Raw genomic sequence first — 71,085 nt, forward strand, 5'->3', positions numbered from 1 at the left:
GCATGCTTTATGTAAACACATTATAACACCAAGAGGAGAGCATAAATACATGAGGACAGTGAAACAAACCTGTAACTTTGACAATGGCATGAAACTTTCATAATATTTAGTCTGTCATGTGTTTGCCACGCCGTTTGCCTCGCTTTATTAATCACAGCTGTATTACCATTTCTGGTGATGACACTTTTAAACTCCTCATACAGCTCCATCAGCATTCTTTGTTCAGCTGACGTTCGTGGAACACCCTCCTGGAGTTTTAAATCCTTAGTTGTTGTGTTGAAGCTCTGCTGCCTCCTGCTGCTTCATTACAGACACACATGGTGAGGATGGATGGATGGATGGATGGATGGATGGATGGATGGATGGATATGCAACAAAGACTGTACTGCCCTCACAGTGTACTCAAAATGCAATCGAGAGGTGAGACTGAATGAATGAATTGTAAATGGATATGAATGCATTTTATTCTAAATAATAATTATGTTTCCATTCATATACTCTGGGGATGTGATGGGGTTTGGGGGCATGTCTTGGGCTCCTCTCTCTGCTCTCTTTACTACTGTTTCTGTACTCTGTGTACATATGACATTATTATTATTATTATCATGAACTTGTGTTTCTCTTTCTCAGGGGCTTGCTGACCCTTCCTTTTCTGTCCTCTTGCCACCCTTCCCGGGTCTTTCCTCTTCTGTAAACTGAAGATTCAGAGTGATCCCTTGGTTTCCTCAGCTAGTTCATTTAAAAAAATGGATTGGTGTAATACAATATTAATGCTATTATAACGACGTGGCCTGAATTGGAATTCATTGGATTGAATTGGACTGCATCTAATTGCACATGTACTGAAAAGGCTGTGCATGACAAACAGAGAAGAACTCAGACTCTCAGAAGGGTGTGCATTACTCATGACTTGTTGCTAGAAATATATAAGAAATGTTGATCTGCTCTGGTAATACATATTTTGCCATTTTATGTCCCTTTACAGAAGACAAAATGTATTTTAAAATACATACATTATCTTAAAAGAATACGCTTTCATCATGGCATACTAAACTTAATCCTTTTTGTGGTTTCCTTGTACATAAAAGTTGACAAAAGCTGATTGTGTAACTTGATCATACCCAGTCAGCTCTCATTGTGTGTTCTGTGGAACTGCTCGACTCTTTTCTCAACAGAATTCATTACTGACAGGGTGTGTTTGCTGTGTTGACACAGCCTGAACATTGAATAAGGTGGTTCACGCCTCAGTTCATTTTCTTTCGAACTCAAACTTAGAATCCAAGACACTGAAAGACAGGCCTTCATTGAGCAGGTGAAATATCCTGGGTGTATCCTGCCTCTGGCTCAATGGCAGCTGCGATATGCGATATGCTCCATGTGCATGAGAACCGAGGCTGGAAAGTGAATGAATAAACTGCCCTGTTCTAGTTTGTTCATATAAGAATAAAATAATCATAGAAACACAAATGTAAAAACATATGCATATAAGCTAAAAAAACAGGGAGAAATGAAATATCAGAAGAGGCAACACAAGACAAGAGACACTGCATGAGACAGGAGGCAAGATGAAACCAAACACCATAAAAGATGCCTCAAAACTGCACGGGACATGAAGGGCCAGTGTCTGATGGACTGTCAGGTCATGTGACGCCAGCGAGTGGAAAACAGGTGGAACTTCAGGGAAGCACTGCTGGTAAAAACATATGACTCACTGAAAATAGGTGAGACAGATCCTTTTTACCAAAAGTTCTCTTCAGTTTATATGGCAACACATGAAAACAGAGCAAACAAACTGTAACAACAGATAATCATCAGAAATCCTGCTAATCCAGTTCTCATAAAAAAGAGAAAAAAACTGCTTTCACAGCAACCGACACACCCAGGAGGAGAATGTTTGTGTGCTCTGTGGATTACTCCTATTATGGGGACAGAAAGCTGCTTCCACATGATTAGAAGAACAAACGGTACCACTGTATAAATCATTAAAAATCCAAGATGAAGACATTCTGACAGAGCTTGGGGGAGGTTTCTGTTAGAATAGGGCCCTATTGTCCTCTGAAGTTTCAGAAACAGGTCGAAACACGTGAACAGGGCGAGGCTCAGCTCTTAAAACACACCCACATTTCAGACAGCATCAGTCTGAGTGTGCAGCTTTGGCGTGAACTCAGGTATGTCTCTTTACTCCTTTTCACATTTAACACTTTGCCTTCATGGCAGTTTAGACTTTATTTGAATAGTCGCAGAACTTCTCCTCTTCCTCTGAGATACAAACAAAGGAGGAAGCAGCAAGCTGATGTGAAATCTGAAACACTCTGCTAAGATCCACTACTTTCTTCGGATAGAGACATGAGTAAACTTCAGAAGGGAATCTGAAATCCTCTGGTCATTTTAGGTTGCTTTTGCAGGGTGGCTGGACTGTGAGTTCTTTTTCTGAAGCTCTGTTTCCGCTGACAGAACAGCAGACGAACAGTCTGTATGACTACAGATGTGTGCTCACCCTCTGCGGTTTAATGATGTCACTTCAGCCTGTTTTGTTGGTCAGTCTGTAGCATCTACTGGACTATAAAAGGTTTCCATGCTGATTTGTCATACTCAGCAGCAGTTTGAGTGACTCACCGTACTGCATCACAGTGTTTGTATGTTCCCGTTTTAAACATCTACCTTATAGAAATGTGTTAAAAATGCATGAGCAGACTATTGGAAGATGTCTGAGCCTATGAATTCCTAGTATTCCTTATTGTCTGGATGACACAGAGGATAAACTTTTTTGTATGTTACACAGCCAGGGATGCAGTTGAAGGCTTATGTTATTAAAGGTGTATTAAACTACTTGTAACTTAACGTTGTAGCAGTAATGCTGCTAATTCATTTATATATTCACATACATGGTCCTTTTCTGGTGCTTTATGGTGGTTAGCTCTGTCTCCTCACAGCAAGAATGCATTGTTTCTCTCAAGATACTCAGACCTTCTCCCTCAGTCCAAAAACATGCATGTTTGGTTGTTGGTGACTTTGAATCGAGTGTGAGTCTGCAGAACTGTCCCCCTGCCTCTCACCTAATGGCAGCTCGGTTAGTGAAGGAGAGGATTAAAAAAAAAACACATTGTTTTAGTTGCTGCGTCTCAGTACAAGTCCTCTTTCCTACCATTGAGCGGTTGTATAAAGTTCCAGCTTCGGGCCAGAGCCAGCAGCCAACACCGCAGGGCCCCCAGTGACCCCGCCCAGCCCTACACTCACTCTCGCCTGCATTCAAAACCTGAGCCCTGCTGCAGACCATTGATTGGTCAGAAAGAATCCTCACATACAAACATTCTGTTCTGATACTTTTCAAATCTGTGGGCAAACACTGGAAAACAAAAGTCAGGAGGCTCTTCCACATATCAGTTGCGCCTTACAGGCGGCCATATTAACCCGCTGATGTTCCTCCTCATAATAGAGAGGTGGATCAGCCCAAGTAGGCATTGCTGCTGAGAGACAACAGCACCTGGTTCCATGATACCGGCTGTTTAAGCACAGCAAAGTTGGACCGCTTGGCCTCTGTCCACCACTCAGATGCGTATCTGCAGCAGATCAGCTGCGACGCCCAGCTTCGCCTCTGTACCTGCATGTGTGACACGATGCGCAACGAAAGCGCATCAGACCCAGCTGGAAAGAGGCCTGTCACTTTCAAAATGTGTGCATGGATCACATATCCTTGTACACGTTTATCAATTAATAGCACCCATTCACACGTTTTTTATTTCTCAACATAGTAAAAAGTTTATAGTCATTCTGAAAATATAGTCACATGGTACAAAGACCATACAGACGCGTAAAGAGAAGTTCATGGCAATGATCACAGAAAAGGATCTTTAAATTATCAATTAATGATCAATCGTTCATCATCAACTCCATGGATTTAATTTATTTATTATTTTTTTAGTTTTAGGGAACTTTAACACGCTTGGCTGAGCAGTAGGAACTGATGGGGAGAATTTGGATGAAATGGTGTTTAGTTTATTGGACAAACTTTTTTTATTAAACTAAAATGAGTTTGACCAAACATTTATAGATCTCTGACAGAGACTGTATGATCCCTCTCTAAACTGTGAACGATGTTTCCAGTCAGTAAATGTAAAAACATGCTTTAACCTGAACATTGGCTCTTTCAAATGTGTCTTTCTTTTTGTTTCAGGAAAAGGAGCAGCATGAACGTAAGTCTCTTTGGAATTATTTTTCAGTATTATTATCATTAGTTATTGTATTTTTTTCTTTTATTTAACGTACAGAAACAAATGGCTCTGATAGGGAGTATAGGAAGGAATATCCAGAGCATCTGGCTTAAAGTGGTTATTTTCTTATTCAGTTCGAGAAATTGAAGTTTTTTGTATTCACATTTTCAATTTCATCATTCAATTGAAAAGCAAATGGTTGAATGTGTAATAGTTGTAAACTAATGATTTAGAACTTCTGAAATTGGAACGTGAAATCACATGGTGCAATAAACAAGATGGCTGCAAGTTAAAACTCTACAAGATTGGATTTATTTTAAAGTCGCCCTTCAATTAAACATTTTTTTTATGTCCATACATTTTTTAAAGTTTTTATTTATTAGAGGGCTATGGATATCTGCTTTGAATCTGCAGAGCACCACCTACATGATGAAGTTAGCACAAACCAGGTGGAGAAATGTCCACATCGTTTTCTACTGTCTAAAAGAGCTGAGGTACTGATTGAGTTCATGTGCATTCAGAGACTTCATTTCAGTGCATGCTCGCTTGTTCTCTGCTGTGGACATGATAAGCCTTAAATACAAATAATATACATTATGTATAAATATATTTTGATCTATTTTTATTTTTACAGTACAGCAGGTTAGAGTTAGCCTGGGCGAAAGCCGACTGTTGACTCTGTCAAACAGTCTGGGAAAACCCAAGAGGAATCCGTTTCCATGGAAGGCGGGACCTTACCCAGCAACTTAAATTCATTGGAGTAACGGAGTTCCCTTAACCAATCATAATGTTTAGAAATGACGTTGGTTATGCGCCGAGGTTCATGCTTACTCTCGCGAGGCTCTAGCTCGCGAATCACGCTTCCCACATCCGCTCTCATTATACCGGTACCATTTGAGAAATCAAACTTTTCCCAAAGCCAGTTGGAAGGAGAGCTACGACATCCTTGCCACTAACAAAATTGACGAGGCATTTCTCTTGCTCTCGTTTTAATTGTGCAATGATCTCCAGAGTTGAGACAACTTCATGGATAGCTTCTAGCGTTCTTCCGTCGCCATGTTTATTTCCGCTGCGGTTGAACTACAATTACATGGACTACAATGGACTCCGCGCGTGAGTTCTGCGTCACCACTCGCAACTGTTTGCTGATTGGCAAAACACTGAGCGAACCGAGGTAGGGGGATTTGGCCAGACTATGTGCGGAGCCAAAATCTTTGGGCGGAAGTACGTAGGATGGCGTCGCCAGGCTAGGTTAGAGTATCATAGTAGCCTAAAACAAAACTGAGACAATCAAATAATTTCCTGCAATTATGTGAATGACATAATCATGTAATAAAATGTCATCATCGTGACAGCCCTAAAAGCAGTGTCCTATCAAAAATAGCATGGAGGGCACAGTAATGAAGTGTTCACTTTTAGAGCAATAGCTAGAGAGAGTAAGAGAGTAATTTATCCAGGTGAATGTGTGGGTTTTTCCTTACTAGCGAGGCTGGAAGACACAGGTTTGATCAGTGAAACGTGGAATGTGGGATGGATGCGAATAAAGGCTGGTAGCTCGAGGCAGACAGCGTAGGGGTTGATTATGGACTCGACTTCGAAGGGACCGATGAATTTTTAGAGCCACTTTCTTGGTAGTAGATTTTAGGGGAATGTCCTTGGCTGCCAGCCAAACCTGCTGACCAGGTGTGCACTGTGGGGCCGGGACACGGTGTTGATCTGCCAGGCAGTGGTTGCGTTCCTCCGTCCGAAGCATTGCCTCATGACTCTGAGTCCAAATCCGTTGAGCTCTTTGAAGATAGTGTTGAACCGATGGAACCTCCAATTCACAATAGTTTCCTAAAACAATTGCAGGCATGGGCTAGGTTTTATGAGTTATGGCAGTCATGATACCTCCATCCAGAGCTGAGACCATGATGGATGAAGGCAGGGGTTCCAGTGGCAGACAAAGCTGGGAAGCCAGTACTCATCCTGCTTGACTTATCATCTGCGTTTGACGCTGTAAACCATTGTATCCTTCTGTCCATACTCTCCAGCGTGGGCATCACAGGGGGAGCACACTCCTGGTTTGAATCATACCTCACTGGTCGGTCATTCAAAGTATCCTGGCTTGGTCACACTTCTGCAGCACCACCTCACCACGGGGATCCCCTGAGGCTCAGTACTGGGACCTCTTCTCTTTGCCATATACACCACCTCACTGGGCCAGATCATCCAATCACATGGCTTCTCATACCAAAGTTATGATGACGATACCCAGCTCTATCTGTCATTCCCACCTGACGACCACACGGTCTCAGCACAAATCTTAGACTGTCTCTCTGACATATCAAAATGGATGAAAGCCCATCACCTCCAACTGAACCTCTCTAAAACCGAACTGCTCGTCTTCCCAGCCTAACCAACCACACACCACTGGATCTGCATCCAAACTGAATCCCTATCTCTTGCTCCATCAAAGGTAGCTAGAAACTTGGGTGTCATGATTGATGACCAACTAACCTTTAAAGATCATGTTACCTTCTTTGCTCGATCGTCCCGCTTCGCATTGCTGAACACAAGACAGATCAGGCCGTACCTAACCCAAAACGCCACCCAGCTCCTGGTGCAGGCTTTGGTCATCTCCCACCTTGACTACTGCAACGCTCTCCTAACTGGTCTCCCAGCCTGTGCTGTGAAATCTCTGCAGATGGTCCAGAACACGGCGGTGCGTCTGGTCTTCGATCAGCCTAAAAGAGCACACGTCCACTGGCTACCCTTGGCCGCCCGCATCAAGTTCAAGTCACTGATGTTAGCCTACAGAGTGCTTCATGGAACGGCTCCCATCTACTTGAATGCTCTTGCAAAGGCTTTTGTCACAACTCTGTCACTCCGGTCGTCACAGGATTATCGTCTAGCAGTGCCTAGTACACCACGCTGAAGACAATCCAGACTCAACACAATTACAGCTTTTAAACAGGGTGAAAAACTCTAAATTTGTTTAGGGTTACAAGGAAAAAGCATTTCAGCAAGCAATTCTCTAACATGAATCCTAAACTATACCCTGATCAAGCAGAACAGTTGGACTCACTCATAACCAGTCCATATGGTAACATATTGCTGTTGAACAAGAAGTGTATGGGTGGAAGTGAGGTTACCGCCTCCACTCACACACATGTATCTTTAAAATTTGCATAGAATAATTTCAACTTTTATTGTCTATGGTGGAACAAACCGTTGGAAAGTTGGAGGCGTAGCAAAGTGGGAGACATGGTTGATTCCATGGTTGATACTAGAGATCCCTATAAATGTGCTGAGGTGTTGTGTTTGTAACCTGGCAACGGCTTTGCTGATAATGTCACATACAGCGTCGGCCGCAGCCCCCATTGCTGTAGAAGTAATCTGTTAAACCAACACTTTAATTCAGAGCATTCCTGAGGAGTCAGTCACTGAACACACCCTCACTTTTCACCCACACACACTCCCACACACACACCTGAGCACACACCTAAATGCAAACACTGGAGCTCAGTGCAGGCTGCATTAACTTGCTCTCACTATAGAAATAGAAAAATACTTAATTCATCCCCCAGTGGGGGAAATTCAATTTAGTCAAGTAGCTCAAACTTTTTATTTAAAAAAAATATATATTTACAATGATTGTATATTAGAACAATAAAAACAATAATAATCATAAATAAATCAATTTGAGAAGAACTCAGCAGTCACTGTTAAAAAGCCATCTGGCTGTGGGGACAAAGGACCTCCTGAAGCTCTCAGTCCTGCAGCCTCTCACTGCAGCTGCTCCTCTGTCCTACTGTGGAGAGGATTGTTCTCTAATTTCCTCCTCATCAAATTACTGACTGTACTCAGAGATGGACAGAGTGAGACGTAGTCTAACTTGATGTAGTTTAAAGCTGTTTGAATTTATGATATATCGTCATACTTTAAATATTAATATTATGCTCTCTACACTCCCCTGTCCTGCTGTACTACAGTGAAAACACTGTATTGAAATAGTATTGGTGTATTGGTCTTAATTAATACTTCTGAAGAGGAATGGTAAGTCCATCAAAACATAGATATTCAACAAACAAACAGTTTTATCTATACTGTACGTCACAGCAAAAGGTAATCTCAGCCCTGCAACAGGTTATTCTGGCTGTTACATGTTTTGTAAAATATTTTTCACTTTGATTTGTATGTCTTGTGTATTTTCAGAAACGTTTTTCTTTGATCTAAATTGAAAACATCATCAAGTTAAGGATAGATATGAAGAGGAAATGAGGGCTTAGGGAAATACACAATGTGATCCTGACAGAATCCAACTGCACACATACAAGACCACAAAGCCCATCACCTTCGTCAGTGGATGTTGTTGCTGTTGTTCTGCTATGGTGAAAATGCAATACCTCGTGCATTTGGTGGGCGAGCTGTATTCGCTCTATGGGGATTTATTATGGAAATGTCGTCTACTTTCTGTCATGATTTAGACATGATTTAGACTGTTCAATAAAGACAGGACTTTATTGAACAGTGTAGATATTCAACTAGAGGACATGGAATATAAATATTTGTGTAATCTAATATTACAGTGTGATTAAAGAACACAGTAGTCAGACATACTATATATAATATAATAATTTAATAATATTTTTATTAAAAACATGATTTCTAGTGCAAACTCCGCTATCAAGCAGAGGGGGGAGATAATTGAGAAGAATCTCAATTCAAACCCAACCCACATAAATAGCTGTACAGATATTAAAACTAATCCTATATATTAAATATCTACACATATGATAGTAATAATGACCCATGAGATTCACAGTCTGCTCACAGAATCATTATAAATGTGGCTAAATAGCTTGAGAACCGGCATTTTCAGAAATAGAGGAAATTTAAGTTTTATGTGCTCAAAGAAGAAGCATGGCTCAAAAAGGAGAACATTTGTAGAGACGGCAGTGAATGTAAGAGCAGAAAGACAATTTGAGGTGAAGCAGAGCATATTTTGTACACGCACAAGAACTTTTTGAAAGTGACAATCGAGTTTTGAAACCAGGACAACTTCTTGAAAACAAGGAATCCTGAAGCTGGTGAAACACTTGACTTCTTCACACCCCCGTCTTTCTCTCTACATTTTTCACACATACACTGGATTCCTGAGATGTTGTAGAGATGTTTTAGAGGGCGCAGCATTTATTTTCCACCCAGCCCTCTTTTAAAATGTCTGGAAGATAAGTGGGTGAGCCTTGTGCAAATGTAGCAGTTGATTCACTGCTTGCTGCTGTGGATACATTCTGCTCCATGCTATGCTGATATCAACGCTTTTTTGTGTCTCATGCCTCCTTTGCAGTGTAGAAAGATGCATCCCAACATTCACTCCCTTGCATTTCAAGCTGCGAGAGCTCATTAAAACAGAATATATATACATGTCTGAACAACTCCTGCGTAAAAAAGACCAAAAAAGGACCAACGTGTCTCCATATTCTCCTGAACGTTTGTATTTTTCATGTGTGAAAGCAGATTCTCTCTCTGTCACTAGCTCTCAGATGCTCTTGATGATGGGCCCTATGGTGGCAACAACCAGTCAGGTGGTCCTTGGCCAGGTACAATCATCAGTCTATTGTTTTGCCTTACTCTTTATGACTATGGATGCCATGTGCATGAGAATGTTTTATTCAATTTTCCACCTTTCTACACCCAAACAAGCAATATCCCTAATAACACTGATTTGGGTGGCTCCATCATTTAAACTTTTTAAAACTAAATTAAAAGCCAAACCTGAACCTGACAACACTGAGATCATTTCACTTCTACATTTTGTAAAGAAAGTGATCTTTAAGTTTCATGTTCTTATTGAACTTTTACAATGCCACATTAAGGTTTCTATGAAGAATATTGTTTGGAAAAAAATAAAATGAACAGGATGAAATTATATAAAAATAATTTTGATCAAATTAAACTTAAGGTCAACCGGCAGCCAACCCCACCTGGCCTGGTGGCCAACCAGCTGCCAACCCCACCTGGCCTGGTGGTCAACCGGCAGCCAACCCCACCTGGCCTGGTGGTCAACCGGCAGCCAACCCCACCTGGCCTGGTGGTCAACCGGCAGCCAACCCCACCTGGCCAGGTGGTCAACCCGCTCCCAACCCCACCTGGCCAGGTGGTCAACCCGCTGCCAACCCCACCTGGCCTGGTGGTCAGCATGGAGGTCAAGGCGGGATGCAACCTGCTGCACCTGGAGGATGGCCAAGTCCTTCACCTGGACCTGGACCTGGACCTGGACCAACCATGCCTGTTATCTCACAGCACAATTTGGTGAGAAAAACAAAAATACAGCATAAAAACAAACATCAAGAAAGACTAAAGTAAAGACGGGTGTGGTATTCAGCTGTTGTCTTGTTTACTTTTTGACAGGTGGTCCCCTACAAACAGACATTGCCAAATGGAATGTTTGACAAACTGCTCATAACCATCACTGGGACCATCAAACCTAAAGCTGACAAGTCAGTATGAATGTAATGAGATTCATGTGTTGGCATGAACTGTGCAGATATTTTTGCTGCGCTTAGCAGCCCAGATGATAGCAGGTACAATATGAACCGATGAGTCAAAACACTACGACCATCTACCTAATATTAAATATGTCTTCCTAATCCTGCCAAAATAGCTCTGACCAGTCAGCGAAATGATAAAGAACATCTAAGGTTGTCCTGCAGTATCTGTTATCTGTTAACTTAGTGATAGATCCTTTGGGTCCTATGGGTTGTGGGGGTCTTTGTGAAAAGGCCTTGGCTCTTATAGGGGCCAGATTTGGGTCCTATGGGTTGTGGGGGTCTTTGTGAAGTGGCCTTGGCTCTCATAGGGGCCAAATTTGGGTCCTATGGGTTGTGGGGGTCTTTGTGAAGTGGCCTTGGCTCTCATAGGGGCCAGATTTGGGTCCTATGGGTTGTGGGGGTCTTTGTGAAATGGCCTTGGCTCTCATAGAGGCCAGATTTGGGTCCTATGGGTTGTGGGGGTCTTTGTGAAATGGCCTTGGCTCTCACAGGGGCCATTAGATCCGATCAGATTTGCATGTGGGGATATTGTAGGTCGGGTGAGCATCTCGCACTATGCTGACTTATTTGAGCCTACTCTAAGCAGTTTTTGTGGGGCCCACCGCTGTCCTACTGGAGGAGACTGCTATCATTGGAGAATGCTGTCGCTATGTGAGGTGGGAATGGGGATGTACCTGGTCTGCAAAAATGTTTTGGTAGAAAGCCAGTGTCAAATTTAACATCCATGGAAATACCAGGATGTAAAGCAGTGTTATTCACTGTACTTGTCAGTGGTGTTCAAATTATGGGTGATTGATGTTTTAGATGATTTTATATATAATAATATTATAACAATATTTTACAATAAACTGATTGTCAGAGAACTATGTCGTTGATCAGGATCACAGTTGACTTAGTTGCGTCCAGTGATGTGGCCTTCCACTTCAACCCTCGCTTCAATGAGAGCGGCAAGATGGTGATTGTCAGGAACAGCTGCATCAGCAAGAAGTGGGGCAAAGAGGAGAGAGATCTGCTGCACTTTCCCTTCGTACAGGGACAACCATTCGAGGTCAGACAGCTATTCCATTCATATTCAGTCAAAACACTCTTTAGTGTTCTTGACTATGGTGGTTTTAAGAAACCATGAACTTGTAAGTAAGTTTCTAACACTTTCTGGTTTTACTCTTGCAGATGAAGATCCTATGCACAAACCAAGAGTTTAAGGTGGCAGTCAACGAGTCTCACCTGCTTGATTTCAAACACCGGATCACCAACCTGAGATCAATCAACATACTCAACATTTACTATGACCTCAACCTTTCCAATGTCCACATGGAGACTGTGCCCTGAGACAGATTCTTCATGAACCACGGATCTATTGGGGATCTAAAGGAGATCGTGTAAAGATCAGTTAATATGCAATAGACCCATCATAGTTAAACATAAGACCACACTTGAACCACTGAAGACCCTCTGGGAAGCTGCCAGAGACCTCAAAGAATCCACATGAAGTCTATGGAAATGCATAAGAGATCAACTTGAATCTGCTGGGGATCTACTAGAGATCTGCACAGTTCTTTTGAAAATCCACAAGAGACCAGGACTCCCTGGAAGAAAAGATCTTGTACAGCTTTCCAGAGGGACCTTCCTGGCTAAATAAAAATAAATAAATCAAATGAATACGAAAAAAATTCTACTGAAATCTATTGGGAATCTTTAATAAATCCACTAGATATCTTCCAGATTTTGATTACAGATCTACTGGAGATCCACTGGGAATCTTTATCACCTACCTGAGAATCATAGTAATTTTGTAGAGATCCAAAAGAGATCTGGGAATGAATGATTGTGGTCGAAAGTGGACCTACAGCGGATTCTCTGTTGATCCAAGTGAGATCCTCCATAGCTCTAGGTGGTTATACAATAACCAATTCACAGATGATTGTCAATGGATCCACAATATATTGTCCTTGTATATCTATCATTGATCTCAAATCATAAGTAAATGATCACACGTGATCCTGAGTAGATCCACAGCTGATTCTTCTCTTGTTTCCTTCCATATATCTGTGCTCAGATGACTCATAGATATATAAATAAAAATCATTGTACTGGAAATTTTGCCTGTCTCTGTATTTCTGCAACAGTCTTGTGTCAAGTTGCTGATGACATCAGATGCTCCATGCAACAGTTTTTGTGTTGTTCAAAATCAAACTTGGAAAATCACCATATTTCTAAAGAAATGCGCTCCAGCAATGCCTGGGCCATCTCAGCAACATCTTTAGAATCGATAACATTCCCTTCAGATGTTTCAGTGTGCAGACTCGAGTCAGGTTGGATGAATTCAGCTATATCTTATGTTCAACAATCTGTATGAATGTGACAGACCAACTGGACATTGAAGTAACCCAAATTATTTTTACAGGCGGATTGAGCATATTCAATTCAATTCAATTCATTTTTATTTATATAGCGCCAAATACAACAAATGTCATCTCAAGGCACTTAGATAGTAAGTCCAATTCAAGCCATTTGGAATTCAATTAATTAATAATAATCATAATTCATAAAATAATCCAATTCGTTCATATAGAGCCAATTCAAAAACAATTTCCTAGCTAAGAAAACCAACAGATTGCCCTGAAAACTTTTTGTTTTTCGGTCCAATCTCCCGGCCTGAGCCTGCCTGAGGCGACTGTGGAGAGAAACGACTCCCTTTTAACAGGAAGAAACCTCTGGCAGAACCAGACTCAGGAAGGGTGGCCATCCGCCTCGACCAGCTGGGGTTTGAGAAGACAGAAAGGGGGGGGGGGGGGGGGGGCCGCGGCGGCGGCACTGTAACAGCATTCAAAGGATATCTGTTGGAACAGGGAAACACGAGTTAATGACCATAATAATATCACATATACATAAAGAGAGTAAAGTGAGGAAAGGTGTGACAGATGAGGCCCCCCAGCAGTCTAGGCCTATAACAGCTTAACTATGGGATGTTTCAGGATCACCTGAGCCATCCCTAACTATAAGCTTTATCAAAAAGGAAAGTTTTAAGCCTGGTCTTAAAAGTGGAAAGGGTGTCTGCTTCCCGGACATTTACTGGCAGCTTATTCCACAAGAGAGGGGCCTGATAACTGAAGGCTCTGCCTCCCATTCTACTTTTAGAAACTCTGGGAACCTCAAGTAAACCTGCAGTTTGGGAACGAAGTGCTCTGTTAGGAAAATATCTTACAATGAGATCTTTAAGATATGATGGAGCTCGGTCATTAAGAGCTTTATATGTAAGGAGAAGAATCTTAAATTCTATTCTGAATTTAACAGGGAGCCAATGAAGAGAAGCTAAAACTGGAGAAATATGATCTCTCCTGTTAGTTCTCGTCAAAACTCTGGCTGCAGCATTTTGGATCAGCTGGAGGCTTTTCAGAGAATATGTGGGACAGCCCAATAATAAAGAATTACAGTAGTCCAATCCTGAAGTAACAAATGCATGGACTAGTTTTTCTGCATCACTCTGAGACAAGATGTTCCTGATTTTAACAATATTACGAAGGTGAAAGAAGGCAGTCCTAGAAACCTGTTTTATATGCGAGTCAAATGATAAGTTCTGGTCAAAAATAACTCCAAGGTTCCTCACTGTAGAACTAGAAGCCAAGGATACCATCTAGAGTAACTATATAGCTAGACAATTTCTCCCTGAAACGCTCAGGTCCAAAGATAACGACTTCAGTTTTGTCTGAATTTAGCAGCAGACAGTTCTGAGTCATCCAGGTCTTTATGTCTTTAAGACATGCTTGTAGTCTGACCAACCTATTGGGTTCATCTGGTTTTATAGATAAGTACAGCTGAGTATCATCAGCATAGCAATGGAAATTTATGCCATGCTGTCTAATAATGTTACCTAATGGAAGCATGTATAAAGTAAAAAGAATCGGTCCAAGCACAGAACCCTGGGGAACTCCATGACTTATTCTGGTGTGTGAGGAAGATTCTTCATTTACAAGAACAAACTGAAATCTATCAGATAAATATGATTTAAACCAGCCTAATGCAGTTCCTTTAATCCTAATAACATTTTCAAGTCTGTGTAATAAGATACTGTGATCGACCGTATCAAATGCATATCAATGTCCTGAAGTGAGAATTAGCCTAATGAAATCCATTGGTCATAAAATGAACTCAGATTCTTCTGTGTAGGTCCAGTAATCTTTAAGTTCATCTCAGGAATACAGCTCAGGCTATTCTGCCTTGATTGACTTTTGCAGGGCTTTGATGAAGCCATGAGAATATCACCATTCATCCTTTAATAAGTTAATGCCAAAACGCACATACACACACAGACCCATGAGATCCATATTCCACCGTATAGACAAATTATCTAATAGAATGATAAAAAAAAAAAACTTGAACAAATCAGTATTTGGTTAAGTTTATTCACTGATGCTTTAAAGCTATGGTAGGTAATCCTAGAGAGCTACCAAGAGAGCTAGCAAGATTCGAAAGTGTCCCCTCCTCTAAGCTCCACCCCCCCCCCTCCCCATTCCGTCAGTGCTTCATCCAAAGCCGGTAGAACCGCGTGCGCACATGGAGCAGGGAGCCGGCAGAGGGGGGCGTAGGCAGAAAGCAGAGGCATCTGATTGGTTTTTTGTAGGCGACGCTGATCTCGGATTGGTCAGCTTTTTCTCAGTCCTGCAGCTGCCACAGAGGTCTGATTATTTTCGTCCCTTTTTCTAAATACATCTTGTATAGATTTCTCTCAGGATAGACGGACCATTTCACCCAGTATTACAAAATGTGTTTCTGAACAGGATTACCAACCATGTCTTTAAGTCAAAAGATTAAGAGTCAGCATTTTAGCTGCAATATCTATCTATCTATCTATCTATCTATCTATCTATCTATCTATCTATCTATCTATCTATCTACGGTATATATATATGTGTATATGTATGTGGATACATATCCGCTGAAAACTATATATATATATATATATATATATATATATATCTATATATATATATATATATATATATATATATATATATATACATGAACGTTTTTGTGGATATCTTCCATGACAGTTGTGACTAAAAATAAAGGATTTTTGAGTTAAAACTGCTCGCCGTACAATCCTCTTGCAGACTCGTGACGTCATGACGCAGAGCTGAAGCTTGACGTGAGTGCTCCGTCTCAGTAATAGTTGCTTTCTCAGAGAGGCGAACAGTTTGTGTACCAGCGGTGCTCCGCTACAAGACGCTGAAAGTAGCCTTAATGAAGAAGAGGGTGAATTATCAGACAGCAGCAGGGATACCCACCGGCAGGAACCAGGAAAGGGGGCTTCAGCCGCTTAGATAGGTAGCTGTCAGCAGTTTCCAGCGGACAGAGACGGTAAAATCCTCCTTAAGGTTAGTGTGACCCTCGGCCTCTCCTCCACCTAAACACCACCTTTATGTGAAAACATAACCGAGGTTTAATTCGGAAATTCGTTTAAAGGTACTTCGATGGTTCCCTGCCTCTGTGGCAGTTGGACACCGAGGTTAGCATCTGTAGCATGTTTAATGTGTTCCAGTAGCTGCAGCCAGGAAAGTTTGTGTGCTTCACCGGTGGCTTGTCTGTGAGCTGGACACCGCGGGGTAGTTGGTTCAGTCATCCAAAGACACTCGGTCCCTCCTCTGTCCGGTACCTGCCGTTAGCAGGGCGGCGGCGGTGCAGGCCCTGGGCAGTCTTAGTTAGCTTGAGACTGTAGACTCAGCAGCTGTCTATCACACCGACTCAGTCTTATCTCCACGTTCATGGGCACGTTCCCTCTCAGTTCCTCTAAGTGCACACTCCGAACTAACTGACGTGCGCGAGAGGACTCTCAATTCCAGAAAACAGACCACGTAGAAAAACTTCAGAGAGCAATGTTTGTCTAAAATCACTTCATTCCCAGTTCCCCTTGGTGTCCCAGGTAGGTTTGGCTGTGCTGGGCGTCTTCTCTGCTGCTTTGGACCCCAGAGGGTGATTCCACATTCCATACAAGCACAACTCTGGCAAACCACTACTGTCTGTGTCCTTGGGCACACTGAATTAATCTTTTTTTATTTAATGTGCTTTCTTCTTCTCATATGTCTATCTCGGTTGGTATGTGTTTCTCCTAAACTCAGTCATAGAAGAAGAATATGGGCAGAGCCAATCAGAGCTGGAGAATCTTCCCTTTTGAGACCGCTGCTGACTGATGTGTGGCTGCTCTCTGGGAGCATTGATGCAGGCATCCCCATCCCTGGTGATCCCAGCCAGTTAATTTGAGCGTTGGTTGACGATGCCTCTTCCACCACATAAACTGACAGCTTCCACTAAGCGAATGAAATAAATATCCACTTAGTTCACCGCAGGGCAACACGGGTGAAGTTGGCAAGCATTTCAACTATGGGCTCTTGTTGTGGAACTGCTACCGTTTGTAATTCATCTTCCTGAGCCTGAAACTGCCCTGGGCTGAGATACTGCCCCACATAATACCTCGGGGAGCACGGTCATAAGCCTTTTCCAAGTCTCTAAAACACATGTAGACTGGATGGTGGACCCATGATCCCCTCAGAGAAGATCTGGTCCACAGAAAGCCGCACTGCTCCTTTCTGAATCCTCCTGCTCGCACCCTGGAGTAAACCTTCTCAGGGAAGCTGAGTAGTGTGATCCCTTTGTAGTTGGAACACATGCTTTCTTAAAAACGGGAGCCACCTCCCCGGTGTGCTTCTGCACAGGTTTTGTCCCAGACCACCTCCATGCCACATTGAATAGGTGACCACCCCACCATGTGCAGAGCCTTGAGCATCTCAGGGCAAGTCTGTTCTTCTCTGGGAAGCTTTTTAACTACACTTCTGCCAAGGTGATGAACAAGTCTTCCCCAAGTCCTCAGACTGCATATATATGTGTATATGTGTTAGTTAAACATCTGCAAACGCACCACAAACTGCAGCGTGATGAATGTCCTCTGGTTGTTACCATCAGCACCAACCAGCACCTCTTTGGTTGTCTCCATGTGTGAATTATTTCAACAGAATGTGAAGGAGAAAGCAAGGACCTGATGGTTTATTCCCCTTTCATGTTCTTATTTCTGTTTCTTCTAAGAGCTGCAGTGGATTTGGTTGAATGAGGATCACCAGTTTGGTTTGGATGAGAAGAAGCAGGAGTTATTCCACTGAAAGTTCCACTGTCTGCTTTAAACACAAAGAGGGAAGACCTCATCTAAATGTTGTCATTATGGCCAGAATTTGACAAAGTAATTGCTGTTCAGCATGATTTTCTCATGTTATCATTTGATAATGATTCATGTCATCTGCCATGATGACCTGAATGTAAAAGAGTAAAAATCCCAATTCTGTCATTAGCTTTTATTATTAAGATAAGTTCAAGAAGTACATCCCAAACTAGTGATTCCAACCCAGACTGCCACTCACATAACCGTATTTCATATTTCTCCTATTTCTCCTATTTCTTGCATGTTTAGTTATTTATCAGTAATGGATTTCTGATGGAAGAACTTTGAACGTATTTCTCCCGCTCACCAACATGGAGTCCCTGGAACAGCTCGGCCTGGATGTGACAGGTGGAGTCAGTGAGTGAAGGGCGTATTTCCCTCCAGATGCAGTTTAAACTGGGTGAATGTGGAACTTCCAGCTGCCTCAGTCTCACTGAGGATGTTCCTTAGGACCGCAGCTTTTCACTCTGTGTATCAATCTTGATGGTTTTAGTTTTCCCTTTAATGCTGTTGACCTTAAGCTGAGCTGAGCTGCATCTATGCCCTATCAGGCTCCCACCAGCTGTGATACACTTTTGATATTTACAGCACACCTGGTGTGACTCAAAGTTTGTTTGTAAAGCCAATAAAGCTAATCTTCATCTTTTGCTCTCTGGGGTTGAGGGATTGAGTCTGCATCAGTTAGATACTTGTTGATGCTAAAATGTATTACTCTAATAGATATTAATTTCCAACGGCATGTATTTAGTCATTTTATTGTGGTCAGCACCTTCACTGACAGATGCCTTCTTGTCCAGTGCCTGCAGGCAGACACAGCACAGAGCTGCTGCTGTCATCAGCTTAAAACAGCTTCTTTTCACCAGAGTGTTGATGGCAGCCTGTCTCACAGTCCTGACGCTGCAGAGGGGCACATTTAAAAGCTCCTCACCGTCTGAGTCATCCTGTCAGAAGCTTCATTCCATCTGTGACACAGCAGTCCTGAGTTGATAAAGATGTGGAATCAGTAGACAGGAAATTGTTGCACGGTTTATCAGGTAAAGATAAAAAGGAGTGCTGTGTGTGTCATGTGCCACTATCACTGAGGCCCAACATTGGTGGGGATAACTAGTTTACTGACCTGACCATAAACTTCAAATTCAGAATGAGACACTCCTTTTTCATGCAGTTCAACAGTTTTTTTTTTTTTTTTTCTGTAGAATCCAGTCTGATCTTTCTTTTGAGATCACAACAGATCAGACATGTGCTTATATGCCCTTTATTCAGGCTCCCACAGATCACTGACGCTCATCATAAGGCTCAAAACTAAATGCTCTGCCTTGTCCTCCTGCAGACTCAAATCGTGGGCTATTCTTGGTCTATTTACAAAGCTTCCTATTCAACCTACAGATCTGTGTCCTTCAAAACCATACAGGAAGTTATCACCTTCACTCCTTTAAACTCAGGGACAGACTGGCCATCGGGGGTACCGGGGTTTTTTCTGGGGGGCCGATGACCAACTGGGCCAATAAACTGCAACGTGTTAAAATAATGAAGAAATGCATTTAAAAATCCATGGGTTTGTGACTGTGTGATTACTGGCCCAGGTTGGGTAGGTAGGTGGGTACCGGGAAGGGGGGGGGGCAACTTCCTACATCTGTAAGTTGAACACAGTTAACCAGTGTCCACATAAAATTGTCCCAATCCCTTACCTGTAATAGTGAGGAACAGAGTGGTTCTGGATAAAAAAAGATAGCACCAGGGACACGGTGAGCGTCATCATGAGAGGGCTCCTTTGCTAACAGCCACACAGGCATTGATGTCTGTTCATTCAGGCTCAACTATCCTTTTGTTCCTAGTCATCGGGAACATCTTAGTTGATTGTAAATCCATAATAATACATTTATTGTCTTGGAACTTTCTATCAACTGAGATATTTGTGAGTTTGGAAGTTTTGAGCTTCCATTAGCTTCTCATAGCTTGTAGGCCTCATTGACCAGAGGTTTATAAAAAAACATCTTATTTTGAGTATAACGGACACTCGGATGAAACATCTTGTGCTGTTTATCACAGAGAGATGCATTTCAATATCTTTCAAGAGCACTGTGATGAAAAATGCATGGTTCAGCCTGATGTTCAGCCTCTGCAGACGATTTCCCCGTTATTAAGCTACCACGTCAGAAATAAAGAAGGACAACAAACACTGTTGAGCAACGATGCACTTTGACTAAGGACAAAGCAGAAAACATGTTGAGAAATGAAGCTCCTGTGACTGGAGATGATGCTGGATTGATTACTTATCTGAATCATGCTGACAGTTTAAAACAGTTTAGTTTGGACTCTGAGTGAAAAATGGAATTGTGTGACACAGGTTTCATGGTTTCCTCCGTGTTAATCATGTATGTGTTTGTGTCTTTGTGCAGAGTTTGTCTTCACGTGTGTTTTTATGTGCCGAGTGCTTTGGAGAAGCTAGTGGAGTCGGAGGGGAGGCAGCATGTGAGATGTGAAGCTGAAGGACCACAGGAGCCGTCACTCCAACCAGGACCCCGCCCCAACGCCACCACCAGCCAATCACCACATTCTGCAAAGGTGAATATTGTTCGTGGAATCAGAACATGCTGCTGACAAGCGTATGATGAATCCAAGATGCTAGAGGGCTTTGGACAAGCTGACAGTGACTTCATGATGCTCCTCTCTGACACTCCCAGAGCTGCACAGCTTTACACTCTCAGAGACCCTAACAAACACTCCCAGAGCTGCACAGCTTTACACTCTGAGACCCTAACTAGGGATGTTAACCGATGACTGTATGACCGATGGTTGACCGAATCAACGTCGTCCGGTTAGAATTTTTCTGCCGTCGGTTTAAAAAAAAAAAAAAAAAAAAAAAACTCACTATATCTTTAGAAATGTTATGTGAGCATGTGCCATCCCACGATGGAAGAACAACCGCAGCAGAGCGCACGTAGAGTTTCCTCAGAGGTCCTCTCTTACACCGGTTGCAACTTGTACGCCGTACATGACGGGTCCTGTCTGCGCAGTTAAAAAAAAAAATCGCCACTATTAACCTAAATAAAGCCAATGTGGCTGCGTGTGGACTACAACATAATAATAATTGTAAAACTGTAATGGCAAAAGACACACGACTAACTTAGCCTACGTGTTGTGATATATTCATCTGTACTTAAATAGCAAGACGACAGGAACTTATTGCAAAGGATTTTGTGCAGCATCTAGCTACGCCACAGAGGCTGTTGGCATTCAGTAAGTTTTTTTTTTTAACAAAGTCATTGGTTAACCCACTTTCCTGTAACACCGCCAAATGCACCGTTCTCTGTTTGTGACTTTGTAACGGGGGGCTTTTAACAGCCCGAGTTCGGTGCCGCGTTTGATTCGTGTTTAAAAAGTACAGTGACTGGAAGGGCGCCGTTGCGCGTAATGTGTGGCTGTGCGTGTCTGCGCAGGCACAGCAATTATTTTTCTACCCAAAACCCTTATTCCTCCACAAGTACGCCTAGAACTAGTGGTCAATGATTGGGGAAAATGTATAATACCAAGGGCACGAACCAACATTAATTGTGTGGTGGGAGCCTAACCAGTCGGCAGAGAAAGACGCGCGACAGGACACAGATATCATAAATGGCACTTATAGAATTTTCGGTGACCGACTTTAATCGACTAATGAGGCTCAGTGGTCGGTCAAGACTTTTTTTAAATTTCGACATCCCTAACCCTAACAAACACTCTCAGAGACCCTAACAAACACTCCCAGAGCTGCAGAGCTTTACACTCTGAGACCCTAACAAACACTCTCAGAGACCCTAACAAACACTCTGAGACCCTAACAAACACTCTGAGACCCTAACAAACTCTCTGAGACCCTAACAAACACTCTCTGAGACCCTAACAAACACTCTGAGACCCTAACAAACTCTCTGAGACCCTAACAAACACTCTCTGAGACCCTAACAAACACTCTCTGAGACCCTAAAAAACACTCCCAGAGACCCTAACAAACACTCTCAGAGACCCTAACAAACACTCTGAGACCCTAACAAACACTCTCTGAGACCCTAACAAACACTCTCTGAGACCCTAACAAACACTCTGAGACCCTAACAAACACTCCCAGAGCTGCAGAGCTTTACACTCTCAGAGACCCTAACAAAGATTCTCAGAGACCCTAACAAACACTCCCAGAGCTGCAGAGCTTTACACTCTCAGAGACCCTAACAAACACTCTCAGAGACCCTAACAAACACTCTCAGAGACCCTAACAAACTCTCTCAGAGACCCTAACAAAGATTCTCAGAGACCCTAACAAACACTCCCAGAGCTGCAAAGATTTACACTCTGAGACCCTAACAAACACTCTGAGACCCTAACAAACACTCTGAGACCCTTACAAACACTCTGAGACCCTAACAAACACTCTCAGAGACCCTAACAAACACTCCCAGAGACCCTAACAAACACTCCCAGAGACCCTAACAAACACTGAGACCCTAACAAACACTCTCTGAGACCCTAACAAACACTCTGAGACCCTAACAAACACTCCCAGAGCTGCAGAGCTTTACACTCTCAGAGACCCTAACAAAGATTCTCAGAGACCCTAACAAACACTCCCAGAGCTGCAGAGCTTTACACTCTCAGAGACCCTAACAAACACTCCCAGAGCTGCAGAGCTTTACACTCTCAGAGACCCTAACAAAGATTCTCAGAGACCCTAACAAACACTCCCAGAGCTGCAGAGCTTTACACTCTCAGAGACCCTAACAAACACTCTCAGAGACCCTAACAAACACTCTCAGAGACCCTAACAAACTCTCTCAGAGACCCTAACAAAGATTCTCAGAGACCCTAACAAACACTCCCAGAGCTGCAAAGATTTACACTCTGAGACCCTAACAAACACTCTGAGACCCTAACAAACACTCTGAGACCCTTACAAACACTCTGAGACCCTAACAAACACTCTCAGAGACCCTAACAAACACTCCCAGAGACCCTAACAAACACTCCCAGAGACCCTAACAAACACTCCCAGAGCTGCAGAGCTTTACACTCTCAGAGACCCTAACAAAGATTCTCAGAGACCCTAACAAACACTCTCTGAGACCCTAACAAACACTCTCTGAGACCCTAACAAACACTCTTAGACCCCAGTGTTTCCCACAGATGTGAAGGCAATGTGTGGTGGTGGTGGGCCGGGGGTGTAAAAAATTCTTCAAAATAATTCCTTCGTTAATAATTGGTCACACAGAACTTTATTGTATTAACCCATAAGAACCCAGACCCATTTCTACTTAAATGAAAATTAAGGGGGTTATAACAGACTAAATAGACCACATAGAACCCATTTCAGAATTTTTTTCCAAAATACCACACCCCACTGTCAGAGATCTGTAATGTGACATATATGTCACATTGGGAGTTAAGAACCTGGATAATTTCTCCATCAAGTAAAATTATGGGGGACGTAAGGATGTGTGACACCTGTGTCACGGTGAGTGACACAGGTGCGGCTTATCTGCAGATTTTCACATCTTCATTGTAAACAAATTAAAACATAGCTAATTACACTGGTCGGACTGTTCAGCTGTTTCAGACTGATACCTCCGGTTCAGGCTGGTCCTCATCCTCAACACGTCTCTCTTTCAATCGCGGAAAATATTTTTCAATACTCATCTGGATTGAAGCAGCAAACATTCAGTGTAAGAGTTTAAAAAAACTACTTTATTTGATTCACAACTGATAGTGTTTTGACCTCGACAAACCCAACAATTTTTTTATTTTTTTTTTTACGGCAAACTTGCGACTAGTTAACTTTATAAAGAAGGCGTAATCGCGTGTTTGCTATGGGTCGGGACGGGACAACATTGTATTAAAAATATAAAATATTTTTATAGGACTTTTTAATGTGTGATTTTATAAAGGTGCACGTGATACCAACCTTTCGTGAATTTCGCCAGCAGTCTTCTTTCGGTTGAGCCAGAGCTATAGAGCTAATCTAAGCTAGCAAGCTTCCACGCTTCCAGGGAAGCACGGAGGGGAGGGGCTGTGTGTGTGTGAGTAGGCTATGCGAGAGAGACGCAAGGGACAGAGAGACGGAGGGAGAGCAGCAAGGAAATGCAGCTGAACGAATTAGAGTATTTTTTAAATAGCGTTAAAAAAAAAAATTTCTTAACGAAACGCAATATGTGGCGGCCGATGTTTAATCTGTGGCGCACCGCCACGAATTAGTCTATGTGTGGGAAACACTGGACCCTAACAAACACTCCCAGAGACCCTAACAAACACTCCCAGAGACCCTAACAAACACTCTGAGACCCTAACAAACACTCTCTGAGACCCTAACAAACACTCTGAGACCCTAACAAACACTCTCTGAGACCCTAACAAACACTCCCAGAGCTGCAGAGCTTTACACTCTCAGAGACCCTAACAAACACTCCCAGAGACCCTAACAAACACTCCCAGAGACCCTAACAAACACTCCCAGAGACCCTAACAAACACTCCCAGAGCTGCAGAGCTTTACACTCTCAGAGACCCTAACAAACACTCCCAGAGACCCTAACAAACACTCCCAGAGACCCTAACAAACACTCCCAGAGACCCTAACAAACACTCCCAGAGACCCTAATAAACACTCTCTGAGACCCTAACAAACACTCCCAGAGACCCTAATAAACACTCTCTGAGACCCTAACAAACACTCCCAGAGACCCTAATAAACACTCTCTGAGACCCTAACAAACACTCCCAGAGACCCTAACAAACACTCCCAGAGACCCTAATAAACACTCCCAGAGACCCTAATAAACACTCCCAGAGACCCTAACAAACACTCTGAGACCCTAACAAACACTCCCAGAGACCCTAACAAACACTCTGAGACCCTAACAAACACTCTGAGACCCTAACAAACACTCCCAGAGACCCTAACAAACACTCTGAGACCCTAACAAACACTCTGAGACCCTAACAAACACTCCCAGAGACCCTAACAAACACTCTCTGAGACCCTAACAAACACTCTGAGACCCTAACAAACACTCCCAGAGACCCTAACAAACACTCCCAGAGACCCTAACAAACACTCCCAGAGACCCTAACAAACACTCCCAGAGACCCTAAGAAACACTCCCAGAGACCCTAACAAACACTCTCTGAGACCCTAACAAACACTCCCAGAGACCCTAACAAACACTCTGAGACCCTAACAAACACTCTGAGACCCTAACAAACACTCTGAGACCCTAACAAACACTCTGAGACCCTAACAAACACTCCCAGAGACCCTAAGAAACACTCCCAGAGACCCTAACAAACACTCTCTGAGACCCTAACAAACACTCTGAGACCCTAACAAACACTCCCAGAGACCCTAACAAACACTCCCAGAGACCCTAACAAACACTCTCAGAGACCCTAACAAACACTCCCAGAGCTGCAGAGCTTTACACTCTCAGAGACCCTAACAAACACTCCCAGAGCTGCAGAGCTTTACACTCTCAGAGACCCTAACAAACACTCCCAGAGACCCTAACAAACACTCTGAGACCCTAACAAACACTCCCAGAGACCCTAACAAACACTCTGAGACCCTAACAAACACTCTCTGAGACCCTAACAAACACTCCCAGAGCTGCAGAGCTTTACACTCTCAGAGACCCTAACAAACACTCCCAGAGACCCTAACAAACACTCCCAGAGACCCTAACAAACACTCCCAGAGACCCTAACAAACACTCCCAGAGCTGCAGAGCTTTACACTCTCAGAGACCCTAACAAACACTCCCAGAGACCCTAACAAACACTCCCAGAGACCCTAACAAACACTCCCAGAGACCCTAACAAACACTCCCAGAGACCCTAACAAACACTCCCAGAGACCCTAACAAACACTCCCAGAGACCCTAATAAACACTCCCAGAGACCCTAACAAACACTCTGAGACCCTAACAAACACTCCCAGAGACCCTAACAAACACTCTGAGACCCTAACAAACACTCCCAGAGACCCTAACAAACACTCTGAGACCCTAACAAACACTCTGAGACCCTAACAAACACTCCCAGAGACCCTAACAAACACTCTGAGACCCTAACAAACACTCTGAGACCCTAACAAACACTCCCAGAGACCCTAACAAACACTCTCTGAGACCCTAACAAACACTCTGAGACCCTAACAAACACTCCCAGAGACCCTAACAAACACTCCCAGAGACCCTAACAAACACTCCCAGAGACCCTAACAAACACTCCCAGAGACCCTAACAAACACTCTCTGAGACCCTAACAAACACTCCCAGAGACCCTAACAAACACTCTGAGACCCTAACAAACACTCTGAGACCCTAACAAACACTCTGAGACCCTAACAAACACTCCCAGAGACCCTAAGAAACACTCCCAGAGACCCTAAGAAACACTCTCTGAGACCCTAACAAACACTCTGAGACCCTAACAAACACTCCCAGAGACCCTAACAAACACTCCCAGAGACCCTAACAAACACTCTCAGAGACCCTAACAAACACTCCCAGAGCTGCAGAGCTTTACACTCTCAGAGACCCTAACAAACACTCCCAGAGCTGCAGAGCTTTACACTCTCAGAGACCCTAACAAACACTCCCAGAGACCCTAACAAACACTCTGAGACCCTAACAAACACTCCCAGAGACCCTAACAAACACTCTGAGACCCTAACAAACACTCCCAGAGACCCTAACAAACACTCCCAGAGACCCTAACAAACACTCCCAGAGACCCTAACAAACACTCTGAGACCCTAACAAACACTCTTAGACCCTAACAAACACTCTGAGACCCTAACAAACACTCTCTGAGACCCTAACAAACACTCTGAGACCCTAACAAACACTCTGAGACCCTAACAAACACTCCCAGAGCTGCAGAGGTTTACACTCTCAGAGACCCTAACAAAGATTCTCAGAGACCCTAACAAACACTCTGAGACCCTAACAAACACTGAGACCCTAACAAACACTGAGACCCTAACAAACACTCCCAGAGACCCTAACAAACACTCCCAGAGCTGCAGAGCTTTACACTCTCAGAGACCCTAACAAAGATTCTCAGAGACCCTAACAAACACACCCATTCTGCATCTGTTCGAGATCTTAGTGCTGCAGCTGGAATTAGTCAGAAACCTCTCAGATGTCACAGTTTAAATTGAGCCAAAACACTATTCACAGATGGATCTTAGATAGACTGAGGCAGTGGTTCCCAAAGCGTGGAAAAGGGCCCTCATATCGAGGGCTCTTCCATACCAAGGAGGCTCGTTGTTTTTCAGTGGCTTTTTTTTTTTTCTTCTTTTCATACTGGTCCAGGGAGTGATCCATAATGGATTCCTAATGTTGATGATAAATGAATCTGGGAAAGCTCAGCAAACATGATGTTAAAGTCAGTAAATCAATGTAAAAACAGCTGCAGATACTTCCAGGATCGGTCTCTTCCATATTTCATGATCATAAAAGAAAACTGTAAATTCTACTCTGTCATATCTTAATGACAGACCCTCTCTCTGTCTCTGTCTTACACTCAGACACTTGTAGTTATTTCATTCAGGACCACCTTGGTGGACAGGTCTTGTCCAGTGTTAAAGTACTATAAGATTATCTCAAGGCCATTTCTCTGTAGAGGTAAGATTGCCACCTTTTGTGTAGGTGACCTGGGTTCAAATCCCCTGCATGAAAGGTTCTACCTCCAGGAGGGGTCCTCAGCCAAGACCCCCTTACCCTACCTGCCTACCTGTAAGTCGCTTTGGATAGAAGCGTCTGCCAAATGCATAAACATTGTTAAGCTGCCGCTTCTCCTCCGTGCTTATTCAAACATGGCAGACAGTGGGTTAGAGGGGCGTGTACTATGATGCCAGCTCGCCCTGTCACACACAGCCTGCTCAGTCCTGGACTGAAAGTCATAAGATCCACAGGTGGTGTTTTCCATTACACGGCACGGTATGGCTTTCTTTTTTTCTTCTTTTGATTTTTCATAGTGGGTACTCACACAGAACTGCTACTATGTGAAACTGTGGTACCACCTCAGCAGTGTGGTACCACACAGTGGTGTGGAAACGCTGCCGAATGCTGACTGGTCAGAAAGAATCATCACTTAAACAGCTCTCTACAGCAGAGCACACACACCGACACACCAAAAGTCTGCCACACAATAGGCATAGATCTCATTTATCTTATTTGTGCACACAGATCACATGCAGTTGCATTTGACTAGCGAAAATATGAGTTTAACAATGTTTAATGATTCTGAATCTTTGTGGACCTGAGCTGAGCTCTGTCTGTCCCAGAAGATATTCCCCTCTGAACTCATTCAGGTCAATAACTGCTTTATGCTCCTCTATAGGACGCTGATTCAACATCTGCTCAACATCTGTTGAATAAGCGTGAACACACACAGCCGTGATGAACCGCAGCTCCCCATCTGAACCATTCTGCGCCTCCCACCTGTTAAAAATGTTCTTTTTAATTATCAGCTGTCCTTCCCCACCTTCTCTCTGTCTCAGGTCCATCATGCATCTGAAGTCCTATCCGAAAGTCACGTGCTCAGAGCTGCATTTGGACACAGCCGGCATTCAGATATCACCTCAGTGGAGCGGTCAGTTTGTCAACCAGCAGGGGAGGCTACCCAGGACCTTCAGCAGTAACCACGGCAACTTCAGCAACGGCCGTCTCCCGTTCAGCATCATCTCCACCAACACACTCCGCCGCACCAGCACAACAAACAGCATTAACAGCAACAACGGCGTGACGGCGCTCCAGCTGAAGGTGCCCCCCAACCCCACCCCACATCTGCTTCCCTCACAGCCCGGCAGTGAGAACGACTCACCTGGACTGTATCGGACCCGGGCCGAGGACACGGATGCTGCACTGAGCATATGGACCGTCATCACGCCCGGACATGTCCGTGAGAAGATTGCCATCTTTGCTTCAGAGGGGAGGTGCAAAGATGGGGCTGGAAGCTGTGAACACACTTCAGCCAGCAGCCTCTGCAGCCATGACAGAACGCTGATGGCGTGCACAAACACCAACGCCATGACAGGAGTGTCGCGGGCCGTGAAGGCCAAGGGGAGCTGGGAGGAAAAGTCCACGGCCAAAAGGCGCCGCAGGTCTGCAAACAGCCAGAAGCTCCAGCAGGACCAGAGAACCCAGGTCATGGATGAACAAACGGCTCCACCGCAGTCAGACCCGGCTCTGAGGCCGGGCAGGGGGCTGTGCAGGGGGGAGCTGGGGCAGCTGGGGGCAGGGGAAGGGGATGAGGACAAGCACAAGGTGTCCGTGGTGGAGATGGTGGCATTCTTGGAGCAGAGGGCGAGTGAGCAACAGCCAGACTTGAAACCTCTTCTTACTCTCCAGAGGAGCTCCACGACCATCACGCTGTGCAAAATGACACCCCCGGAGATCAAGGGGGAGGAGCCAGAAAACATCAGGGTGTCAGAAATGGTGGCCAAGTTGGAGTCGGAGTGTCTGAGGAGGAGGACAGAGGGAGGTTTGTCAAGGAGCAATAGCCTGAGGAGGACAGTGGGACGGGTGCTGCTTGCTGCTGGGGATCAGATCTTCACCCCCTGCCAGCCTCCGTCACCACCATCATCAGCACCATCAGCACCATCACCACCATCAGCTGCAGCGCCGTCTGAACCTCTGAGTCAGAAACCCATCAGCTTTTCTCAGAAACTCAGGGTGGGCGTGCCCGCCTTAACCCTGGCCACTCCCCCCTCTCCAGGTGTCATGGCACCCTTCTCAGGTGGGTTGGTGGTTGACGGGGTCAGAGATGTACATGCAGGCAGTGTCTCAGAGAAACAGATGGTAGCTCCGCCCCTTCAGTGTGAGAGGGAGGAGCCTCTGCCAGGTTTGTTGTTTTTGCCCTGTGCTGAGACTGCCCTCGCCCCCCCCCACTACAGAACAAGCTTTTACCTGCAGCCTGAATGGGCCCACAGCCCCCCAGCTCTTGTTAGCCCCGCCCCCTGTGGCTCTGACGGACAGTTGGAGAAGAAAGGGAGCGCGGCTGGCAGGGCCCCGGAGGAGGAGGTTGTGGGTGTGCCTCCCTGCTTTGCCGCAGTGCCTCTGGGCCGCAGTGCGTCGGTGTCGCAGGACTTCCTGGAGCTGCGTCAGCGGCTGCAGCAGCTTCTGGCCCCCCAGCCGTACCTGCTGGTGCTGCCGCACCACCTGCTGGTGAAGCTGCTGCTGCTGCTGCCGACACGCAGCCTCGCCGCGCTCAAGTGCACCTGCAGCTACTTCAACTTCATCATCCAGAACTACGGTGTGAGGCCCGCCGACTCGCTCTGGGTGTCTGATCCCCGTTACCGTGACGACCCCTGCAAGCAGTGCAAGAAGCGGTACGGCCCCGGGGACGTGTCGCTGTGCCGCTGGCACCACAAGCCTTACTGCCAGGCGCTGCCGTACGGGCCCGGCTACTGGATGTGTTGCCACGGCGCTCGCAGGGATGCACCTGGGTGCAATGTGGGTCTCCATGACAACCGCTGGGTGCCCTCATTCCATAGCATCAACGTGCCAATCTACAGAGGAAGCTGTAACCATGACAACTGACCGTGTGTCAGAAATGGTGTCGTTTGTCAGTCTGAACTGAGTTCTTCTTCAGTGTTGGTGAGGAGCAGCAGTCAGGCAGGAGCAGGCTGAGCTCATATTATGACATGTTGTCAGCGCTGTAAAATATTCCATCAGGCGGCTGTGCTCGGGCTGTATTCAGTGGTGTTCTGAGTAAGCTATGACTCGATAAGCTGACACTGCACTGAAGCTCTGTTTGAACTTGAACTGCAGTCCACTTTTCCTTAAACCACCTTTATAGTCAGAGAGCGGTGTGAATGTTGTGTGAGCGTCAGAACCAGCACCTGCAGCTATCCTAACAAAGACGGATTCAACATTAAAACTGTCTGTGTATCAGTCAAAAATATACAAAAGCCAATTTGAATTTAGAAGTTTAAGTTGAACACAAATCAAACTGAAATGGGAAGATGTGTGAGCAGCCGGTTTGTTTAAGGGAAAGGCTTCATGCAGGGTGGTGCCCCCTGCTGCTCACACCATCACCCCTCGGCCTCCACTCTTCCACTTACCAGACACACTCAACTGCTGCCATATGAGCTTTGATTGATCTGCGGTCAGCAGGAGGCCATGCCATGAGCCTGCGGGAGAGCATGGGGGAACTCTGGTATCTGATCAGCTGAGCAAAAACCACAGTGTTGTTGGATACTCTGCAGGCATAGAGACCATAGAGAACATTTAAGACAGGCATGGAAAGCTTAAGCCAGCCTATAAACCACTTCCTGTTCTCTCAGAGAGAGCAGATTGTGTGGCTTGGTTAGCATCCACCAGTAACCTGCAGCAGCCCTCAGGCTTCAGTCTGAGGGAGTCTGATGGAAGTTCACCTGCAGACTGTCCAACACAGTGCTGAGAACTGCAGGCTTGCTCTTCCATCAGTAAATTGAAAATTAATTTTAATGTCCATCATGAACAAGATCCGAGCTGTGCCACCAAAGTGGCTAACTGCCCAAAGCCTTGGTTCCCCAGGTTCCCCATTCTATCCATAGCATCTAATAGATCCTGGACAGTGACTCTGAGTCCAGTCAGGTTTTGTTTGTTTTAGTGTTGTTTTTCTTTTTCAGTAATAAACGCACAAGCAGACTGAATTCATCCATCACAAGAGAAGTGTGAGGCCGAAGGCAGCATGTTGAAGACTAACAAAAATCTGAAATTGTTAAATGTGAGCCATGATAGTTTGTCACATCTCACGTATCCATCCGCCTCTGTTACAGGCTGTCAGGTGAGCCTCAGAGGACAAGACGTTTTCACCATCTGCACCTTGTTTATGTTGTTTGTTGTTTGTTCGTATGTTGTTTTGTTCATATCAGACTTGTATGATCAGCTGACTGATTATCACCATCTTATTTCTTAGAGGGAAAAGAAAGATGTGGCCTTGAGTCTGATACAAGACGAGGAGCTGGACTGTAAAGAGTATTTAAAAAGGAATATCAGGGGAGTAATGATAATGAATATGAATATCAAGGATCTTGTTGTATTTTAGGGCTTGTTGGTGTCTGTCTGCTGGCTCTGTGGAGCCTTCGCTGGGAAAGATGTTTTGCTTTAATAAACTGCCTTCTCATCTTGTTTACATTAAAACAACGACTGGACTCTGGTTTCTTTTCAGTTCCTTTCACAGTAGATCTGCTTTCAGAGTGGATCTGGATCTGCTTTCAGAGTGGATCTAGATCGGCTTTCAGAGTAGATCTGGATCGGCTTTCAGAGTAGATCTGGATCGGCTTTCTGAGTAGATCTGCTTTCTGAATGGATCTGCTTGCAGAGTAGATCTGCTTTCTGAGTGGATCTAGATCTGCTTTCAGACTAGATCTGCTTTCCGAGTGGATCTAGATCTGCTTTCAGAGTAGATCTGGATCTGCTTTCAGAGTGGATCTAGATCTGTTTTCAGTAGATCTGGATCTGCTTTCATAGTAGATCTGTTTTCAGAGTGAATTTGGATCTGCTTTTAGAGTGGATCTGCTTACAGAGCGGATCTACTTTCGAAGTGGATCTGCTTTCAGAGTGGATCTGCTTTCAGAGTGGATCTAGATCTGCTTTCAGATTAGATCTGGATCTGCTTTCAGAGTGGATCTGGATCTGTTTTCAGAGTGGATCTGGATCTGCTTTCAGTAGATCTGGATCTGCTTTCATAGTAGATGTTTTCAGAGTGAATTTGGATCTGCTTTTAGAGTGGATCTGCTTAAAGAGTAGATCTACTTTCAGTGGATCTAGATCTACTTTCAGAGTGGATCTAGATCTGCTTTCAGAGTGGATCTAGATCTGCTTTCAGTAGATCTGGATCTGCTTTCATAGTAGATCTGGATCTGCTTTCATAGTAGATCTGTTTTCAGAGTGAATTTGGATCTGCTTTTAGAGTGGATCTAGATCTGCTTTCAGAGTGGATCTAGATCTGCTTTCAGAGTGGATCTGGATCTGCTTTCAGAGTGGATCTGGATCTGCTTTCAGAGTGGATCTGGATCTGCTTTCAGAGTAGATCTGCTTTCAGAGTGGATCTGGATCTGCTTTCAGAGTGGATCTGCATCTGCTTTCAGAGTGGATCTAGATCTGCTTTCAGAGTGGATCTGCTTCCAGAGTGGATCTAGATCTGCTTTCAGAGTGGATCTGGATCTGCTTTCAGAGTAGATCTGCTTTCAGAGTGGATCTAGATCTGCTTTCAGTAGATCTGGATCTGCTTTCATAGTGGATCTAGATCTGCTTTCAGAGTGAATTTGGATCTGCTTTCAGAGTGGATCTGGATCTGCTTTCAGAGTGGATCTGTTTTCAGAGTGAATTTGGATCTGCTTTTAGAGTGAATTTGGATCTGCTTTTAGAGTGGATCTAGATCTGCTTTCAGAGTGGATCTGGTTCTGCTTTCAGAGTGGATCTGCTTTCAGAGTGGATCTGGATCTGCTTTCAGAGTGGATCTGGATCTGCTTTCAGAGTGGATCTGGATCTGCTTTCAGAGTAGATCTGGATCTGCTTTCAGAGTAGATCTGGATCTGCTTTCAGAGTAGATCTGGATCTGCTTTTAGAGTAGATCTGCTTTTAGAGTAGATCTACTTTCGAAGTGGATCTGCTTTCAGTAGATCTGGATCTGCTTTCATAGTGAATTTGGATCTGCTTTTAGAGTAGATCTGCTTTTAGAGTAGATCTACTTTCGAAGTGGATCTGCTTTCAGAGTGGATCTTGATCTGCTTTCAGAGTGGATCTGTTTTCAGAGTGAATTTGGATCTGCTTTTAGAGTGGATCTAGATCTGCTTTTAGAGTGGATCTAGATCTGCTTTCAGAGTGGATCTGGATCTGCTTTCATAGTAGATCTGTTTTCAGAGTGGATCTGCATCTGCTTTCAGAGTAGATCTGCATCTGCTTTCATAGTAGATCTGTTTTCAGAGTGAATTTGGATCTGCTTTTAGAGTGGATCTGCTTACAGAGTAGATCTACTTTCGAAGTGGATCTGCTTTCAGAGTGGATCTAGATCTGCTTTCAGAGTGGATCTAGATCTGCTTTCAGTAGATCTGGATCTGCTTTCATAGTAGATCTGCTTTCAGAGTGAATTTGGATCTGCTTTCAGAGTGGATCTAGATCTGCTTTCAGAGTGGATCTAGATCTGCTTTCAGAGTGGATCTAGATCTGCTTTCAGAGTGGATCTAGATCTGCTTTCAGAGTGGATCTGCTTTCAGAGTGGATCTAGATCTGCTTTCAGAGTGGATCTGGATCTGCTTTCAGAGTAGATCTGCTTTCAGAGTGGATCTGGATCTGCTTTCAGAGTGGATCTAGATCTGCTTTCAGTAGATCTGGATCTGCTTTCATAGTAGATCTGTTTTCAGAGTGAATTTGGATCTGCTTTCAGAGTGGATCTGGATCTGCTTTCAGAGTGGATCTGGATCTGCTTTCAGAGTGGATCTGCTTTCAGAGTGGATCTAGATCTGCTTTCAGAGTTGATCTGGATCTGCTTTCAGAGTAGATCTGCTTTCAGAGTGGATCTGGATCTGCTTTCAGAGTGGATCTAGATCTGCTTTCAGAGTGGATCTAGATCTGCTTTCAGAGTGGATCTAGATCTGCTTTCAGAGTGGATCTGGATCTGCTTTCAGAGTGGATCTGGATCTGCTTTCATAGTAGATCTGTTTTCAGAGTGAATTTGGATCTGCTTTCAGAGTGAATTTGGATCTGCTTTCAGAGTGGATCTGGATCTGCTTTCAGAGTGGATCTGGATCTGCTTTCAGAGTGGATCTGGATCTGCTTTCAGAGTGGATCTGGATCTGCTTTCAGAGTGGATCTGCTTTCAGAGTGGATCTAGATCTGCTTTCAGAGTTGATCTGGATCTGCTTTCAGAGTAGATCTGCTTTCAGAGTGGATCTGGATCTGCTTTCAGAGTGGATCTAGATCTGCTTTCAGAGTGGATCTAGATCTGCTTTCAGAGTGGATCTAGATCTGCTTTCAGAGTGGATCTAGATCTGCTTTCAGAGTGGATCTGGATCTGCTTTCAGAGTGGATCTGGATCTGCTTTCAGAGTAGATCTGCTTTCAGAGTGGATCTAGATCTGCTTTCAGTAGATCTGGATCTGCTTTCATAGTAGATCTGCTTTCAGAGTGGATCTGGATCTGCTTTCAGAGTGGATCTGGATCTGCTTTCAGAGTGGATCTGCTTTCAGAGTGGATCTAGATCTGCTTTCAGAGTAGATGTGGATCTGCTTTCATAGTGAATTTGGATCTTCTTTTAGAGTAGATCTGCTTTTAGAGTGGATCTGTTTTCAGAGTGAATTTGGATCTGCTTTTAGAATGGATCTAGATCTGCTTTTAGAGTGGATCTAGATCTGCTTTTAGAGTGGATCTAGATCTGCTTTCAGAGTGGATCTGGATCTGCTTTCATAGTAGATCTGTTTTCAGAGTGGATCTGCATCTGCTTTCAGAGTAGATCTGCATCTGCTTTCATAGTAGATCTGTTTTCAGAGTGAATTTGGATCTGCTTTTAGAGTGGATCTGCTTACAGAGTAGATCTACTTTCGAAGTGGATCTGCTATCAGAGTGGATCTAGATCTGCTTTCAGAGTGGATCTGCATCTGCTTTCAGAGTAGATCTGCATCTGCTTTCAGAGTGGATCTAGATCTGCTTTCAGTAGATCTGGATCTGCTTTCATAGTAGATCTGTTTTCAGAGTGAATTTGGATCTGCTTTCAGAGTGGATCTAGATCTGCTTTCAGTAGATCTAGATCTGCTTTCAGTAGATCTGGATCTGCTTTCATAGTAGATCTGTTTTCAGAGTGAATTTGGATCTGCTTTAAGAGTGAATTTGGATCTGCTTTCAGAGTGGATCTGGATCTGCTTTCAGAGTGGATCTGCTTTCAGAGTGGATCTAGATCTGCTTTCAGAGTAGATCTGGATCTGCTTTCAGAGTGGATCTAGATCTGCTTTCAGAGTAGATCTGGATCTGCTTTCAGAGTGAATTTGGATCTGCTTTTAGAGTAGATCTACTTTCGAAGTGGATCTGCTTTCAGAGTGGATCTGGATCTGCTTTCAGAGTGGATCTGGATCTGCTTTCAGTAGATCTGGATCTGCTTTCATAGTAGATCTGTTTTCAGAGTGAATTTGGATCTGCTTTTAGAGTGGATCTGCTTAAAGAGTAGATCTACTTTCAGTGGATCTAGATCTACTTTCAGAGTGGATCTAGATCTGCTTTCAGAGTGGATCTAGATCTGCTTTCAGTAGATCTGGATCTGCTTTCAGAGTGGATCTAGATCTGCTTTCAGTAGATCTGGATCTGCTTTCATAGTAGATCTGTTTTCAGAGTGGATCTGGATCTGCTTTCAGAGTGGATCTGCATCTGCTTTCAGAGTGGATCTAGATCTGCTTTCAGAGTAGATCTGCTTTCAGAGTGGATCTGGATCTGCTTTCAGAGTGGATCTGCATCTGCTTTCAGAGTAGATCTGCTTTCAGAGTGGATCTGGATCTGCTTTCAGAGTGGATCTGCTTTCAGAGTGGATCTGGATCTGCTTTCAGAGTAGATCTGCTTTCAGAGTGGATCTGGATCTGCTTTCAGAGTGGATCTGCATCTGCTTTCAGAGTGGATCTGCATCTGCTTTCAGAGTGGATCTAGATCTGCTTTCAGAGTGGATCTAGATCTGCTTTCAGAGTGGATCTGCTTCCAGAGTGGATCTAGATCTGCTTTCAGAGTGGATCTGGATCTGCTTTCAGAGTAGATCTGCTTTCAGAGTGGATCTAGATCTGCTTTCAGTAGATCTGGATCTGCTTTCATAGTGGATCTAGATCTGCTTTCAGAGTGAATTTGGATCTGGTTTCAGAGTGGATCTGGATCTGCTTTCAGAGTGGATCTGTTTTCAGAGTGAATTTGGATCTGCTTTTAGAGTGAATTTGGATCTGCTTTTAGAGTGGATCTAGATCTGCTTTTAGAGTGGATCTAGATCTGCTTTTAGAGTGGATCTAGATCTGCTTTCAGAGTGGATCTGGTTCTGCTTTCAGAGTGGATCTGCTTTCAGAGTGGATCTGGATCTGCTTTCAGAGTGGATCTGGATCTGCTTTCAGAGTAGATCTGGATCTGCTTTTAGAGTAGATCTGCTTTTAGAGTAGATCTACTTTCGAAGTGGATCTGCTTTCAGTAGATCTGGATCTGCTTTCATAGTGAATTTGGATCTGCTTTTAGAGTAGATCTGCTTTTAGAGTAGATCTACTTTCGAAGTGGATCTGCTTTCAGAGTGGATCTTGATCTGCTTTCAGAGTGGATCTGTTTTCAGAGTGAATTTGGATCTGCTTTTAGAGTGGATCTAGATCTGCTTTTAGAGTGGATCTAGATCTGCTTTCAGAGTGGATCTGGATCTGCTTTCTTAGTAGATCTGTTTTCAGAGTGGATCTGCATCTGCTTTCAGAGTAGATCTGTTTTCAGAGTGAATTTGGATCTGCTTTTAGAGTGGATCTGCTTACAGAGTAGATCTACTTTCGAAGTGGATCTGCTTTCAGAGTGGATCTAGATCTGCTTTCAGAGTGGATCTAGATCTGCTTTCAGTAGATCTGGATCTGCTTTCATAGTAGATCTGCTTTCAGAGTGAATTTGGATCTGCTTTCAGAGTGGATCTAGATCTGCTTTCAGAGTGGATATAGATCTGCTTTCAGAGTGGATCTAGATCTGCTTTCAGAGTGGATCTGCTTTCAGAGTGGATCTAGATCTGCTTTCAGAGTGGATCTGGATCTGCTTTCAGAGTAGATCTGCTTTCAGAGTGGATCTGGATCTGCTTTCAGAGTGGATCTAGATCTGCTTTCAGTAGATATGGATCTGCTTTCATAGTAGATCTGTTTTCAGAGTGAATTTGGATCTGCTTTCAGAGTGGATCTGGATCTGCTTTCAGAGTGGATCTGGATCTGCTTTCAGAGTGGATCTGCTTTCAGAGTGGATCTAGATCTGCTTTCAGAGTGGATCTAGATCTGCTTTCAGAGTGGATCTAGATCTGCTTTCAGAGTGGATCTAGATCTGCTTTCAGAGTGGATCTGGATCTGCTTTCAGAGTGGATCTGGATCTGCTTTCAGAGTGGATCTAGATCTGCTTTCAGTAGATCTGGATCTGCTTTCATAGTAGATCTGCTTTCAGAGTGGATCTGGATCTGCTTTCAGAGTGGATCTGGATCTGCTTTCAGAGTGGATCTGCTTTCAGAGTGGATCTAGATCTGCTTTCAGAGTAGATGTGGATCTGCTTTCATAGTGAATTTGGATCTTCTTTTAGAGTAGATCTGCTTTTAGAGTGGATCTGTTTTCAGAGTGAATTTGGATCTGCTTTTAGAATGGATCTAGATCTGCTTTTAGAGTGGATCTAGATCTGCTTTTAGAGTGGATCTAGATCTGCTTTCAGAGTAGATCTGCTTTCAGAGTGGATCTGGATCTGCTTTCAGAGTAGATCTGCTTTCAGAGTGGATCTGGATCTGCTTTCAGAGTGGATCTGCATCTGCTTTCAGAGTGGATCTGCATCTGCTTTCAGAGTGGATCTAGATCTGCTTTCAGAGTGGATCTAGATCTGCTTTCAGAGTGGATCTGCTTCCAGAGTGGATCTAGATCTGCTTTCAGAGTGGATCTGGATCTGCTTTCAGAGTAGATCTGCTTTCAGAGTGGATCTAGATCTGCTTTCAGTAGATCTGGATCTGCTTTCATAGTGGATCTAGATCTGCTTTCAGAGTGAATTTGGATCTGGTTTCAGAGTGGATCTGGATCTGCTTTCAGAGTGGATCTGTTTTCAGAGTGAATTTGGATCTGCTTTTAGAGTGAATTTGGATCTGCTTTTAGAGTGGATCTAGATCTGCTTTTAGAGTGGATCTAGATCTGCTTTTAGAGTGGATCTAGATCTGCTTTCAGAGTGGATCTGGTTCTGCTTTCAGAGTGGATCTGCTTTCAGAGTGGATCTGGATCTGCTTTCAGAGTGGATCTGGATCTGCTTTCAGAGTAGATCTGGATCTGCTTTTAGAGTAGATCTGCTTTTAGAGTAGATCTACTTTCGAAGTGGATCTGCTTTCAGTAGATCTGGATCTGCTTTCATAGTGAATTTGGATCTGCTTTTAGAGTAGATCTGCTTTTAGAGTAGATCTACTTTCGAAGTGGATCTGCTTTCAGAGTGGATCTTGATCTGCTTTCAGAGTGGATCTGTTTTCAGAGTGAATTTGGATCTGCTTTTAGAGTGGATCTAGATCTGCTTTTAGAGTGGATCTAGATCTGCTTTCAGAGTGGATCTGGATCTGCTTTCTTAGTAGATCTGTTTTCAGAGTGGATCTGCATCTGCTTTCAGAGTAGATCTGCATCTGCTTTCATAGTAGATCTGTTTTCAGAGTGAATTTGGATCTGCTTTTAGAGTGGATCTGCTTACAGAGTAGATCTACTTTCGAAGTGGATCTGCTTTCAGAGTGGATCTAGATCTGCTTTCAGAGTGGATCTAGATCTGCTTTCAGTAGATCTGGATCTGCTTTCATAGTAGATCTGCTTTCAGAGTGAATTTGGATCTGCTTTCAGAGTGGATCTAGATCTGCTTTCAGAGTGGATATAGATCTGCTTTCAGAGTGGATCTAGATCTGCTTTCAGAGTGGATCTGCTTTCAGAGTGGATCTAGATCTGCTTTCAGAGTGGATCTGGATCTGCTTTCAGAGTAGATCTGCTTTCAGAGTGGATCTGGATCTGCTTTCAGAGTGGATCTAGATCTGCTTTCAGTAGATCTGGATCTGCTTTCATAGTAGATCTGTTTTCAGAGTGAATTTGGATCTGCTTTCAGAGTGGATCTGGATCTGCTTTCAGAGTGGATCTGGATCTGCTTTCAGAGTGGATCTGCTTTCAGAGTGGATCTAGATCTGCTTTCAGAGTGGATCTAGATCTGCTTTCAGAGTGGATCTAGATCTGCTTTCAGAGTGGATCTAGATCTGCTTTCAGAGTGGATCTAGATCTGCTTTCAGAGTGGATCTGGATCTGCTTTCAGAGTGGATCTGGATCTGCTTTCAGAGTAGATCTGCTTTCAGAGTGGATCTAGATCTGCTTTCAGTAGATCTGGATCTGCTTTCATAGTAGATCTGCTTTCAGAGTGGATCTGGATCTGCTTTCAGAGTGGATCTGGATCTGCTTTCAGAGTGGATCTGCTTTCAGAGTGGATCTAGATCTGCTTTCAGAGTAGATGTGGATCTGCTTTCATAGTGAATTTGGATCTTCTTTTAGAGTAGATCTGCTTTTAGAGTGGATCTGTTTTCAGAGTGAATTTGGATCTGCTTTTAGAATGGATCTAGATCTGCTTTTAGAGTGGATCTAGATCTGCTTTTAGAGTGGATCTAGATCTGCTTTCAGAGTAGATCTGCTTTCAGAGTGGATCTGGATCTGCTTTCAGAGTAGATCTGCTTTCAGAGTGGATCTGGATCTGCTTTCAGAGTGGATCTGCATCTGCTTTCAGAGTGGATCTGCATCTGCTTTCAGAGTGGATCTAGATCTGCTTTCAGAGTGGATCTAGATCTGCTTTCAGAGTGGATCTGCTTCCAGAGTGGATCTAGATCTGCTTTCAGAGTGGATCTGGATCTGCTTTCAGAGTAGATCTGCTTTCAGAGTGGATCTAGATCTGCTTTCAGTAGATCTGGATCTGCTTTCATAGTGGATCTAGATCTGCTTTCAGAGTGAATTTGGATCTGGTTTCAGAGTGGATCTGGATCTGCTTTCAGAGTGGATCTGTTTTCAGAGTGAATTTGGATCTGCTTTTAGAGTGAATTTGGATCTGCTTTTAGAGTGGATCTAGATCTGCTTTTAGAGTGGATCTAGATCTGCTTTTAGAGTGGATCTAGATCTGCTTTCAGAGTGGATCTGGTTCTGCTTTCAGAGTGGATCTGCTTTCAGAGTGGATCTGGATCTGCTTTCAGAGTGGATCTGGATCTGCTTTCAGAGTAGATCTGGATCTGCTTTTAGAGTAGATCTGCTTTTAGAGTAGATCTACTTTCGAAGTGGATCTGCTTTCAGTAGATCTGGATCTGCTTTCATAGTGAATTTGGATCTGCTTTTAGAGTAGATCTGCTTTTAGAGTAGATCTACTTTCGAAGTGGATCTGCTTTCAGAGTGGATCTTGATCTGCTTTCAGAGTGGATCTGTTTTCAGAGTGAATTTGGATCTGCTTTTAGAGTGGATCTAGATCTGCTTTTAGAGTGGATCTAGATCTGCTTTCAGAGTGGATCTGGATCTGCTTTCTTAGTAGATCTGTTTTCAGAGTGGATCTGCATCTGCTTTCAGAGTAGATCTGCATCTGCTTTCATAGTAGATCTGTTTTCAGAGTGAATTTGGATCTGCTTTTAGAGTGGATCTGCTTACAGAGTAGATCTACTTTCGAAGTGGATCTGCTTTCAGAGTGGATCTAGATCTGCTTTCAGAGTGGATCTAGATCTGCTTTCAGTAGATCTGGATCTGCTTTCATAGTAGATCTGCTTTCAGAGTGAATTTGGATCTGCTTTCAGAGTGGATCTAGATCTGCTTTCAGAGTGGATATAGATCTGCTTTCAGAGTGGATCTAGATCTGCTTTCAGAGTGGATCTGCTTTCAGAGTGGATCTAGATCTGCTTTCAGAGTGGATCTGGATCTGCTTTCAGAGTAGATCTGCTTTCAGAGTGGATCTGGATCTGCTTTCAGAGTGGATCTAGATCTGCTTTCAGTAGATCTGGATCTGCTTTCATAGTAGATCTGTTTTCAGAGTGAATTTGGATCTGCTTTCAGAGTGGATCTGGATCTGCTTTCAGAGTGGATCTGGATCTGCTTTCAGAGTGGATCTGCTTTCAGAGTGGATCTAGATCTGCTTTCAGAGTGGATCTAGATCTGCTTTCAGAGTGGATCTAGATCTGCTTTCAGAGTGGATCTAGATCTGCTTTCAGAGTGGATCTGGATCTGCTTTCAGAGTGGATCTGGATCTGCTTTCAGAGTAGATCTGCTTTCAGAGTGGATCTAGATCTGCTTTCAGTAGATCTGGATCTGCTTTCATAGTAGATCTGCTTTCAGAGTGGATCTGGATCTGCTTTCAGAGTGGATCTGGATCTGCTTTCAGAGTGGATCTGCTTTCAGAGTGGATCTAGATCTGCTTTCAGAGTAGATGTGGATCTGCTTTCATAGTGAATTTGGATCTTCTTTTAGAGTAGATCTGCTTTTAGAGTGGATCTGTTTTCAGAGTGAATTTGGATCTGCTTTTAGAATGGATCTAGATCTGCTTTTAGAGTGGATCTAGATCTGCTTTCAGAGTGGATCTGGATCTGCTTTCATAGTAGATCTGTTTTCAGAGTGGATCTGCATCTGCTTTCAGAGTAGATCTGCATCTGCTTTCATAGTAGATCTGTTTTCAGAGTGAATTTGGATCTGCTTTTAGAGTGGATCTGCTTACAGAGTAGATCTACTTTCGAAGTGGATCTGCTATCAGAGTGGATCTAGATCTGCTTTCAGAGTGGATCTGCATCTGCTTTCAGAGTAGATCTGCATCTGCTTTCAGAGTGGATCTAGATCTGCTTTCAGTAGATCTGGATCTGCTTTCATAGTAGATCTGTTTTCAGAGTGAATTTGGATCTGCTTTCAGAGTGGATCTAGATCTGCTTTCAGAGTGGATCTGCTTTCAGAGTGGATCTGGATCTGCTTTCAGAGTAGATCTGCTTTCAGAGTGGATCTGGATCTGCTTTCAGAGTAGATCTGCTTTCAGAGTGGATCTGGATCTGCTTTCAGAGTGGATCTAGATCTGCTTTCAGTAGATCTAGATCTGCTTTCAGTAGATCTGGATCTGCTTTCATAGTAGATCTGTTTTCAGAGTGGATTTGGATCTGCTTTCAGAGTGAATTTGGATCTGCTTTCAGAGTGGATCTGGATCTGCTTTCAGAGTGGATCTGCTTTCAGAGTGGATCTAGATCTGCTTTCAGAGTAGATCTGGATCTGCTTTCAGAGTGGATCTAGATCTGCTTTCAGAGTAGATCTGGGTCTGCTTTCAGAGTGAATTTGGATCTGCTTTTAGAGTAGATCTACTTTCGAAGTGGATCTGCTTTCAGAGTGGATCTGGATCTGCTTTCAGAGTGGATCTGGATCTGCTTTCAGTAGATCTGGATCTGCTTTCATAGTAGATCTGTTTTCAGAGTGAATTTGGATCTGCTTTTAGAGTGGATCTGCTTAAAGAGTAGATCTACTTTCAGTGGATCTAGATCTACTTTCAGAGTGGATCTAGATCTGCTTTCAGAGTGGATCTGCTTTCAGAGTGGATCTAGATCTGCTTTCAGAGTTGATCTGGATCTGCTTTCAGAGTAGATCTGCTTTCAGAGTGGATCTGGATCTGCTTTCAGAGTAGATCTGCTTTCAGAGTGGATCTGGATCTGCTTTCAGAGTGGATCTAGATCTGCTTTCAGTAGATCTAGATCTGCTTTCAGAGTGGATCTAGATCTGCTTTCAGAGTGGATCTGGATCTGCTTTCAGAGTGGATCTGGATCTGCTTTCAGAGTAGATCTGCTTTCAGAGTGGATCTAGATCTGCTTTCAGTAGATCTGGATCTGCTTTCATAGTAGATCTGCTTTCAGAGTGGATCTGGATCTGCTTTCAGAGTGGATCTGGATCTGCTTTCAGAGTGGATCTGCTTTCAGAGTGGATCTAGATCTGCTTTCAGAGTAGATGTGGATCTGCTTTCATAGTGAATTTGGATCTTCTTTTAGAGTAGATCTGCTTTTAGAGTGGATCTGTTTTCAGAGTGAATTTGGATCTGCTTTTAGAATGGATCTAGATCTGCTTTTAGAGTGGATCTAGATCTGCTTTTAGAGTGGATCTAGATCTGCTTTCAGAGTGGATCTGGATCTGCTTTCATAGTAGATCTGTTTTCAGAGTGGATCTGCATCTGCTTTCAGAGTAGATCTGCATCTGCTTTCATAGTAGATCTGTTTTCAGAGTGAATTTGGATCTGCTTTTAGAGTGGATCTGCTTACAGAGTAGATCTACTTTCGAAGTGGATCTGCTATCAGAGTGGATCTAGATCTGCTTTCAGAGTGGATCTGCATCTGCTTTCAGAGTAGATCTGCATCTGCTTTCAGAGTGGATCTAGATCTGCTTTCAGTAGATCTGGATCTGCTTTCATAGTAGATCTGTTTTCAGAGTGAATTTGGATCTGCTTTCAGAGTGGATCTAGATCTGCTTTCAGAGTGGATCTGCTTTCAGAGTGGATCTGGATCTGCTTTCAGAGTAGATCTGCTTTCAGAGTGGATCTGGATCTGCTTTCAGAGTAGATCTGCTTTCAGAGTGGATCTGGATCTGCTTTCAGAGTGGATCTAGATCTGCTTTCAGTAGATCTAGATCTGCTTTCAGTAGATCTGGATCTGCTTTCATAGTAGATCTGTTTTCAGAGTGGATTTGGATCTGCTTTCAGAGTGAATTTGGATCTGCTTTCAGAGTGGATCTGGATCTGCTTTCAGAGTGGATCTGCTTTCAGAGTGGATCTAGATCTGCTTTCAGAGTAGATCTGGATCTGCTTTCAGAGTGGATCTAGATCTGCTTTCAGAGTAGATCTGGGTCTGCTTTCAGAGTGAATTTGGATCTGCTTTTAGAGTAGATCTACTTTCGAAGTGGATCTGCTTTCAGAGTGGATCTGGATCTGCTTTCAGAGTGGATCTGGATCTGCTTTCAGTAGATCTGGATCTGCTTTCATAGTAGATCTGTTTTCAGAGTGAATTTGGATCTGCTTTTAGAGTGGATCTGCTTAAAGAGTAGATCTACTTTCAGTGGATCTAGATCTACTTTCAGAGTGGATCTAGATCTGCTTTCAGAGTGGATCTGCTTTCAGAGTGGATCTAGATCTGCTTTCAGAGTTGATCTGGATCTGCTTTCAGAGTAGATCTGCTTTCAGAGTGGATCTGGATCTGCTTTCAGAGTAGATCTGCTTTCAGAGTGGATCTGGATCTGCTTTCAGAGTGGATCTAGATCTGCTTTCAGTAGATCTAGATCTGCTTTCAGTAGATCTGGATCTGCTTTCATAGTAGATCTGTTTTCAGAGTGAATTTGGATCTGCTTTAAGAGTGAATTTGGATCTGCTTTCAGAGTGGATCTGGATCTGCTTTCAGAGTGGATCTGGATCTGCTTACAGAGTGGATCTGCTTTCAGAGTGGATCTAGATCTGCTTTCAGAGTAGATCTGGATCTGCTTTCAGAGTGGATCTAGATCTGCTTTCAGTAGATCTAGATCTGCTTTCAGTAGATCTGGATCTGCTTTCATAGTAGATCTGTTTTCAGAGTGAATTTGGATCTGCTTTAAGAGTGAATTTGGATCTGCTTTCAGAGTGGATCTGGATCTGCTTTCAGAGTGGATCTGGATCTGCTTTCAGAGTAGATCTGGATCTGCTTTCAGAGTGGATCTAGATCTGCTTTCAGAGTGGATCTGGATCTGCTTTCAGTAGATCTGGATCTGCTTTCATAGTAGATCTGTTTTCAGAGTGAATTTGGATCTGCTTTTAGAGTGGATCTGCTTAAAGAGTAGATCTACTTTCAGTGGATCTAGATCTACTTTCAGAGTGGATCTAGATCTGCTTTCAGAGTGGATCTAGATCTGCTTTCAGAGTAGATCTGCATCTGCTTTCAGAGTGGATCTAGATCTGCTTTCAGTAGATCTGGATCTGCTTTCATAGTAGATCTGGATCTGCTTTCATAGTAGATCTGTTTTCAGAGTGGATTTGCATCTGCTTTCAGAGTGGATCTAGATCTGCTTTCAGTAGATCTGGATCTGCTTTCATAGTAGATCTGTTTTCAGAGTGAATTTGGATCTGCTTTTAGAGTGGATCTGGTTACAGAGTAGATCTACTTTCGAAGTGGATCTGCTTTCAGAGTGGATCTAGATCTGCTTTCAGAGTGGATCTGCATCTGCTTTCAGAGTGGATCTAGATCTGCTTTCAGTAGATCTGGATCTGCTTTCATAGTAGATCTGTTTTCAGAGTGAATTTGGATCTGCTTTTAGAGTGGATCTAGATCTGCTTTCAGAGTGGATCTAGATCTGCTTTCAGAGTCGATCTGGATCTGCTTTCAGAGTGGATCTAGATCTGCTTTCAGAGTAGATCTGGATCTGCTTTCAGAGTGGATCTGGATCTGCTTTCAGAGTAGATCTGCTTTCAGAGTGGATCTGGATCTGCTTTCAGAGTGGATCTGCATCTGCTTTCAGAGTGGATCTAGATCTGCTTTCAGAGTGGATCTAGATCTGCTTTCAGAGTGGATCTGCTTCCAGAGTGGATCTAGATCTGCTTTCAGAGTGGATCTGGATCCGCTTTCAGAGTAGATCTGCTTTCAGAGTGGATCTGGATCTGCTTTCAGAGTAGATCTGCTTTCAGAGTGGATCTAGATCTGCTTTCAGAGTGGATCTAGATCTGCTTTCAGAGTGGATCTGGATCCGCTTTCAGAGTAGATCTGCTTTCAGAGTGGATCTAGATCTGCTTTTAGAGTGGATCTAGATCTGCTTTCAGAGTGGATCTGCTTCCAGAGTGGATCTAGATCTGCTTTCAGAGTGGATCTGGATCCGCTTTCAGAGTAGATCTGCTTTCAGAGTCGATCTGGATCTGCTTTCAGAGTAGATCTGGATCTGCTTTCAGAGTGGATCTGGATCTGCTTTCAGAGTGGATCTGGATCTGCTTTCAGAGTAGATCTGCTTTCAGAGTGGATCTGGATCTGCTTTCAGAGTGGATCTGCATCTGCTTTCAGAGTGGATCTAGATCTGCTTTCAGAGTGGATCTAGATCTGCTTTCAGAGTGGATCTGCTTCCAGAGTGGATCTAGATCTGCTTTCAGTAGATCTGGATCTGCTTTCATAGTAGATCTGTTTTCAGAGTGAATTTGGATCTGCTTTCAGAGTGGATCTGGATCTGCTTTCAGAGTGGATCTGGATCTGCTTTCAGAGTGGATCTGGATCTGCTTTCAGAGTGGATCTGTTTTCAGAGTGAATTTGGATCTGCTTTTAGAGTGAATTTGGATCTGCTTTTAGAGTGAATTTGGATCTGCTTTTAGAGTGGATCTAGATCTGCTTTTAGAGTGGATCTAGATCTGCTTTTAGAGTGGATCTAGATCTGCTTTCAGAGTGGATCTAGATCTGCTTTCAGAGTGGATCTGGTTCTGCTTTCAGAGTGGATCTGCTTTCAGAGTGGATCTGGATCTGCTTTCAGAGTGGATCTGGATCTGCTTTCAGAGTGGATCTGGATCTGCTTTCAGAGTGGATCTAGATCTGCTTTCAGAGTGGATCTGGATCTGCTTTCAGAGTGGATCTGGATCTGCTTTCAGAGTAGATCTGGATCTGTTTTCAGAGTGAATTTGGATCTGCTTTTAGAGTAGATCTGCTTTTAGAGTAGATCTACTTTCGAAGTGGATCTGCTTTCAGAGTGGATCTGGATCTGCTTTCAGTAGATCTGGATCTGCTTTCATAGTGAATTTGGATCTGCTTTTAGAGTAGATCTGCTTTTAGAGTAGATCTACTTTCGAAGTGGATCTGCTTCCAGAGTGGATCTTGATCTGCTTTCAGAGTGGATCTGTTTTCAGAGTGAATTTGGATCTGCTTTGAGTGGATCTAGATCTGCTTTTAGAGTGGATCTAGATCTGCTTTCAGAGTGGATCTAGATCTGCATACAGTAGATCTGCATCTGCTTTCAGAGTAGATCTGCATCTGCTTTCATAGTAGATCTGTTTTCAGAGTGAATTTGGATCTGCTTTTAGAGTGGATCTGCTTACAGAGTAGATCTACTTTCGAAGTGGATCTGCTTTCAGAGTGGATCTAGATCTGCTTTCAGAGTGGATCTAGATCTGCTTTCAGAGTGGATCTGCATCTGCTTTCAGAGTAGATCTGCATCTGCTTTCAGAGTGGATCTAGATCTGCTTTCAGTAGATCTGGATCTGCTTTCATAGTAGATCTGTTTTCAGAGTGAATTTGGATCTGCTTTCAGAGTGGATCTGCTTTCAGAGTGGATCTGGATCTGCTTTCAGAGTAGATCTGCTTTCAGAGTGGATCTGGATCTGCTTTCAGAGTAGATCTGCTTTCAGAGTGGATCTGGATCTGCTTTCAGAGTGGATCTAGATCTGCTTTCAGTAGATCTGGATCTGCTTTCATAGTAGATCTGTTTTCAGAGTGGATTTGGATCTGCTTTCAGAGTGAATTTGGATCTGCTTTCAGAGTGGATCTGGATCTGCTTTCAGAGTGGATCTGGATCTGCTTCCAGAGTGGATCTGCTTTCAGAGTGGATCTAGATCTGTTTTCAGAGTAGATCTGGATCTGCTTTCATAGTGAATTTGGATCTGCTTTCAGAGTAGATCTGCTTTCAGAGTGGATCTTGATCTGCTTTCAGAGTGGATCTGTTTTCAGAGTGAATTTGGATCTGCTTTTAGAGTGGATCTAGATCTGCTTTTAGAGTGGATCTAGATCTGCTTTCAGAGTGGATCTAGATCTGCTTTCAGAGTGGATCTGGATCTGCTTTCATAGTAGATCTGTTTTCAGAGTGGATCTGCATCTGCTTTCAGAGTAGATCTGCATCTGCTTTCATAGTAGATCTGTTTTCAGAGTGAATTTGGATCTGCTTTTAGAGTGGATCTGCTTACAGAGTAGATCTACTTTCGAAGTGGATCTGCTTTCAGAGTGGATCTAGATCTGCTTTCAGAGTGGATCTGCATCTGCTTTCAGAGTAGATCTGCATCTGCTTTCAGAGTGGATCTAGATCTGCTTTCAGTAGATCTGGATCTGCTTTCATAGTAGATCTGTTTTCAGAGTGAATTTGGATCTGCTTTCAGAGTGGATCTAGATCTGCTTTCAGAGTGGATCTGCTTTCAGAGTGGATCTAGATCTGCTTTCAGAGTGGATCTGGATCTGCTTTCAGAGTAGATCTGCTTTCAGAGTGGATCTGGATCTGCTTTCAGAGTGGATCTAGATCTGCTTTCAGTAGATCTAGATCTGCTTTCAGTAGATCTGGATCTGCTTTCATAGTAGATCTGTTTTCAGAGTGAATTTGGATCTGCTTTCAGAGTGGATCTGGATCTGCTTTCAGAGTGGATCTGGATCTGCTTTCAGAGTGGATCTGGATCTGCTTTCAGAGTGGATCTGCTTTCAGAGTGGATCTAGATCTGCTTTCAGAGTAGATCTGGATCTGCTTTCAGAGTGGATCTGCTTTCAGAGTGGATCTAGATCTGCTTTCAGAGTAGATCTGGATCTGCTTTCAGAGTGAATTTGGATCTGCTTTTAGAGTAGATCTACTTTCGAAGTGGATCTGCTTTCAGAGTGGATCTGGATCTGCTTTCAGAGTAGATATGCTTTCAGAGTGGATCTGGATCTGCTTTCAGAGTGGATCTGCTTTCAGAGTAGATCTGGATCTGCTTTCATAGTAGATCTGTTTTCAGAGTGAATTTGGATCTGCTTTTAGAGTGGATCTGCTTACAGAGTAGATCTACTTTCGAAGTGGATCTGCTTTCAGAGTAGATCTGCTTTCAGGGTGGATCTGGATCTGCTTTCAGAGTAGATCTGCTTTCAGAGTGGATCTGCATCTGCTTTCAGAGTGGATCTAGATCTGCTTTCAGAGTGGATCTGGTTCTGCTTTCAGATTGGATCTGCTTTCAGAGTGGATCTGGATCTGCTTTCAGAGTGGATCTGCTTTCAGAGTAGATCTGGATCTGCTTTCAGAGTAGATCTGGATCTGTTTTCAGAGTAAATTTTGATATGCTTTTAGAGTAGATCTGCTTTTAGAGTAGATCTACTTTCGAAGTGGATCTGCTTTCAGAGTGGATCAGGATCTGCTTTCAGAGTAGATCTGGATCTGCTTTCAGAGTGGATCTGGATCTGCTTTCAGTAGATCTGGATCTGCTTTCATAGTGAATTTGGATCTGCTTTTAGAGTAGATCTGCTTTTAGAGTAGATCTACTTTCGAAGTGGATCTGCTTTCAGAGTGGATCTGGATCTGCTTTCAGAGTAGATCTGGATCTGCTTTCAGAGTGGATCTAGATCTGCTTTCAGAGTGGATCTAGATCTGCTTTCAGAGTGGATCTAGATCTGCTTTCAGAGTGGATCTGCTTTCAGAGTGGATCTAGATCTGCTTTCAGAGTGGATCTAGATCTGCTTTCAGAGTGGATCTGGATCTGCTTTCAGAGTAGATCTGCTTTCAGAGTGGATCTAGATCTGCTTTCAGTAGATCTGGATCTGCTTTCATAGTAGATCTGTTTTCAGAGTGAATTTGGATCTGCTTTCAGAGTGGATCTGGATCTGCTTTCAGAGTGGATCTGGATCTGCTTTCAGAGTGGATCTGGATCTGCTTTCAGAGTGGATCTGCTTTCAGAGTGGATCTAGATCTGCTTTCAGAGTAGATGTGGATCTGCTTTCAGAGTGGATCTGCTTTCAGAGTGGATCTAGATCTGCTTTCAGAGTAGATGTGGATCTGCTTTCATAGTGAATTTGGATCTGCTTTTAGAATGGATCTAGATCTGCTTTTAGAGTGGATCTAGATCTGCTTTTAGAGTGGATCTAGATCTGCTTTCAGAGTGGATCTGGATCTGCTTTCATAGTAGATCTGTTTTCAGAGTGGATCTGCATCTGCTTTCAGAGTAGATCTGCATCTGCTTTCATAGTAGATCTGTTTTCAGAGTGAATTTGGATCTGCTTTTAGAGTGGATCTGCTTACAGAGTAGATCTACTTTCGAAGTGGATCTGCTATCAGAGTGGATCTAGATCTGCTTTCAGAGTGGATCTGCATCTGCTTTCAGAGTAGATCTGCATCTGCTTTCAGAGTGGATCTAGATCTGCTTTCAGTAGATCTGGATCTGCTTTCATAGTAGATCTGTTTTCAGAGTGAATTTGGATCTGCTTTCAGAGTGGATCTAGATCTGCTTTCAGAGTGGATCTGCTTTCAGAGTGGATCTAGATCTGCTTTCAGAGTTGATCTGGATCTGCTTTCAGAGTAGATCTGCTTTCAGAGTGGATCTGGATTTGCTTTCAGAGTAGATCTGCTTTCAGAGTGGATCTGGATCTGCTTTCAGAGTGGATCTAGATCTGCTTTCAGTAGATCTAGATCTGCTTTCAGTAGATCTGGATCTGCTTTCATAGTAGATCTGTTTTCAGAGTGAATTTGGATCTGCTTTAAGAGTGAATTTGGATCTGCTTTCAGAGTGGATCTGGATCTGCTTTCAGAGTGGATCTGGATCTGCTTACAGAGTGGATCTGCTTTCAGAGTGGATCTAGATCTGCTTTCAGAGTAGATCTGGATCTGCTTTCAGAGTGGATCTAGATCTGCTTTCAGTAGATCTAGATCTGCTTTCAGTAGATCTGGATCTGCTTTCATAGTAGATCTGTTTTCAGAGTGAATTTGGATCTGCTTTAAGAGTGAATTTGGATCTGCTTTCAGAGTGGATCTGGATCTGCTTTCAGAGTGGATCTGGATCTGCTTTCAGATTGGATCTGGATCTGCTTACAGAGTGGATCTGCTTTCAGAGTGGATCTAGATCTGCTTTCAGAGTAGATCTGGATCTGCTTTCAGAGTGGATCTAGATCTGCTTTCAGAGTGGATCTGGATCTGCTTTCAGTAGATCTGGATCTGCTTTCATAGTAGATCTGTTTTCAGAGTGAATTTGGATCTGCTTTTAGAGTGGATCTGCTTAAAGAGTAGATCTACTTTCAGTGGATCTAGATCTACTTTCAGAGTGGATCTAGATCTGCTTTCAGAGTGGATCTAGATCTGCTTTCAGAGTGGATCTAGATCTGCTTTCAGAGTAGATCTGCATCTACTTTCAGAGTGGATCTAGATCTGCTTTCAGTAGATCTGGATCTGCTTTCATAGTAGATCTGGATCTGCTTTCATAGTAGATCTGTTTTCAGAGTGGATCTGCATCTGCTTTCAGAGTGGATCTAGATCTGCTTTCAGTAGATCTGGATCTGCTTTCATAGTAGATCTGTTTTCAGAGTGAATTTGGATCTGCTTTTAGAGTGGATCTAGATCTGCTTTCAGAGTGGATCTAGATCTGCTTTCAGAGTCGATCTGGATCTGCTTTCAGAGTAGATCTGGATCTGCTTTCAGAGTAGATCTGGATCTGCTTTCAGAGTGGATCTGGATCTGCTTTCAGAGTAGATCTGCTTTCAGAGTGGATCTGGATCTGCTTTCAGAGTGGATCTGCATCTGCTTTCAGAGTGGATCTAGATCTGCTTTCAGAGTGGATCTGCTTCCAGAGTGGATCTAGATCTGCTTTCAGAGTGGATCTGGATCCGCTTTCAGAGTAGATCTGCTTTCAGAGTGGATCTGGATCTGCTTTCAGAGTAGATCTGCTTTCAGAGTGGATCTAGATCTGCTTTCAGTAGATCTGGATCTGCTTTCATAGTAGATCTGTTTTCAGAGTGAATTTGGATCTGCTTTCAGAGTGGATCTGGATCTGCTTTCAGAGTGGATCTGGATCTGCTTTCAGAGTGGATCTGGATCTGCTTTCAGAGTGGATCTGGATCTGCTTACAGAGTGGATCTGCTTTCAGAGTGGATCTAGATCTGCTTTCAGAGTAGATCTGGATCTGCTTTCAGAGTGGATCTAGATCTGCTTTCAGTAGATCTAGATCTGCTTTCAGTAGATCTGGATCTGCTTTCATAGTAGATCTGCATCTGCTTTCATAGTAGATCTGTTTTCAGAGTGAATTTGGATCTGCTTTTAGAGTGGATCTGCTTACAGAGTAGATCTACTTTCGAAGTGGATCTGCTTTCAGAGTGGATCTAGATCTGCTTTCAGAGTGGATCTAGATCTGCTTTCAGAGTGGATCTGCATCTGCTTTCAGAGTAGATCTGCATCTGCTTTCAGAGTGGATCTAGATCTGCTTTCAGTAGATCTGGATCTGCTTTCATAGTAGATCTGTTTTCAGAGTGAATTTGGATCTGCTTTCAGAGTGGATCTGCTTTCAGAGTGGATCTGGATCTGCTTTCAGAGTAGATCTGCTTTCAGAGTGGATCTGGATCTGCTTTCAGAGTAGATCTGCTTTCAGAGTGGATCTGGATCTGCTTTCATAGTAGATCTGTTTTCAGAGTGGATTTGGATCTGCTTTCAGAGTGAATTTGGATCTGCTTTCAGAGTGGATCTGGATCTGCTTTCAGAGTGGATCTGGATCTGCTTCCAGAGTGGATCTGCTTTCAGAGTAGATCTGCTTTCAGAGTGGATCTGGATCTGCTTTCAGAGTAGATCTGCTTTCAGAGTGGATCTGGATCTGCTTTCAGAGTGGATCTGGATCTGCTTCCAGAGTGGATCTGCTTTCAGAGTGGATCTAGATCTGTTTTCAGAGTAGATCTGGATCTGCTTTCATAGTGAATTTGGATCTGCTTTTAGAGTAGATCTGCTTTTAGAGTAGATCTACTTTCGAAGTGGATCTGCTTTCAGAGTGGATCTTGATCTGCTTTCAGAGTGGATCTGTTTTCAGAGTGAATTTGGATCTGCTTTTAGAGTGGATCTAGATCTGCTTTTAGAGTGGATCTAGATCTGCTTTCAGAGTGGATCTAGATCTGCTTTCAGAGTGGATCTGGATCTGCTTTCATAGTAGATCTGTTTTCAGAGTGGATCTGCATCTGCTTTCAGAGTAGATCTGCATCTGCTTTCATAGTAGATCTGTTTTCAGAGTGAATTTGGATCTGCTTTTAGAGTGGATCTGCTTACAGAGTAGATCTACTTTCGAAGTGGATCTGCTTTCAGAGTGGATCTAGATCTGCTTTCAGAGTGGATCTGCATCTGCTTTCAGAGTAGATCTGCATCTGCTTTCAGAGTGGATCTAGATCTGCTTTCAGTAGATCTGGATCTGCTTTCATAGTAGATCTGTTTTCAGAGTGAATTTGGATCTGCTTTCAGAGTGGATCTAGATCTGCTTTCAGAGTGGATCTGCTTTCAGAGTGGATCTAGATCTGCTTTCAGAGTGGATCTGGATCTGCTTTCAGAGTAGATCTGCTTTCAGAGTGGATCTGGATCTGCTTTCAGAGTGGATCTAGATCTGCTTTCAGTAGATCTAGATCTGCTTTCAGTAGATCTGGATCTGCTTTCATAGTAGATCTGTTTTCAGAGTGAATTTGGATCTGCTTTCAGAGTGGATCTGGATCTGCTTTCAGAGTTGATCTGGATCTGCTTTCAGAGTGGATCTGGATCTGCTTTCAGAGTGGATCTGCTTTCAGAGTGGATCTAGATCTGCTTTCAGAGTAGATCTGGATCTGCTTTCAGAGTGGATCTGCTTTCAGAGTGGATCTAGATCTGCTTTCAGAGTAGATCTGGATCTGCTTTCAGAGTGAATTTGGATCTGCTTTTAGAGTAGATCTACTTTCGAAGTGGATCTGCTTTCAGAGTGGATCTGGATCTGCTTTCAGAGTAGATCTGCTTTCAGAGTGGATCTGGATCTGCTTTCAGAGTGGATCTGCTTTCAGAGTAGATCTGGATCTGCTTTCATAGTAGATCTGTTTTCAGAGTGAATTTGGATCTGCTTTTAGAGTGGATCTGCTTACAGAGTAGATCTACTTTCGAAGTGGATCTGCTTTCAGAGTAGATCTGCTTTCAGGGTGGATCTGGATCTGCTTTCAGAGTAGATCTGCTTTCAGAGTGGATCTGCATCTGCTTTCAGAGTGGATCTAGATCTGCTTTCAGAGTGGATCTAGATCTGCTTTCAGAGTGGATCTGGTTCTGCTTTCAGATTGGATCTGCTTTCAGAGTGGATCTGGATCTGCTTTCAGAGTGGATCTGCTTTCAGAGTAGATCTGGATCTGCTTTCAGAGTAGATCTGGATCTGTTTTCAGAGTAAATTTTGATATGCTTTTAGAGTAGATCTGCTTTTAGAGTAGATCTACTTTCGAAGTGGATCTGCTTTCAGAGTGGATCAGGATCTGCTTTCAGAGTAGATCTGGATCTGCTTTCAGAGTGGATCTGGATCTGCTTTCAGTAGATCTGGATCTGCTTTCATAGTGAATTTGGATCTGCTTTTAGAGTAGATCTGCTTTTAGAGTAGATCTACTTTCGAAGTGGATCTGCTTTCAGAGTGGATCTGGATCTGCTTTCAGAGTAGATCTGGATCTGCTTTCAGAGTGGATCTAGATCTGCTTTCAGAGTGGATCTAGATCTGCTTTCAGAGTGGATCTAGATCTGCTTTCAGAGTGGATCTGCTTTCAGAGTGGATCTAGATCTGCTTTCAGAGTGGATCTAGATCTGCTTTCAGAGTGGATCTGGATCTGCTTTCAGAGTAGATCTGCTTTCAGAGTGGATCTAGATCTGCTTTCAGTAGATCTGGATCTGCTTTCATAGTAGATCTGGATCTGCTTTCAGAGTGGATCTGGATCTGCTTTCAGAGTGGATCTGGATCTGCTTTCAGAGTGGATCTGGATCTGCTTTCAGAGTGGATCTGGATCTGCTTTCAGAGTGGATCTGGATCTGCTTTCAGAGTGGATCTGCTTTCAGAGTGGATCTAGATCTGCTTTCAGAGTAGATGTGGATCTGCTTTCATAGTGAATTTGGATCTTCTTTTAGAGTAGATCTGCTTTTAGAGTGGATCTGTTTTCAGAGTGAATTTGGATCTGCTTTTAGAATGGATCTAGATCTGCTTTTAGAGTGGATCTAGATCTGCTTTTAGAGTGGATCTAGATCTGCTTTCAGAGTGGATCTGGATCTGCTTTCATAGTAGATCTGTTTTCAGAGTGGATCTGCATCTGCTTTCAGAGTAGATCTGGATCTGCTTCCAGAGTGGATCTGCTTTCAGAGTGGATCTAGATCTGTTTTCAGAGTAGATCTGGATCTGCTTTCATAGTGAATTTGGATCTGCTTTCAGAGTGGATCTGGATCTGCTTTCAGAGTGGATCTGGATCTGCTTCCAGAGTGGATCTGCTTTCAGAGTGGATCTAGATCTGTTTTCAGAGTAGATCTGGATCTGCTTTCATAGTGAATTTGGATCTGCTTTTAGAGTAGATCTGCTTTTAGAGTAGATCTACTTTCGAAGTGGATCTGCTTTCAGAGTGGATCTTGATCTGCTTTCAGAGTGGATCTGTTTTCAGAGTGAATTTGGATCTGCTTTTAGAGTGGATCTAGATCTGCTTTTAGAGTGGATCTAGATCTGCTTTCAGAGTGGATCTAGATCTGCTTTCAGAGTGGATCTGGATCTGCTTTCATAGTAGATCTGTTTTCAGAGTGGATCTGCATCTGCTTTCAGAGTAGATCTGCATCTGCTTTCATAGTAGATCTGTTTTCAGAGTGAATTTGGATCTGCTTTTAGAGTGGATCTGCTTACAGAGTAGATCTACTTTCGAAGTGGATCTGCTTTCAGAGTGGATCTAGATCTGCTTTCAGAGTGGATCTGCATCTGCTTTCAGAGTAGATCTGCATCTGCTTTCAGAGTGGATCTAGATCTGCTTTCAGTAGATCTGGATCTTCTTTCATAGTAGATCTGTTTTCAGAGTGAATTTGGATCTGCTTTCAGAGTGGATCTAGATCTGCTTTCAGAGTGGATCTGCTTTCAGAGTGGATCTAGATCTGCTTTCAGAGTGGATCTGGATCTGCTTTCAGAGTAGATCTGCTTTCAGAGTGGATCTGGATCTGCTTTCAGAGTGGATCTAGATCTGCTTTCAGTAGATCTAGATCTGCTTTCAGTAGATCTGGATCTGCTTTCATAGTAGATCTGTTTTCAGAGTGAATTTGGATCTGCTTTCAGAGTGGATCTGGATCTGCTTTCAGAGTTGATCTGGATCTGCTTTCAGAGTGGATCTGGATCTGCTTTCAGAGTGGATCTGCTTTCAGAGTGGATCTAGATCTGCTTTCAGAGTAGATCTGGATCTGCTTTCAGAGTGGATCTGCTTTCAGAGTGGATCTAGATCTGCTTTCAGAGTAGATCTGGATCTGCTTTCAGAGTGAATTTGGATCTGCTTTTAGAGTAGATCTACTTTCGAAGTGGATCTGCTTTCAGAGTGGATCTGGATCTGCTTTCAGAGTAGATCTGCTTTCAGAGTGGATCTGGATCTGCTTTCAGAGTGGATCTGCTTTCAGAGTAGATCTGGATCTGCTTTCATAGTAGATCTGTTTTCAGAGTGAATTTGGATCTGCTTTTAGAGTGGATCTGCTTACAGAGTAGATCTACTTTCGAAGTGGATCTGCTTTCAGAGTAGATCTGCTTTCAGGGTGGATCTGGATCTGCTTTCAGAGTAGATCTGCTTTCAGAGTGGATCTGCATCTGCTTTCAGAGTGGATCTAGATCTGCTTTCAGAGTGGATCTAGATCTGCTTTCAGAGTGGATCTGGTTCTGCTTTCAGATTGGATCTGCTTTCAGAGTTGATCTGGATCTGCTTTCAGAGTGGATCTGCTTTCAGAGTAGATCTGGATCTGCTTTCAGAGTAGATCTGGATCTGTTTTCAGAGTAAATTTTGATATGCTTTTAGAGTAGATCTGCTTTTAGAGTAGATCTACTTTCGAAGTGGATCTGCTTTCAGAGTGGATCAGGATCTGCTTTCAGAGTAGATCTGGATCTGCTTTCAGAGTGGATCTGGATCTGCTTTCAGTAGATCTGGATCTGCTTTCATAGTGAATTTGGATCTGCTTTTAGAGTAGATCTGCTTTTAGAGTAGATCTACTTTCGAAGTGGATCTGCTTTCAGAGTGGATCTGGATCTGCTTTCAGAGTAGATCTGGATCTGCTTTCAGAGTGGATCTAGATCTGCTTTCAGAGTGGATCTAGATCTGCTTTCAGAGTGGATCTGCTTTCAGAGTGGATCTAGATCTGCTTTCAGAGTGGATCTAGATCTGCTTTCAGAGTGGATCTGGATCTGCTTTCAGAGTAGATCTGCTTTCAGAGTGGATCTAGATCTGCTTTCAGTAGATCTGGATCTGCTTTCATAGTAGATCTGTTTTCAGAGTGAATTTGGATCTGCTTTCAGAGTGGATCTGGATCTGCTTTCAGAGTGGATCTGGATCTGCTTTCAGAGTGGATCTGCTTTCAGAGTGGATCTAGATCTGCTTTCAGAGTAGATGTGGATCTGCTTTCATAGTGAATTTGGATCTTCTTTTAGAGTAGATCTGCTTTTAGAGTGGATCTGTTTTCAGAGTGAATTTGGATCTGCTTTTAGAATGGATCTAGATCTGCTTTTAGAGTGGATCTAGATCTGCTTTTAGAGTGGATCTAGATCTGCTTTCAGAGTGGATCTGGATCTGCTTTCATAGTAGATCTGTTTTCAGAGTGGATCTGCATCTGCTTTCAGAGTAGATCTGCATCTGCTTTCATAGTAGATCTGTTTTCAGAGTGAATTTGGATCTGCTTTTAGAGTGGATCTGCTTACAGAGTAGATCTACTTTCGAAGTGGATCTGCTATCAGAGTGGATCTAGATCTGCTTTCAGAGTGGATCTGCATCTGCTTTCAGAGTAGATCTGCATCTGCTTTCAGAGTGGATCTAGATCTGCTTTCAGTAGATCTGGATCTGCTTTCATAGTAGATCTGTTTTCAGAGTGAATTTGGATCTGCTTTCAGAGTGGATCTAGATCTGCTTTCAGAGTGGATCTGCTTTCAGAGTGGATCTAGATCTGCTTTCAGAGTGGATCTGGATCTGCTTTCAGAGTAGATCTGCTTTCAGAGTGGATCTGGATCTGCTTTCAGAGTAGATCTGCTTTCAGAGTGGATCTGGATCTGCTTTCAGAGTGGATCTAGATCTGCTTTCAGTAGATCTAGATCTGCTTTCAGTAGATCTGGATCTGCTTTCATAGTAGATCTGTTTTCAGAGTGAATTTGGATCTGCTTTAAGAGTGAATTTGGATCTGCTTTCAGAGTGGATCTGGATCTGCTTTCAGAGTGGATCTGGATCTGCTTACAGAGTGGATCTGCTTTCAGAGTGGATCTAGATCTGCTTTCAGAGTAGATCTGGATCTGCTTTCAGAGTGGATCTAGATCTGCTTTCAGTAGATCTAGATCTGCTTTCAGTAGATCTGGATCTGCTTTCATAGTAGATCTGTTTTCAGAGTGAATTTGGATCTGCTTTAAGAGTGAATTTGGATCTGCTTTCAGAGTGGATCTGGATCTGCTTTCAGAGTGGATCTGGATCTGCTTACAGAGTGGATCTGCTTTCAGAGTGGATCTAGATCTGCTTTCAGAGTAGATCTGGATCTGCTTTCAGAGTGGATCTAGATCTGCTTTCAGAGTGGATCTGGATCTGCTTTCAGTAGATCTGGATCTGCTTTCATAGTAGATCTGTTTTCAGAGTGAATTTGGATCTGCTTTTAGAGTGGATCTGCTTAAAGAGTAGATCTACTTTCAGTGGATCTAGATCTACTTTCAGAGTGGATCTAGATCTGCTTTCAGAGTGGATCTAGATCTGCTTTCAGAGTGGATCTAGATCTGCTTTCAGAGTAGATCTGCATCTGCTTTCAGAGTGGATCTAGATCTGCTTTCAGTAGATCTGGATCTGCTTTCATAGTAGATCTGGATCTGCTTTCATAGTAGATCTGTTTTCAGAGTGGATCTGCATCTGCTTTCAGAGTGGATCTAGATCTGCTTTCAGTAGATCTGGATCTGCTTTCATAGTAGATCTGTTTTCAGAGTGAATTTGGATCTGCTTTTAGAGTGGATCTGGTTACAGAGTAGATCTACTTTCGAAGTGGATCTGCTTTCAGAGTGGATCTAGATCTGCTTTCAGAGTGGATCTGCATCTGCTTTCAGAGTGGATCTAGATCTGCTTTCAGTAGATCTGGATCTGCTTTCATAGTAGATCTGTTTTCAGAGTGAATTTTGATCTGCTTTTAGAGTGGATCTAGATCTGCTTTCAGAGTGGATCTAGATCTGCTTTCAGAGTCGATCTGGATCTGCTTTCAGAGTAGATCTGGATCTGCTTTCAGAGTAGATCTGGATCTGCTTTCAGAGTGGATCTGGATCTGCTTTCAGAGTGGATCTGGATCTGCTTTTAGAGTGGATCTGCATCTGCTTTCAGAGTGGATCTAGATCTGCTTTCAGAGTGGATCTGCTTCCAGAGTGGATCTAGATCTGCTTTCAGAGTAGATCTGCTTTCAGGGTGGATCTGGATCTGCTTTCAGAGTAGATCTGCTTTCAGAGTGGATCTGCATCTGCTTTCAGAGTGGATCTAGATCTGCTTTCAGAGTGGATCTAGATCTGCTTTCAGAGTGGATCTGGTTCTGCTTTCAGATTGGATCTGCTTTCAGAGTGGATCTGGATCTGCTTTCAGAGTGGATCTGCTTTCAGAGTAGATCTGGATCTGCTTTCAGAGTAGATCTGGATCTGTTTTCAGAGTAAATTTTGATATGCTTTTAGAGTAGATCTGCTTTTAGAGTAGATCTACTTTCGAAGTGGATCTGCTTTCAGAGTGGATCATGATCTGCTTTCAGAGTAGATCTGGATCTGCTTTCAGAGTGGATCTGGATCTGCTTTCAGTAGATCTGGATCTGCTTTCATAGTGAATTTGGATCTGCTTTCAGAGTGGATCTGCTTTCAGAGTGGATCTAGATCTGCTTTCAGAGTGGATCTAGATCTGCTTTCAGAGTGGATCTGGATCTGCTTTCAGAGTAGATCTGCTTTCAGAGTGGATCTAGATCTGCTTTCAGTAGATCTGGATCTGCTTTCATAGTAGATCTGTTTTCAGAGTGAATTTGGATCTGCTTTCAGAGTGGATCTGGATCTGCTTTCAGAGTGGATCTGGATCTGCTTTCAGAGTGGATCTGGATCTGCTTTCAGAGTGGATCTGCTTTCAGAGTGGATCTAGATCTGCTTTCAGAGTAGATGTGGATCTGCTTTCATAGTGAATTTGGATCTTCTTTTAGAGTAGATCTGCTTTTAGAGTGGATCTGTTTTCAGAGTGAATTTGGATCTGCTTTTAGAATGGATCTAGATCTGCTTTTAGAGTGGATCTAGATCTGCTTTTAGAGTGGATCTAGATCTGCTTTCAGAGTGGATCTGGATCTGCTTTCATAGTAGATCTGTTTTCAGAGTGGATCTGCATCTGCTTTCAGAGTAGATCTGCATCTGCTTTCATAGTAGATCTGTTTTCAGAGTGAATTTGGATCTGCTTTTAGAGTGGATCTGCTTACAGAGTAGATCTACTTTCGAAGTGGATCTGCTATCAGAGTGGATCTAGATCTGCTTTCAGAGTGGATCTGCATCTGCTTTCAGAGTAGATCTGCATCTGCTTTCAGAGTGGATCTAGATCTGCTTTCAGTAGATCTGGATCTGCTTTCATAGTAGATCTGTTTTCAGAGTGAATTTGGATCTGCTTTCAGAGTGGATCTAGATCTGCTTTCAGAGTGGATCTGCTTTCAGAGTGGATCTAGATCTGCTTTCAGAGTTGATCTGGATCTGCTTTCAGAGTAGATCTGCTTTCAGAGTGGATCTGGATCTGCTTTCAGAGTAGATCTGCTTTCAGAGTGGATCTGGATCTGCTTTCAGAGTGGATCTAGATCTGCTTTCAGTAGATCTAGATCTGCTTTCAGTAGATCTGGATCTGCTTTCATAGTAGATCTGTTTTCAGAGTGAATTTGGATCTGCTTTAAGAGTGAATTTGGATCTGCTTTCAGAGTGGATCTGGATCTGCTTTCAGAGTGGATCTGGATCTGCTTACAGAGTGGATCTGCTTTCAGAGTGGATCTAGATCTGCTTTCAGAGTAGATCTGGATCTGCTTTCAGAGTGGATCTAGATCTGCTTTCAGTAGATCTAGATCTGCTTTCAGTAGATCTGGATCTGCTTTCATAGTAGATCTGTTTTCAGAGTGAATTTGGATCTGCTTTAAGAGTGAATTTGGATCTGCTTTCAGAGTGGATCTGGATCTGCTTTCAGAGTGGATCTGGATCTGCTTACAGAGTGGATCTGCTTTCAGAGTGGATCTAGATCTGCTTTCAGAGTAGATCTGGATCTGCTTTCAGAGTGGATCTAGATCTGCTTTCAGAGTGGATCTGGATCTGCTTTCAGTAGATCTGGATCTGCTTTCATAGTAGATCTGTTTTCAGAGTGAATTTGGATCTGCTTTTAGAGTGGATCTGCTTAAAGAGTAGATCTACTTTCAGTGGATCTAGATCTACTTTCAGAGTGGATCTAGATCTGCTTTCAGAGTGGATCTAGATCTGCTTTCAGAGTGGATCTAGATCTGCTTTCAGAGTAGATCTGCATCTACTTTCAGAGTGGATCTAGATCTGCTTTCAGTAGATCTGGATCTGCTTTCATAGTAGATCTGGATCTGCTTTCATAGTAGATCTGTTTTCAGAGTGGATCTGCATCTGCTTTCAGAGTGGATCTAGATCTGCTTTCAGTAGATCTGGATCTGCTTTCATAGTAGATCTGTTTTCAGAGTGAATTTGGATCTGCTTTTAGAGTGGATCTAGATCTGCTTTCAGAGTGGATCTAGATCTGCTTTCAGAGTCGATCTGGATCTGCTTTCAGAGTAGATCTGGATCTGCTTTCAGAGTAGATCTGGATCTGCTTTCAGAGTGGATCTGGATCTGCTTTCAGAGTGGATCTGGATCTGCTTTCAGAGTAGATCTGCTTTCAGAGTGGATCTGGATCTGCTTTCAGAGTGGATCTGCATCTGCTTTCAGAGTGGATCTAGATCTGCTTTCAGAGTGGATCTGCTTCCAGAGTGGATCTAGATCTGCTTTCAGAGTGGATCTGGATCCGCTTTCAGAGTAGATCTGCTTTCAGAGTGGATCTGGATCTGCTTTCAGAGTAGATCTGCTTTCAGAGTGGATCTAGATCTGCTTTCAGTAGATCTGGATCTGCTTTCATAGTAGATCTGTTTTCAGAGTGAATTTGGATCTGCTTTCAGAGTGGATCTGGATCTGCTTTCAGAGTGGATCTGGATCTGCTTTCAGAGTGGATCTGGATCTGCTTACAGAGTGGATCTGCTTTCAGAGTGGATCTAGATCTGCTTTCAGAGTAGATCTGGATCTGCTTTCAGAGTGGATCTAGATCTGCTTTCAGTAGATCTAGATCTGCTTTCAGTAGATCTGGATCTGCTTTCATAGTAGATCTGCATCTGCTTTCATAGTAGATCTGTTTTCAGAGTGAATTTGGATCTGCTTTTAGAGTGGATCTGCTTACAGAGTAGATCTACTTTCGAAGTGGATCTGCTTTCAGAGTGGATCTAGATCTGCTTTCAGAGTGGATCTAGATCTGCTTTCAGAGTGGATCTGCATCTGCTTTCAGAGTAGATCTGCATCTGCTTTCAGAGTGGATCTAGATCTGCTTTCAGTAGATCTGGATCTGCTTTCATAGTAGATCTGTTTTCAGAGTGAATTTGGATCTGCTTTCAGAGTGGATCTGCTTTCAGAGTGGATCTGGATCTGCTTTCAGAGTAGATCTGCTTTCAGAGTGGATCTGGATCTGCTTTCAGAGTAGATCTGCTTTCAGAGTGGATCTGGATCTGCTTTCAGAGTGGATCTAGATCTGCTTTCAGTAGATCTGGATCTGCTTTCATAGTAGATCTGTTTTCAGAGTGGATTTGGATCTGCTTTCAGAGTGAATTTGGATCTGCTTTCAGAGTGGATCTGGATCTGCTTTCAGAGTGGATCTGGATCTGCTTCCAGAGTGGATCTGCTTTCAGAGTGGATCTAGATCTGTTTTCAGAGTAGATCTGGATCTGCTTTCATAGTGAATTTGGATCTGCTTTTAGAGTAGATCTGCTTTTAGAGTAGATCTACTTTCGAAGTGGATCTGCTTTCAGAGTGGATCTTGATCTGCTTTCAGAGTGGATCTGTTTTCAGAGTGAATTTGGATCTGCTTTTAGAGTGGATCTAGATCTGCTTTTAGAGTGGATCTAGATCTGCTTTCAGAGTGGATCTAGATCTGCTTTCAGAGTGGATCTGGATCTGCTTTCATAGTAGATCTGTTTTCAGAGTGGATCTGCATCTGCTTTCAGAGTAGATCTGCATCTGCTTTCATAGTAGATCTGTTTTCAGAGTGAATTTGGATCTGCTTTTAGAGTGGATCTGCTTACAGAGTAGATCTACTTTCGAAGTGGATCTGCTTTCAGAGTGGATCTAGATCTGCTTTCAGAGTGGATCTGCTTTCAGAGTGGATCTAGATCTGCTTTCAGAGTGGATCTGGATCTGCTTTCAGAGTAGATCTGCTTTCAGAGTGGATCTGGATCTGCTTTCAGAGTGGATCTAGATCTGCTTTCAGTAGATCTAGATCTGCTTTCAGTAGATCTGGATCTGCTTTCATAGTAGATCTGTTTTCAGAGTGAATTTGGATCTGCTTTCAGAGTGGATCTGGATCTGCTTTCAGAGTTGATCTGGATCTGCTTTCAGAGTGGATCTGGATCTGCTTTCAGAGTGGATCTGCTTTCAGAGTGGATCTAGATCTGCTTTCAGAGTAGATCTGGATCTGCTTTCAGAGTGGATCTGCTTTCAGAGTGGATCTAGATCTGCTTTCAGAGTAGATCTGGATCTGCTTTCAGAGTGAATTTGGATCTGCTTTTAGAGTAGATCTACTTTCGAAGTGGATCTGCTTTCAGAGTGGATCTGGATCTGCTTTCAGAGTAGATCTGCTTTCAGAGTGGATCTGGATCTGCTTTCAGAGTGGATCTGCTTTCAGAGTAGATCTGGATCTGCTTTCATAGTAGATCTGTTTTCAGAGTGAATTTGGATCTGCTTTTAGAGTGGATCTGCTTACAGAGTAGATCTACTTTCGAAGTGGATCTGCTTTCAGAGTAGATCTGCTTTCAGGGTGGATCTGGATCTGCTTTCAGAGTAGATCTGCTTTCAGAGTGGATCTGCATCTGCTTTCAGAGTGGATCTAGATCTGCTTTCAGAGTGGATCTAGATCTGCTTTCAGAGTGGATCTGGTTCTGCTTTCAGATTGGATCTGCTTTCAGAGTTGATCTGGATCTGCTTTCAGAGTGGATCTGCTTTCAGAGTAGATCTGGATCTGCTTTCAGAGTAGATCTGGATCTGTTTTCAGAGTAAATTTTGATATGCTTTTAGAGTAGATCTGCTTTTAGAGTAGATCTACTTTCGAAGTGGATCTGCTTTCAGAGTGGATCAGGATCTGCTTTCAGAGTAGATCTGGATCTGCTTTCAGAGTGGATCTGGATCTGCTTTCAGTAGATCTGGATCTGCTTTCATAGTGAATTTGGATCTGCTTTTAGAGTAGATCTGCTTTTAGAGTAGATCTACTTTCGAAGTGGATCTGCTTTCAGAGTGGATCTGGATCTGCTTTCAGAGTAGATCTGGATCTGCTTTCAGAGTGGATCTAGATCTGCTTTCAGAGTGGATCTAGATCTGCTTTCAGAGTGGATCTGCTTTCAGAGTGGATCTAGATCTGCTTTCAGAGTGGATCTAGATCTGCTTTCAGAGTGGATCTGGATCTGCTTTCAGAGTAGATCTGCTTTCAGAGTGGATCTAGATCTGCTTTCAGTAGATCTGGATCTGCTTTCATAGTAGATCTGTTTTCAGAGTGAATTTGGATCTGCTTTCAGAGTGGATCTGGATCTGCTTTCAGAGTGGATCTGGATCTGCTTTCAGAGTGGATCTGCTTTCAGAGTGGATCTAGATCTGCTTTCAGAGTAGATGTGGATCTGCTTTCATAGTGAATTTGGATCTTCTTTTAGAGTAGATCTGCTTTTAGAGTGGATCTGTTTTCAGAGTGAATTTGGATCTGCTTTTAGAATGGATCTAGATCTGCTTTTAGAGTGGATCTAGATCTGCTTTTAGAGTGGATCTAGATCTGCTTTCAGAGTGGATCTGGATCTGCTTTCATAGTAGATCTGTTTTCAGAGTGGATCTGCATCTGCTTTCAGAGTAGATCTGCATCTGCTTTCATAGTAGATCTGTTTTCAGAGTGAATTTGGATCTGCTTTTAGAGTGGATCTGCTTACAGAGTAGATCTACTTTCGAAGTGGATCTGCTATCAGAGTGGATCTAGATCTGCTTTCAGAGTGGATCTGGATCTGCTTTCATAGTAGATCTGTTTTCAGAGTGGATCTGCATCTGCTTTCAGAGTAGATCTGCATCTGCTTTCATAGTAGATCTGTTTTCAGAGTGAATTTGGATCTGCTTTTAGAGTGGATCTGCTTACAGAGTAGATCTACTTTCGAAGTGGATCTGCTATCAGAGTGGATCTAGATCTGCTTTCAGAGTGGATCTGCATCTGCTTTCAGAGTAGATCTGCATCTGCTTTCAGAGTGGATCTAGATCTGCTTTCAGTAGATCTGGATCTGCTTTCATAGTAGATCTGTTTTCAGAGTGAATTTGGATCTGCTTTCAGAGTGGATCTAGATCTGCTTTCAGAGTGGATCTGCTTTCAGAGTGGATCTAGATCTGCTTTCAGAGTTGATCTGGATCTGCTTTCAGAGTAGATCTGCTTTCAGAGTGGATCTGGATCTGCTTTCAGAGTAGATCTGCTTTCAGAGTGGATCTGGATCTGCTTTCAGAGTGGATCTAGATCTGCTTTCAGTAGATCTAGATCTGCTTTCAGTAGATCTGGATCTGCTTTCATAGTAGATCTGTTTTCAGAGTGAATTTGGATCTGCTTTAAGAGTGAATTTGGATCTGCTTTCAGAGTGGATCTGGATCTGCTTTCAGAGTGGATCTGGATCTGCTTACAGAGTGGATCTGCTTTCAGAGTGGATCTAGATCTGCTTTCAGAGTAGATCTGGATCTGCTTTCAGAGTGGATCTAGATCTGCTTTCAGTAGATCTAGATCTGCTTTCAGTAGATCTGGATCTGCTTTCATAGTAGATCTGTTTTCAGAGTGAATTTGGATCTGCTTTAAGAGTGAATTTGGATCTGCTTTCAGAGTGGATCTGGATCTGCTTTCAGAGTGGATCTGGATCTGCTTACAGAGTGGATCTGCTTTCAGAGTGGATCTAGATCTGCTTTCAGAGTAGATCTGGATCTGCTTTCAGAGTGGATCTAGATCTGCTTTCAGAGTGGATCTGGATCTGCTTTCAGTAGATCTGGATCTGCTTTCATAGTAGATCTGTTTTCAGAGTGAATTTGGATCTGCTTTTAGAGTGGATCTGCTTAAAGAGTAGATCTACTTTCAGTGGATCTAGATCTACTTTCAGAGTGGATCTAGATCTGCTTTCAGAGTGGATCTAGATCTGCTTTCAGAGTGGATCTAGATCTGCTTTCAGAGTAGATCTGCATCTACTTTCAGAGTGGATCTAGATCTGCTTTCAGTAGATCTGGATCTGCTTTCATAGTAGATCTGGATCTGCTTTCATAGTAGATCTGTTTTCAGAGTGGATCTGCATCTGCTTTCAGAGTGGATCTAGATCTGCTTTCAGTAGATCTGGATCTGCTTTCATAGTAGATCTGTTTTCAGAGTGAATTTGGATCTGCTTTTAGAGTGGATCTAGATCTGCTTTCAGAGTGGATCTAGATCTGCTTTCAGAGTCGATCTGGATCTGCTTTCAGAGTAGATCTGGATCTGCTTTCAGAGTAGATCTGGATCTGCTTTCAGAGTGGATCTGGATCTGCTTTCAGAGTGGATCTGGATCTGCTTTCAGAGTAGATCTGCTTTCAGAGTGGATCTGCATCTGCTTTCAGAGTGGATCTAGATCTGCTTTCAGAGTGGATCTGCTTCCAGAGTGGATCTAGATCTGCTTTCAGAGTGGATCTGGATCCGCTTTCAGAGTAGATCTGCTTTCAGAGTGGATCTGGATCTGCTTTCAGAGTAGATCTGCTTTCAGAGTGGATCTAGATCTGCTTTCAGTAGATCTGGATCTGCTTTCATAGTAGATCTGTTTTCAGAGTGAATTTGGATCTGCTTTCAGAGTGGATCTGGATCTGCTTTCAGAGTGGATCTGGATCTGCTTTCAGAGTGGATCTGGATCTGCTTACAGAGTGGATCTGCTTTCAGAGTGGATCTAGATCTGCTTTCAGAGTAGATCTGGATCTGCTTTCAGAGTGGATCTAGATCTGCTTTCAGTAGATCTAGATCTGCTTTCAGTAGATCTGGATCTGCTTTCATAGTAGATCTGCATCTGCTTTCATAGTAGATCTGTTTTCAGAGTGAATTTGGATCTGCTTTTAGAGTGGATCTGCTTACAGAGTAGATCTACTTTCGAAGTGGATCTGCTTTCAGAGTGGATCTAGATCTGCTTTCAGAGTGGATCTAGATCTGCTTTCAGAGTGGATCTGCATCTGCTTTCAGAGTAGATCTGCATCTGCTTTCAGAGTGGATCTAGATCTGCTTTCAGTAGATCTGGATCTGCTTTCATAGTAGATCTGTTTTCAGAGTGAATTTGGATCTGCTTTCAGAGTGGATCTGCTTTCAGAGTGGATCTGGATCTGCTTTCAGAGTAGATCTGCTTTCAGAGTGGATCTGGATCTGCTTTCAGAGTAGATCTGCTTTCAGAGTGGATCTGGATCTGCTTTCAGAGTGGATCTAGATCTGCTTTCAGTAGATCTGGATCTGCTTTCATAGTAGATCTGTTTTCAGAGTGGATTTGGATCTGCTTTCAGAGTGAATTTGGATCTGCTTTCAGAGTGGATCTGGATCTGCTTTCAGAGTGGATCTGGATCTGCTTCCAGAGTGGATCTGCTTTCAGAGTGGATCTAGATCTGTTTTCAGAGTAGATCTGGATCTGCTTTCATAGTGAATTTGGATCTGCTTTTAGAGTAGATCTGCTTTTAGAGTAGATCTACTTTCGAAGTGGATCTGCTTTCAGAGTGGATCTTGATCTGCTTTCAGAGTGGATCTGTTTTCAGAGTGAATTTGGATCTGCTTTTAGAGTGGATCTAGATCTGCTTTTAGAGTGGATCTAGATCTGCTTTCAGAGTGGATCTAGATCTGCTTTCAGAGTGGATCTGGATCTGCTTTCATAGTAGATCTGTTTTCAGAGTGGATCTGCATCTGCTTTCAGAGTAGATCTGCATCTGCTTTCATAGTAGATCTGTTTTCAGAGTGAATTTGGATCTGCTTTTAGAGTGGATCTGCTTACAGAGTAGATCTACTTTCGAAGTGGATCTGCTTTCAGAGTGGATCTAGATCTGCTTTCAGAGTGGATCTGCTTTCAGAGTGGATCTAGATCTGCTTTCAGAGTGGATCTGGATCTGCTTTCAGAGTAGATCTGCTTTCAGAGTGGATCTGGATCTGCTTTCAGAGTGGATCTAGATCTGCTTTCAGTAGATCTAGATCTGCTTTCAGTAGATCTGGATCTGCTTTCATAGTAGATCTGTTTTCAGAGTGAATTTGGATCTGCTTTCAGAGTGGATCTGGATCTGCTTTCAGAGTTGATCTGGATCTGCTTTCAGAGTGGATCTGGATCTGCTTTCAGAGTGGATCTGCTTTCAGAGTGGATCTAGATCTGCTTTCAGAGTAGATCTGGATCTGCTTTCAGAGTGGATCTGCTTTCAGAGTGGATCTAGATCTGCTTTCAGAGTAGATCTGGATCTGCTTTCAGAGTGAATTTGGATCTGCTTTTAGAGTAGATCTACTTTCGAAGTGGATCTGCTTTCAGAGTGGATCTGGATCTGCTTTCAGAGTAGATCTGCTTTCAGAGTGGATCTGGATCTGCTTTCAGAGTGGATCTGCTTTCAGAGTAGATCTGGATCTGCTTTCATAGTAGATCTGTTTTCAGAGTGAATTTGGATCTGCTTTTAGAGTGGATCTGCTTACAGAGTAGATCTACTTTCGAAGTGGATCTGCTTTCAGAGTAGATCTGCTTTCAGGGTGGATCTGGATCTGCTTTCAGAGTAGATCTGCTTTCAGAGTGGATCTGCATCTGCTTTCAGAGTGGATCTAGATCTGCTTTCAGAGTGGATCTAGATCTGCTTTCAGAGTGGATCTGGTTCTGCTTTCAGATTGGATCTGCTTTCAGAGTTGATCTGGATCTGCTTTCAGAGTGGATCTGCTTTCAGAGTAGATCTGGATCTGCTTTCAGAGTAGATCTGGATCTGTTTTCAGAGTAAATTTTGATATGCTTTTAGAGTAGATCTGCTTTTAGAGTAGATCTACTTTCGAAGTGGATCTGCTTTCAGAGTGGATCAGGATCTGCTTTCAGAGTAGATCTGGATCTGCTTTCAGAGTGGATCTGGATCTGCTTTCAGTAGATCTGGATCTGCTTTCATAGTGAATTTGGATCTGCTTTTAGAGTAGATCTGCTTTTAGAGTAGATCTACTTTCGAAGTGGATCTGCTTTCAGAGTGGATCTGGATCTGCTTTCAGAGTAGATCTGGATCTGCTTTCAGAGTGGATCTAGATCTGCTTTCAGAGTGGATCTAGATCTGCTTTCAGAGTGGATCTGCTTTCAGAGTGGATCTAGATCTGCTTTCAGAGTGGATCTAGATCTGCTTTCAGAGTGGATCTGGATCTGCTTTCAGAGTAGATCTGCTTTCAGAGTGGATCTAGATCTGCTTTCAGTAGATCTGGATCTGCTTTCATAGTAGATCTGTTTTCAGAGTGAATTTGGATCTGCTTTCAGAGTGGATCTGGATCTGCTTTCAGAGTGGATCTGGATCTGCTTTCAGAGTGGATCTGCTTTCAGAGTGGATCTAGATCTGCTTTCAGAGTAGATGTGGATCTGCTTTCATAGTGAATTTGGATCTTCTTTTAGAGTAGATCTGCTTTTAGAGTGGATCTGTTTTCAGAGTGAATTTGGATCTGCTTTTAGAATGGATCTAGATCTGCTTTTAGAGTGGATCTAGATCTGCTTTTAGAGTGGATCTAGATCTGCTTTCAGAGTGGATCTGGATCTGCTTTCATAGTAGATCTGTTTTCAGAGTGGATCTGCATCTGCTTTCAGAGTAGATCTGCATCTGCTTTCATAGTAGATCTGTTTTCAGAGTGAATTTGGATCTGCTTTTAGAGTGGATCTGCTTACAGAGTAGATCTACTTTCGAAGTGGATCTGCTATCAGAGTGGATCTAGATCTGCTTTCAGAGTGGATCTGCATCTGCTTTCAGAGTAGATCTGCATCTGCTTTCAGAGTGGATCTAGATCTGCTTTCAGTAGATCTGGATCTGCTTTCATAGTAGATCTGTTTTCAGAGTGAATTTGGATCTGCTTTCAGAGTGGATCTAGATCTGCTTTCAGAGTGGATCTAGATCTGCTTTCAGAGTAGATCTGCTTTCAGAGTGGATCTGGATCTGCTTTCAGAGTGGATCTAGATCTGCTTTCAGTAGATCTAGATCTGCTTTCAGTAGATCTGGATCTGCTTTCATAGTAGAT

The 71,085-nt window shown here is 43.2% G+C and overlaps 2 protein-coding genes across 5 annotated transcripts; both read left to right on the forward strand.

Moving 5' to 3' along the window:
* Positions 1-2,103: 2,103 nt before the first annotated feature.
* lgals3b (lectin, galactoside binding soluble 3b) lies at positions 2,104-12,844 on the forward strand. Its single transcript, XM_075448400.1, has 7 exons — positions 2,104-2,168; positions 4,175-4,193; positions 9,733-9,796; positions 10,159-10,508; positions 10,608-10,696; positions 11,627-11,795; positions 11,918-12,844. The coding sequence occupies exons 2-7, from the start codon at positions 4,188-4,190 to the stop codon at positions 12,074-12,076; spliced, it is 837 nt and encodes a 278-aa protein (XP_075304515.1). The 5' UTR covers positions 2,104-2,168; positions 4,175-4,187; the 3' UTR covers positions 12,077-12,844.
* Positions 12,845-15,878: 3,034 nt separating this feature from the next.
* Positions 15,879-32,101, forward strand: fbxo34 (F-box protein 34). 4 transcript variants are annotated; one of them, XM_075448412.1, is made up of 5 exons: positions 15,879-16,122; positions 18,204-18,311; positions 18,752-18,988; positions 20,354-20,519; positions 28,485-32,101. In XM_075448412.1, exon 5 carries the CDS (start codon positions 28,492-28,494, stop codon positions 30,523-30,525), a length of 2,034 nt encoding a protein of 677 aa, XP_075304527.1. In that variant the 5' UTR covers positions 15,879-16,122; positions 18,204-18,311; positions 18,752-18,988; positions 20,354-20,519; positions 28,485-28,491; the 3' UTR covers positions 30,526-32,101. The 4 variants fall into 4 exon arrangements, with proteins under 4 accessions (XP_075304527.1, XP_075304528.1, XP_075304525.1 ...); XM_075448413.1 differs by lacking the exon at positions 18,204-18,311; XM_075448411.1 differs by lacking the exon at positions 15,879-16,122 and having other exon boundaries at positions 16,150-18,311.
* The last annotated feature ends 38,984 nt before the right edge of the window (positions 32,102-71,085 follow it).

Source organism: Odontesthes bonariensis, chromosome 17, assembly GCF_027942865.1.
Source record: "Odontesthes bonariensis isolate fOdoBon6 chromosome 17, fOdoBon6.hap1, whole genome shotgun sequence".
In the NCBI taxonomy this organism is placed as follows: Eukaryota; Metazoa; Chordata; class Actinopteri; order Atheriniformes; family Atherinopsidae; genus Odontesthes; species Odontesthes bonariensis.

What these genes read in the sequence shown, in the direction of transcription:
- lgals3b (XM_075448400.1), top strand. An exon ending in GTCAGGTGGTCCTTGGCCAG is followed by an intron (nt 9,797 to 10,158) that starts GTACAATCATCA and finishes ATTAAACTTAAG; the next exon opens with GTCAACCGGCAGCCAACCCC. An exon ending in TACAGGGACAACCATTCGAG is followed by an intron (nt 11,796 to 11,917) that starts GTCAGACAGCTA and finishes TTACTCTTGCAG; the next exon opens with ATGAAGATCCTATGCACAAA.
- fbxo34 (XM_075448412.1), top strand. Translation starts at nt 28,492, where the DNA reads ATGCATCTGAAGTCCTATCCGAAAGTCACGTGCTCAGAGCTGCATTTG.